The sequence below is a fragment of the Salvelinus fontinalis genome, chromosome 18 (assembly GCF_029448725.1).
Source record: "Salvelinus fontinalis isolate EN_2023a chromosome 18, ASM2944872v1, whole genome shotgun sequence".
Lineage (NCBI taxonomy): Eukaryota > Metazoa > Chordata > Actinopteri > Salmoniformes > Salmonidae > Salvelinus > Salvelinus fontinalis.
The window spans coordinates 50,582,094-50,653,366 of NC_074682.1; the positions used below are offsets into that span (position 1 = coordinate 50,582,094).

At 43.5% G+C, this 71,273-nt stretch overlaps 5 protein-coding genes across 7 annotated transcripts in view; 2 read left to right on the plus strand and 3 right to left on the minus strand.

The window, feature by feature from the left end:
• Nucleotides 1–1,986: 1,986 nt before the first annotated feature.
• Nucleotides 1,987–15,815, minus strand: znfx1 (zinc finger, NFX1-type containing 1). The gene is made up of 16 exons (XM_055869748.1): nt 15,421–15,815; nt 14,360–14,444; nt 13,996–14,268; nt 12,941–13,956; nt 12,539–12,825; nt 11,957–12,189; nt 10,844–10,975; nt 10,172–10,320; nt 9,645–9,788; nt 9,192–9,309; nt 7,578–7,804; nt 7,199–7,338; nt 6,325–6,625; nt 5,241–5,351; nt 5,039–5,134; nt 1,987–4,834 (listed from the first exon to the last, which is right to left on the minus strand). Exons 2-16 carry the CDS (start codon nt 14,418–14,420, stop codon nt 2,381–2,383), a joined length of 5,742 nt encoding a protein of 1,913 aa, XP_055725723.1. The 5' UTR covers nt 14,421–14,444; nt 15,421–15,815; the 3' UTR covers nt 1,987–2,380.
• Nucleotides 15,816–18,632: 2,817 nt separating this feature from the next.
• On the minus strand, nt 18,633–32,990 carry ddx27 (DEAD (Asp-Glu-Ala-Asp) box polypeptide 27). Its single transcript, XM_055869749.1, has 21 exons — nt 32,778–32,990; nt 32,355–32,504; nt 32,041–32,100; nt 31,682–31,895; nt 31,559–31,602; nt 31,323–31,409; nt 30,976–31,081; nt 30,469–30,642; nt 29,922–30,072; nt 28,855–28,954; nt 28,414–28,555; nt 26,556–26,709; nt 25,450–25,531; nt 24,717–24,894; nt 22,859–22,965; nt 22,644–22,740; nt 21,733–21,824; nt 20,881–21,001; nt 19,588–19,684; nt 19,395–19,472; nt 18,633–19,011 (listed from the first exon to the last, which is right to left on the minus strand). The coding sequence occupies exons 1-21, from the start codon at nt 32,862–32,864 to the stop codon at nt 18,996–18,998; spliced, it is 2,337 nt and encodes a 778-aa protein (XP_055725724.1). The 5' UTR covers nt 32,865–32,990; the 3' UTR covers nt 18,633–18,995.
• A 7,558-nt stretch (nt 32,991–40,548) lies between these two features.
• snrpb (small nuclear ribonucleoprotein polypeptides B and B1) lies at nt 40,549–44,468 on the minus strand. The gene is made up of 7 exons (XM_055869750.1): nt 44,328–44,468; nt 43,371–43,522; nt 42,718–42,829; nt 42,273–42,425; nt 41,572–41,701; nt 41,223–41,348; nt 40,549–40,850 (listed from the first exon to the last, which is right to left on the minus strand). The coding sequence occupies exons 1-7, from the start codon at nt 44,328–44,330 to the stop codon at nt 40,813–40,815; spliced, it is 714 nt and encodes a 237-aa protein (XP_055725725.1). The 5' UTR covers nt 44,331–44,468; the 3' UTR covers nt 40,549–40,812.
• An 11,024-nt stretch (nt 44,469–55,492) lies between these two features.
• Nucleotides 55,493–70,395, plus strand: LOC129815711 (E3 ubiquitin-protein ligase RNF182). Its single transcript, XM_055869763.1, has 2 exons — nt 55,493–55,958; nt 68,059–70,395. The coding sequence occupies exon 2, from the start codon at nt 68,934–68,936 to the stop codon at nt 69,741–69,743; it is 810 nt and encodes a 269-aa protein (XP_055725738.1). The 5' UTR covers nt 55,493–55,958; nt 68,059–68,933; the 3' UTR covers nt 69,744–70,395.
• Nucleotides 70,396–71,050: 655 nt separating this feature from the next.
• Nucleotides 71,051–71,273, plus strand: part of zgc:109913 (regulator of G-protein signaling 9-binding protein) — a 3,519-nt gene continuing 3,296 nt past the window's right edge. For all 3 annotated transcript variants that reach the window (XM_055869766.1, XM_055869764.1, XM_055869767.1), the window contains exon 1: nt 71,051–71,273. This exon is cut by the window's right edge and continues 411 nt beyond it. The gene's annotated coding sequence lies outside the window, so the exon portion shown is untranslated.

Sequence of the window (71,273 nt, forward strand, 5' to 3'; positions counted from 1 at the left end):
CAGTGATTTAGATCTGATCTTGTTAAGCTTCTTCATTAATCACACCTGGCCAGAACATGAGATGAGAATGCAACACAGCTAGCTACTGTCTGTTCCTCGCCTGCGGTGGATTCTCATTCTCAGTTCTGGTTTGATGCCTCAAACCAGTACTTGACTTGGACTGAAATAGGCTCGGGTACTCATTTTGGGTGCCGGTACTGTTTATATTTAGGTGCAGGAGCTTCACAATACTTTTGAGCTAATATTCTATAAGGGGAAGTCAAGCAGTAAAACATTTGAGGTGCCCGGTACTCAGCTCAGGTGAGCTCCTGTCCAAGTCAAGCACTGCCTCAAACTCTGTCTTCACTACACAATATTATACAGGATAGTAAGGTGTTGAACACGACATTCAAAGACAACAGATTAGGTCTATGGAAAAATCTATACAAAGTCACTTTCATATAATGGGTAGCCTAACCACTGAAATACATGTATAAGACTGAATGAATCCACCTCTCCTGCTGTCGCTGCATGATCAGTGTCTCCTCAACCCAACCGTAACCATGCCTTCATTTAGTTACCGCTTAAAGGCGCGCACTAGAATCCGTCTCTCACTGAAGTAACGGTTACATCTGTGCCACTTAAGTGGCTCTGTTCTCCCCATTAAGCACAATGACAGTGATTCATTGTCATGAAAAATACTGATTTTGGCCTCTCTAACTCATGCGCTTCAATTGAACCCTCCTCTAATCTCAATCGTCCTTGAAAGACAGTCCAATCAGCTAAGGAAGTCAGACAGATTTTTTTAAGGGAATTTGACGTGACAGATGAGCCTGCAGGCCCCTTAGGATGTTACCATTTTTCTGCAGTGCCTCCTTCAGTCCAAGTCTGTCTCTGAAACCGAAACACCATAAATACTGACAGCATGACATTCATGGTTTCAAATTTGCTCTTTTTTGTCCCCCTATCCTGACACTACAGTTTTCTTTTCTTACTGCAGAGAACACAGTTTGCATTAGAGCTGGGTTTGTGACAAGGCTACATTCATCATGTAATAAAGTGATGCAAACTGCTGCAAAACGTCCTAAATGGATGTCAGCCCCGAATTCCACGAATTTGAGGTTGTTTAGGGTCTTGCTGTTTCACGGCCAAGAATGTTATGTTTGAAATTCCAGTGATGTTTTATTATTGGCCAGCTAGCCGTGTGTCATGTTTTGACTAAGTGCAAGAAACTTGCTGATCCTGCCATGCAGTTTATAATTCTGCAAATCCATGCAGCTTATAATACTGCAAATCCATGCAGCCTTGGGATCCTATCTAGATGATGCATAAAGGGTGTTTGTCATCTTTATAACTTCAGATGTTTAGGTGTACGGTGTGTGTGTGTCTCTCACATCTATCCGACTCACGGTCCTGATGTTCCCTACACCTGCAGTTTGTGATAAGATGACAGAACCCTGTCCAGAAACAACCTTTAGTACCTAAACCAAGCACCTGTGTAGATCTGAGAGGATTAGATAAGTATAAGAAATGTGGGACAAAATCCTCCCAACCTATCTGAGGGCAAGGTAAAGCTACTACCATACTGCTTACACCTAGACTTTTTATTGATTTAGGGAGAAGGAACTAAGGGTTGTCTCTGGACAGGGCCATAGGACTAGCCACACCAAGTCAAACACCTCCACCCTGCCACCTGACAATCACTTACAGCTTAGGGCCAACTACACTATAGTTCACAAAATGCTCAGAAAATGTATTCAACTGATAAACAAAGTAGGCCTATACTAATTTAAATAATGGGCAATGTCAAAGACACAATGTGGAGTTTCAGTTTAATCCCCCCAATATATTTGTGTATATTAGTTACGTTTACAGTGTTTTCTTATCATACCAGAGTTAGTGTTGTGTTTCAGACCCTTTATCATATTCATTTATTTTGAGTTTCTCAGTTAGCTGAATCACAATTGTGTATGTATGTGTGCGTTAGAAAATCCATTTTCAAATATATGGGATCATCTCAGATTTGTTTATTAGAAAAAAACATATTGCACATCTCAAGCCAACTCTTTGTTAAATTAACAATACACTGCTGCCATCTATTGGTGGGACTGGAAAAATACACACAGGTGTCTAAATGTTGAGGCCCAACAATCCTGCCTAAACATTTGCATAATTCATAATTGTACATTGGAGTGATATCACTTTTTTTTTTAATTATAAGAAGAAGAAGAAATATTATATTCACAAAGCAGATTGATTTCATCACATTCAATGAATCATTTACAGTCATTTCAGCATTTAAGTAGATCAATTGATACAGCAACGCTTTCTGGAGTGCAAATTATGATAACTGTCACATCGGTCATGAAGTCACAAATTAAACAGAGAAAATAATCTGTTTTTAATCAGCAAGGTTCATCAGACCAAAGTTCAGCATGTTGTTACCTTCGGACCACGCAGCGTGTTGTGCCCCATCCATCTCTGATGCCACTCTGTTGCCACTTGCCAGAGCATGGTGTGCTCCACCAATCATAGCATTGCACTCTGGGCAGTTACGGCTCATCATGGCGCCTCCACAATCTCCGATGGCATAGACGTGACCATTGGGGCAGGAGTACCAGTGGCCTTTAGGCAAACTCATGGCTGAGAGTATCATCTTTCGTTCATCATCACTGATCCCCAGGCCAGAGCTTGGTAGCTTTTCAGCCAAGTCTTTCAGTGCCTGCTTTACCAAGTCCTCGTCTTGCAGAGTAAATGGCTGCATTCTTTCCAGAACTTCCCTTATGGCTGTGACCTCAGCCTGAACCTTGACCCCACGACCTGTGTCCTTACCCATCTTGCAGCGGGTGTTGAGCTCGGCCAAAAAGGACAGCCTCTGTAGCTCGCTCTGCAGATCAGAAGCCTGCTGCTCAGAGAACTTCTGGTTACAATCCATCAGCCACCTCAGGAACTCTTCGACTTTCTCATCAAAGTGGAAAGCTTCCCCACTTGACATGTGCTGGCTACTAATCTTCAGCAACTTGCCAACTCTCTCAAGGGAGGCCATCTTGTTTTCCGTGATCCACAGTTCCTTAGCTGTGAGGTGGGAGGCACTTAGTTTTTTCCTGATCTGTATGTACTCCGTCGGAAGATACACTTGCAAGTCCTCCTTGTCAATCCATTGCTGCTTAAGGACCGCCTTTTGCGCCTCAATATCTGACTGTGCTCCATTAATCTTCTCCTTCACTTTCTCAATTACCGCCAGACTCCGGTTGACGTAAGCCCCATACCTAAGATTCCTGCGGATGGGAGTGCGACACCTGGGGCACTCCTTTAACTTTACTGCAAGCTGCTCCTCGGTAGCCTGCTGATTGTCATCCATCCCCATGTATTTGTCCATGGACGTGGACTCAAAGATGTGTCGGCAGTCCTCCAGCTGAATAAAGCAGGCCTCAGCATCGTCCTCCGTACCAAAGAAGATCTCCATAACATCCTCGTGGTGGCAAACACGGCACTTGTTGGGGCAGGGGTCTCCACACAGGCCGATGCAGGGGTGTCCACACGGCAAGGTTTTGGTGCAGGGTTGGGTGCATGGTGGACGGTCACAAGGCTCATGGCAGAGCTTGCTGCAGCCCTGGTGAGGACACTGCCAGGCACAGGGCTCTATGCAGGGGGCACAGGGCTGGCCGCAGGGCTTCCTACAGGCACTGTGGATGCAGCGATTCTCACAGCGGTTTGGACAGGGAGGGCAGTCACGTGTACAGGGCTCCCGACACTTGTGGGAGCAGACTAGGAGCTTATCACATCGGTGGAAACAGCCCACGTGGAAGCGGCCCTGGTGGCACCTCTGGCAGGAACCAGGACAGGGGTGGCCACACTTCAAAATATGTTTGCAAGGTGCCCTGCAGTCCGGCTGTACTGTAGATCTCCTATAATGACAGGGACCTTCTTGCTTGTGTCCACACTTGAGCTCCAAGGTGACTGTTGCCATGCAGGTGGTGGTGCAGGACTCCCCACACACTGTGGCACATAGATGGCCACACACCAGCTTCTTCTGACAGGGCTCCTGGCACACAAATCGCTCTGGAGCCTGATGACAGGGCACCATCTGCTTGTGCTGGCACCGCGGTACGATTTTCTCTACCCGCGAAAGGCAGTCGGTAGGGCACTTCTGGTAGCACAGAAGTTGACATCGATGCCCCAGCTCACAGAGGACCTTCTGGCACTTCTTGTTACATGTGTACTTCTTGTGCTCTTGGTCGTACGGGTGGCAAGCACTGGAGCACACGTGACCACAATTCAAGCGGAACTCGCAGGGCAGGTTGCAGCCTCCCTCAGGAGCATGTTTGAAGTCGTCTCCGCAGAATGCTTTAATGTGTCGCTCAGGGTGGTTTTGGCAGCACAGTGTCAGGGCAGGGCCCACTTGGTCTTTCTCTCGCAGTGTGTGCAGGATGTTGCTCCAAAGCTTGACCTTTCCCAACATGGCCATGTTTCCAATGCAGTAGAGACCCTTCTTAGCCCGTGACAGGGCCACACAGACGCGGTTGGGGATGTTCAAGAAGCCCACCTTCCCCTCTTTGTTACTTCGAACCAGCGACAGCAGGACAATATCATTCTCCTCTCCTTGGTATTTGTCAACAACATGAACTTTGACCCCATTGAACTCTTTGGCTGGCATGAGTTTGCGCAGACAGTGGAGTTGGCCAGTGTAAGTGGTGAGGATGGTGATCTGGGACGGCTGGTATTCCTGTAATAGGAGGTAGCGACACAACGCTACCACGAAGAGGGCCTCGTGGAGGTTCTGGCGACTCTTTCCATCCCTGATCTCCTCCTCCGGGTAGGTATGCTCCACAAAGAACATGTTGGAGAGAAGACCCTACAAGAAAACAGGGAGGTGAATACAACGGTTATTGGACGACAACTCACTTCTAAAGCCTCCACATGTATTGTGCTTTATTAATGGTTCATTGAATTGACCACATGCTGAAATGGATTGATATTCAGTATACAGTACACTTTAAATGCACTCCTGCAAGGAGGGTAACTACCATGTAAAAAGTCTCTGAAAGCATTAACGAACCTTAACATTGTCATAGTTCATCACTGAGGGGTGGTTCTCTAGCTCAGAGTAGATGTGCGGGACCAGGAGACGGGCGATGTCTGGCCTCATGCGATGCTGTGCGGGGATAGACCCAGAGTTAGAGGATTGGTCAATGGACAATGAAGAACAAGGGTAATTGGTTTATCCATATACACTTTCCCTTTAGATTCCCCACACGTACCTGGTAGTTAAGTCTGACGTATGGAAAGTCCATCTTGATCAGCCTCTCAAACATGGACACTTCAAGATTGAAGTTCTTGGCCAGTTCGAACACTGTTGCACTGGGCCGGAGCTAGGGACACAATGAGCTACATAAGTACCCCTATAAGTACCGCTGAAGCCCAAGAGAGGATGGAATGGACCACCTCATTTTAACACTTTTAGACAACATCTCCTCAACTCTAGTATTTGTTGTTGAACACTGTTTTTCCAGAACCTGCCCACTAAAGATGAACATTTGCCGTTCGACTAAATCACATTTACAGAAATGCTGATTAATGTGCATTGGCCCTCTCAAATCAATGTAATAAAGTAAAATAAAGAGTACGAAGAGTATACAGTATTTGAAAATAAAAACTCACAGTTTTGCTATCCTATCTTGTTTTCCTGCTTCTTTTCAGTTGTTAATGTGTGTCTGCTTTATTTAGGGGACAGGGTAAGAATGTATGTGGGAAAGATACAAAACATTCTCAAATAATGTGAATTATTGTACTCAGTTTGTTTCTGCCTGACTGTGTTAGATTTCAACCACTAACTTTTGATTAATAGCACTTCAAAGCCAAAGCTTTTTTTTTCTCATAGAAAGTGTGATCCACCTACACAAAAGCAAAGTGCACATCTCAAGAATACCAGCTTTGAATAAAAGTGGATTATATTGAACTGAGTAAAATATGTGATATTCCCAGAGTGCCTTAGCTTTTTCACTCAGAGCTAAAAGGAACAAGTCAAGTTATGTAAGACCTTATAGCTGGGTGAACTCTCCGTTTAGCCCCAAGCAGAGTTGGAAGTTGATTGCAATTAAATAAGAAATTAAAATGACCATGGACTTTCAATCGACAAATGCCCAGTTACATTAGGACCAATTTTACATTAGGAGCAATGTTCAAGTCAATTTTACATTAGGAGCAATTTTAAGTCAATTGTACATTAGGAGCAATTTTAAGTCAATTGTACATGAGGAGAAATTTCCATGTCCAATTCAATCCCTGGATTTAGTGGCATAACAGTAGGGAGTTGACCATGCCTGACCAATGAGTGTCCAGTACCTGTTGGTGGTCTCCAATGAGAATGAGGTGCTGGCAGGCTTGGCTCAGAGTGGTGATGGTGTGGGCCTCCAGTACCTCTGCTGCCTCTTCCACGATCACTAGGCGGGGGCGCACTTCCTGCAAAGCTTTGCGCCATCTAGCAGCCCCCGTGGTCGTCATGCCGATGACCTTGGCGTCCTTCAGGACACATAAGTCCTCACGGAGACGAATCTCAGCCAGACGCTCGGCAGCGTCCTGATAGTCCTGCTCTGCCTGCTGGGCTCGCATACGCAGCTCCGTCCGATAACGCCCCACCCATAACCTGTGAACACAGAGCAGCATCAGATGAGGTCATTGGTAACATTTCACGGTAAGGCCACTAATAGTCTACATACGCAGGTCATAAAACTAACATACTTCCTATAGAAAAGTTGTGTTTACCTGACATAACCCTGTCACAATCAAATTCTGAATATCTGAGATTCGTAGATAATGCGTAGAGCAGAATCCTTTATACCTTGTTTGATTTACTGAGTCAATCTAACACACTGGAGATGTGACAATTTCTTTATTGCATAATCCCAAATTGCTTTTTGGCTGGCACACAACTGTACCTTGCACTGGTCTTTTCCCCAGTCAGATCAAAACATGCGTCACTTAAGGTGGCACAGTCAATCGCACACCTGTGTGGTTTGAGTGGTCATGACAACTGTGCACTTTGCACAAACTAAGCACAGTTACATTGCCAGGGTGACAGAAACTTGTAGAGGTGAGGGGTTCAGTGCATGCATCTATTGAGATACATTTTCTCAGTAATTAGTTGACATAATTATGCACAATGGGAATATACGCTCTCGCAGTCTGGCGTTGCCTAGGGGATGAGAGGGACTATTACCGGTACAGTCTCCATCTGTCTGGCAGACTAAGAGTCCACACATCCAGAATGGTGTCTACCTCATCTTCACTCATGGCTGAGCTGCTGCCCAGCTCTCTCCTAATACGATGTTTCATCTTCCTCTTCTGCACCCGCTGCATCTGCGCACACAGAGAGATACACCTCAGACTTTTCAAATAACATCAACTATACCTTTAACTCAGCACCTGTCTTTCTGCCATACTCCTGAGCTTAATACTGTGAATATGAAGCATGAGGTTGTCATTTTAAATCAATGAGCAGCTAAATTGGTTTGTGATTCACATATTGTATGATGCAATGTGTTTTGGCTATATTGCTATACAATTAGTTTGGATCAAAGCACATTGTAGGTTCTCACCTCCCAGCCTTCTTCACTCTGCTCTGCATGTATCTGAGTGTTCTCCAGGTTCATAGCCAGCATCATTTCCGCCATATCCCTGACTGTCTCCTCCATCTTTCTTCGATCATCATCGTGACTATGATGCATGTCTGAGACTTCTACAAAGCGTTCCGCCTGGATCAGGTCTGCCTCCTCCGCTATCTCGATCAGGTCCTCCTCCTCCTCATCTTCGTCCATTTCCCCATCTATCACCAAACAGAGAGGGTAAAATGGGTGAGAAGTGAGGAGTTTCTAACTTCTATTTCTAGTAGTTCTCTCAATAGTCACTTTAATAATGTTTACATATTTTGCATTACTCATCTCATATGTATATACTGTATTCTATCCTATTCTACTGTATCTTAGTCAATGCCGCTCTGACATTGCTCGCCCAAATATTTATATATTCTTAATTCTATTCCTTTACTTTATATTTGTGTGTATTGTTGTGAAATTGTTAGATATTACTTGTTAGATATTACTGCACTGTCGGAGCTAGAAACACAAGCATTTTGCTACACCCACAAAAACATCTGCTGAACACGTGTATGTGACAAATAACATTTGATTCGATGAACTCTGAACTCTGCTTCACCCAATATAGTTTCAGGATCAAAGGGAGTTTTAAAGAAAACATAAAGAGTTCAAAAGATACAGCAGACTACTAGCTAGCTATGTGAATTACAGCCATAATATATTCACAAGCAATGTTGACAAATACAAGCCCACAAGGAGAAGCACTTTTTTAACTCTGTGTAACGGATGTGAAATGGCTAGCTAGTTAGCGGGTACGCGCTAGTAGCGTTTCAATCAGTTACGTCACTTGCTCTGAAACCTATTAGTAGTGTTGCCCCTTGCTCTGCAAGGGCCGCGGCTTTTGCGGAGCGATGGGTAACGACGCTTCGTGGGTGTCAGTTGTTGATATGTGCAGAGGGTCCCTGGTTCGCGCCCGTGTCGGGGCGAGGGGACGGTCTAAAGTTATACTGTTGCATCTGCATTCTTGGGAAAGGGCTCGTAAATTAAACATTTTACGGTAAAGTCTACACCTGTTGTATTCAGAGCATGTGACAAATACTATTTGATTTTGCTCTGCATCTGTTCCAGTTATGTCTGTCTGATCATGTTGTGTCTCGTCTACTGTGAGGATTATGGAATTTTGAGTAACAATGAATTGTCATGCACGGTTATTATTACATTGTTTAAAAAAAACTACTTATAATGCATTATAACCCATCTTTGAAAACAAGTTACAACATACTGTACCTAATGAATACAACACAGCTTTGGGGACACCCCTGTTGCTTGGAACTTTTGGAAATTAAGTTTCTCCTCCCGACCGTGCCGTTCTGTTCATATAATGATTACCAACTTTACCCACTTCATGTAAAACAAAATGTAACTGCTATTGGGTAAACTATATCTACTTAAATATAAAGGTGAATCCCCCTTCTACTGAAAATAATGTAGTAAGAAGATTATGACAATAATTGTTTTATAGTTCAGGGTTATTGTCCATAATTGTCAGTTACTAGATTATACAATAACTGTTCCAGCCCTATGTCTTCGTTCGGTGGTACTGCAGTGGCTTCTCACCTGCATTGTCATTTTGAGGATGTGGTGTCCTCTGCTGGAAGGAAGTGGAACCTAACCCCAGCCACTCCATTATCATAGACGGCTTCTTCCCACCATAGCTCTCAAAACCATCCAGTGCCTGAGGAAAAGTACATATCAAGAGTAAGTACTGTCTCCACTCTGGCCAATAGCAGATTATCACAGTTCAAGATCGAATCATAAAGCTTTTCTGGGAATGTCTATTTTGTTTACATGAATCTTAAGCCTTGTATATAAGCAGTAGGGGTTATCGTCCTCATTGTAGTTATCCTATATGACATCAACATAGTTCTAGAAGTAGCAGAGGTGGTGGAACTATGAGTTATAGTCATAGCAGTAGTCACCAGTCTGATAGTGGTAACTGTAGCAGTTCGGACAGACGGCTAATAATCTACTAATTGATCTTTATATTTGACAGTGGTATCAACGACTCACAGGCTGGAGGGACAGGCTATCCCAGTGCTCCTCTGAGATGAACCTTTGAAGGAACTGTTCCCTTAGAATGCCTCGCAGACTGCACTCCAGCTGCACAGACTGAGTCTGGATCTTAGTCTCCTCGGTCCGCAGTGCATCATAGATCTGAGAGGAAACAATATTCTGAGCATCAGTATGTGGTATCGTTTCCCAAAATGACTAGCTGAAGGGCTCTCATCTGGGACTCGTCCAATCCCAGCTGCTCCATGGGGGGCCAGGCTTCAGGATCCAGGGTGTGGAAGCGGCTGCTCTTAAACTCAGGCACCGCAATAGCAGACAGGTCATACGTATCCCCCATTGGCAGGTAGGCAGGAGGGTGGACCTCTGAGCTACATTCCACTACCCCAAAAGATATCCAACCTGGTTGTTACATTCCTGACACATACGGAAGCTGAGCTACATTGACTTCAATAGGAGTGCTCATTTACATTTTAAGACTATTTCTCAAATTTTTGCGTAACTTTCAGGTTTCCCACACTAACTCTCACCTCACTGTTGGCACGGCGAAGATGTTGTGGTAGTCTGCGGCGGAAGTCATGGGACCTTTTCAGCTCCCCCAGAGTGAAACGCTTCAGGGCCTCACTGTTGCTTCGCCCACCCACTCTTACAATACCGTCTGGTAAAAACTTGTGGATGCCTTTGGTGCACAATATTAAACAAATTGACTTGGGAATGCCTATGGTGCATAATGTTAAACAAATTAACTTGGGAATGCCTATGGTGCATAATGTTAAACAAATTAACTTGGGGATGCCTATGGTGCATAATGTTAAACAAATTAACTTGGGGATGCCTATGGTGCATAATGTTAAACAAATTAACTTGGGGATGCCTATGGTGCATAATGTTAAACAAATTAACTTGGGGATGCCTATGGTGCATAATGTTAAACAAATTAACTTGGGGATGCCTATGGTTCATAATGTTAAACAAATTAACTTGGGGATGCCTATGGTTAAACAAATGAAAAAGCTGCTGATACATATGATGACTAAAGTGCCCTTCAGAATAATATCTGGTAAAACACAAATTATGACATTTTTCAAGAATGGCTTGAGGTGGAAAATAACTGAATTCAAGAAGCAAAAATAGTGTGGGACAATCATGCATTCATATACCATACATCCATAGTTCAGTATGTCGGGCAGCAGGAGCCCTACCTTCCAGGAACTGGTCTAGAGCGTGGTTGGTATAACAAACCACCAGCATTGGGGAGGTGTCAAAGACACCTTTCCACACCTCCTGATTGGTCAAAAGAGCTTGGGCGATCTTTAGTCCTGTGTAGGTCTTCCCTGAGATTATGAGTAAGGAGAGAAAACGAATGTCCAACAGTATTATACTCCTGCAAGTCCACCAACACATGAAGCAGCATGGCATACAAATGTCAAACTTTCAGCCTAGAAATTGTACATGTAGACTACCATTCAAAAGTTTGGGGTCACTTGGAAAAGTCCTTGATTTTCAAAGAAAAGCACATTTTTGTCCATTAAAATAACATAAAATTGACGCCTCACAAGTCCGCAACTGGCAGCTTCATTAAATAGTACCCGCAAAACACCAGTCTCAACGTCAACAGTGAAGAGGTGACTCCAGGATGCTGGCCTTCTAGGCAGAGTTTCTCCGTCCAGTGTCTGTGTTCTTTTGCCCATCTTAATCTTATATTACTATTAGCCAGTATGCGATATAATAGGCAAATACATTTCTTTGCAACTCTGCTTAGAAGGCCAGCATCCCAGAGTCACCTCTTCACTGTTGTTGTTGAGACTGGTGTTTTGCAGGTACTATTTAATGAAGCTGCCAGTTGAGGACTTGTGAGGCGTCTGTTTCTCAAACAAGACACTCTAATGTACTTGTCCTCTTGCTCAGTTGTGCACCGGGGTCTCCCACTCCTCTTTCTATTCTGGTTAGAGCCAGTTTTCGCTGTTCTGTGAAGGGAGTAGTACACAGCGTTGTACGAGATCTTCAGTTTGTTAACAAGAAATATGTGGAGTGGTTGAAAAACGAGTTTTAATGACTCCAACCTAAGTGTATGTAAACTTCCGACTTCAACTGTATTCCATAAAAAACCTGCCATTTCCAGCTACAATAGTCATTTACAACATTAACAATGTCTACACTGTATTTCTGATCAATTTGATGTTGTTTTAATGGACAAAAAATTTGCTTTTCTTTCAAAAACAAGGACATTTCTAAGTGACCCCAAACTTTTGAACGGTAGTGTACATAAACATGATCTAGTTCAATATGTATGATTTTTTCTATATGTATTCCACCTGTGCCTGGGGGTCCCTGGATGATTGCCAGCTCCTTGGTGAGGGCGAGCTGAAGGGCTCTCATCTGGGACTCGTCCAATCCCAGCTGCTCCATGGTGGGCCAGGCTTCAGGATCCAGGGTGTGGAAGCGGCTGCTCTTAAACTCAGGCACCGCAATAGCAGACAGGTCATACGTATCCCCCATTGGCAGGTAGGCAGGAGGGTGGACCTCTGAGCTACATTCCACTATATACCTGCAATTTACATGTTGTCATAAATCAAATAATTTTTGTTAGTCAGAAAGTTCTCATTCTTCATTACAATAATTGGTATGCGGTAAATGTTCTGTCACAAAATATCTGCTAAATATCATCTAGCAGCTGGTGGAAGAGGTAAGTTACCCACAAACCATGTTAAGCACTTTAAGATCAGAAGTATGGAACTGTATGAACGCAATCTGCGATTCTCAATATCAGAAAAATATGGTGGAAAAAAATATTTTGCTGACTCTCCCTCATAGCATCAACACCACCGGTGCGATAGCCAGTACATACGTAGGGCTGACTAATGACTGAATTCAACAACGACAGACAGTACACCGACCTCTGGAAGGGCAGATCCTCTACTTCCAGCTCCTGCAGCCCCTCGAGGACGTAGCGGTAGGCCTCAAAGTAGGCGGTTGTCTCCACCATGAGGAAGGACTGGTGGGCCTCCACTCCGGCTAGGGCTCGCCTGCTCTCCGTTGAGAAAATGATCTGGACAAAGCCCTTCTCTAGCTCCTTGGGGTCCCGGTCTGACACAGTGGCAAACAGGAAGGTCTCAAAGTTGTCACAGGACATGCAGACCAGGGACCCGTATATCAGCCGCTTGGAGTTCTGCCAGCGGACAAACTGTGTGGGACAGAGAATAACATGAACATATATTGAATGCACTCTATTACACAATGTTGGCAAGTCTTGGTAAGTTATATTTCTTCTGTTCAAATACTCAATAGAACTGACTGACCTTAAGAGGTTTGGAGTCAAACTGGACCTTATAGGCCAAACCAGACCGGGTGCACATTGGAACCACCAGTCGCGTGTCAAAGTACACTGTGATGTCATCGAAGCGCCTCTTCCTCAAAGGAGTGTCTTTATTGCCCAGGTCCTGCTGGATCTGAAGCAGGTTCTTGATGCCCTCTCGAAGAGGTCTCACAAAGTCCTCTCGCATGAGCCGGAAGTGCGTGTCCAGGTACAGCAGTCCGCTGTCATAGCGTTTGAAGATGAGGTTGGGCCTGAGGAAGGGCCTCTGTTCCTGGTGGAACTCCTCGGGGGTGGGGTAGATGGGCAGGGTCCGGAAGTCGGCCTCCCCAGGTGGGGCGTCCTCCTGGGGGGTGATGAAGGAGTAGTTGTCCGACTTCAGAGTGCCCTCCCTGGCTCTCTCCTGGAGGTGCTCCACCAGGACCTGGATCCTCTCCAGGCTCTCCTCCGTCTGCTCCAGGACATCCACCCCCACGGCTCGCAGGCTGTTGATGACTGGTCTGAAGAGGGCCACTATCATGGACACGGCCTGGATCGAGCTAGCCGGGAATATCCTGAGCACCTCAGCGAGAAGGGTCATGATGTTGTCCAAGTGCTGGGGGTACTGTTCCCGGCGAGTGAGGTCGAACTCTGACCCCATTCCCATCACATAATGGGGCAGGATGGTTCGGAGGAATCCAGAATGCTTGATTAAGCCAGCCAAGTGCTGTAAAGTTTGACGGTCAGTTTTGGACAAGAAGGCCTTGCAGAGGACTTGGCAGAGGAGCTGAACGAGGTCCTTTCGCATCTCTCCCTCTTCGAGTAGAGCTTGCAGTCCATAACTGGAGGCAAGAGTAATGGCTATTTCTGAAGGTTCTTTCCCTGAAAGCTCCTCCAACGTTTTGTACCCCATTGGACGAACATGAGGAGCGCCACCGTCTGCAGCTCTTCCTCTCCCTTCCCCTCTCTCTCCATCTCTTCCTCTCCCCCCTCCTCTCCCTCCTCCTCTGCCTCCTCCTCTGCCTCCCACTCTTTCTCCTCCTCCTCCCCAACCCCTCGCACCCTCCCCTCCTCCTCTGCCTTCCACTCTTTCTCTTCCTCTTCCTCCCCAACCCCTCGCACCCTCCCCTCCTCCTCTTTCTCCTCCTCCTCTTCCTCCCCAACCCCTCGCACCCTCCCCTCCTCTTCCTCCCCCTGCCCTGGCATCTCGCGCTCTCCTATCCTCCCTTGGGTTCCCCCCATTAACACCTCTCCTCTCTCCCCTGGCCCCCCTACCTCTTCCCCCTCTCCCTCGGTTGGCTATACCTTCCTCTTCTCTCTGACCAGCATCAGCACCTGAGAGGCAAACAGGGAAATCTATATCAATTTAATGGAGGAAATGCCAATCATGTCTTACTTATACAAAACTAAAAATGTATCTCCTTACCTATTCTGTGATCGACATGGTTGGCTCCTCTACCTCTCCTGCCCCTGTTTGGGTTTTCCATTCAGGCTGAATTTCTATTGGTCCACTAGGACAAGAAATGAAACACAGCAAAACACATATTGAATGTTTATAACAACGGCATTAATCAATTTGTTAAAAGTTATTCCAAAACAGAGGCAAACTTAATCTTGATGCATGACTATTGTACACTGTGGTGGATGCCGTGCGCCATCTATTGGACACAGACAATTATTACGTGGACTTTTTTTTTTATAAATGTTTTATGCGGAAATGGTGTAGGTTTCATTTCTACTGAAATTACGTCACTTGGATACAGTGAATAAATTATATATATATATGACTGTTACAATCAATGTATCGAAATCAATCTGGATCCCTCAAAACCAAGGGTGAATATTTCACCCCAAAATGTCAGTGTTTTAGGACTGTCATGGAATGATGTAAATGAATAGTAAATCATTTGTATTTTATTCCGGATGCAGCTACTCTTCCTAAGGGTCCAATCACAATTACATACAATAAAACTATAACATTTCTACAATACAAACTCAATAACACAGAAAAAATAACAATATTCAAATGTGTGGTGAGTGCGTGTGTTAGCGAATCCCCCGTGTGCCTGTGTTTGTCTCGTCACAATCCGCGCTGATCCATAAAGTATAGTTTTATCCGTTTATTAAAATCTGATTCTGCTTGACTGAGTTCCAAATAGCCATGGCGCTATGTTGTACTGTGCGTTTCCCGTTGTCTGTTCTGGATTTGGGGACTGTGAAGAGACATCTGGTGGCATGTATGGACGTCTGAGCTGTGCGCTAGTCGCTTAAAACAGATAGGTCAATGATTTAAACATGTCAGTACCTCTCACAAAGACAAGCAGTGCAAATTTCGAAACAAGGAAAACGATTTGAACTGTTCCCCAAGTGTATAAACCAAGCAGTGTGACTGACGTGACATCTTATCCAGTATTGTATTTACTTGTCGAAATAGGGTGTTCATATGTGATACATTTTTATTCTACATAGTAAAATAGAATTGCTTACCTTTGCTGAACGTGTGAATATTTTTGATGGGATTTAGGGTCCAATTGCAGATTACATAAAACTTTTAAATACGCGTATTTGTTGTCTGGTTGACAGTAATGATTCGTTCTGTTACAGTCCTCGTCTCTGCGGATCAGTGTTGGAGAATTCCGTGAGCTGCTCCTTAAAATGGGCCCAGGCCTGTTCGCTGTCAGTTTCGCTTTCCAAAATGTTACGAAGTGCAAGTGAGTTAGAAATGAAACTCCACGCCATATTGTTTATCAAATATTATGTTGACAATACTTTAGTGATCTGCTGCCAGTTACGCTTTCCAAAATGATATGAATTGCAGGTGAGCCAGAAATGAAACTACACGCCCTCCTTGTTGGTACAGTATTTTAGAGAGTGATCATTTTCATGTTTACGAAAATACATGTTGAGCAATAATAAGGGGCTCTTTGTCGTCAGTATGGCTAATCATAAACACTTCTGAAGTTAAAAGATATACATAACACTGCACTCGCTCTCTCTGCTGTAGCAATTGAGCAAAGTACTTAAGTACTTTCAAGTATTTTGACTTAAGTAGTTTGTGTATCTGTACAATTTATATTATTGCCAACTTTTACTTCACTACATTCCTAAAGAAAATAATGTACTTTTTACATGACACCCAAAAGTACTGAATGCTTAGCAGGACAGGAAAATTGCCAAATTCCCACACTTATCAAGAGAACCTCCCTGGTCATCCCTACTGCCTCTGATCTGGCAGACTTACTAAACACATACATTGTTTGTTAATTATGTCTAAGTGTCGGAGTGTGCCCCTGGCTTTCCGCACTAAAAAACTATTATCTGGTTTGCATTATAAAAGGATTAAAATTACTTAAGTATATTTTAGCAAATTACATTTACTTTTGATACTTAAGTATATTTAAAACCAAATACTTTTCCTCAAGTAGCATTTTACTGGGTGACTCAATTATACTTAAGTCATTTTCTATTAAGGTATCTTTACTTTTACTCCCAAGTACAACAATTGGGTACTTTTTCAAACCACTGCAATGGAGTAGGGGCTAGCGACTGAATGAGTAGGTGTTCTAAAACTTTTGACTGGTAGTGTGTAACGGATGTGAAATGGCTAGCTAGTTAGCGGGTGCGCGCTAGTAGCATTTCAATCAGTTACGTCACTTGCTCTGAGACTTAAGTAGTGTTGCCCCTTGCTCTGCAAGGGCCGCGGCCTTTGTGGAGCGATGGGTAACGATGCTTCGTGGGCAACCGTTGTTGATGTGTGCAGAGGGTCCCTGGTTCGCGCCCGGGGCGAGGGGACGACGTAAAGTTACAACTGTTACAAGTGTATATTGAGCAACACAAAGGTGCTCTTTTCTGTCAGTATGGCTAATCATAAACACTTTGGAACTTAAAAGATACCGCTGCACTGCCTATGTCCAGTTGAAGTCTGAAGTTTACATACACCTAGGTTGGAGTCATTAAAACTCGTTTTTCAACCACCCCACAAATTTCTTGTTAACAAACTATAGTTTTGGCAAGTCGGTTAGGACATCTACTTTGTGCATGACACAAGTAATTCTTCCAACAATTGTTTACAGACAGGTTATTTCACTTACAATTCACTGTATCACAATTCCAGTGGGTCAGAAGTGTCCATACACAAAGTTGACTGTGCCTTTAAACAGCTTGGAAAATTCCAGAAAATGTCATGGCTTAAGAAGATTCTGATAGGCTAATTGACATAATTTGAGTCAATTGGACGTGTACCTGTGGATGTATTTCAAGGCCTACCTTCAAACTCAGTACCTCTTTGCTTGACATGATGGGAAAAATCAAAGAAATCAGCCAAGACATCAGAAGAAAAAAAATTAGACGTACACAAGTCTGGTTCATCCTTGGGAGCAATTTCCAAACGCCTGAAGGTACCTCGTTCATCTGTACAAACAATAGTACGCAAGTATAAACACCATGGGACCACGCAGCTGTCATACCGCTCCGGAAGGAAACGCATTCTGTCTCCTAGAGATGAACGTACTTTGGTGCGTAAAGTGCAAATAAATCCCAGAACAGCAGCAAAGGACCTTGAAGATGCTGGAGGAAACCGGTACAAAAGTATCTATATCCACAGTAAAACGAGTCCTATATCGACATAACCTGAAAGGCCGCTCAGCAAAGAAGCCACTGCTCCAAAACCGCCATAAAAAGCCAGACTACGGTTTGCAACTGCACATGGGGACAAAGATCGTACTTTTGAGAAATGTCCTCTGGTCTGATGAAACAAAAATAGAACTGTTTGGCCATAATGACCATCGTTATGTTTGGAGAAAAAAGGTGGAGGCTTGCAAGCCGAAGCACACCATCCCAAACGTGAAGCACGGGGGTGGCAGCATCATGTTGTGGGGGTGCTTTGCTGCAGGAGGGACTGGTGCACTTCACAAAATAGATGGCATCATGAAGGACAATTATGCGGATATATTGAAGCAACATCTCAAGACATCAGTCAGGAAGTTAAAGCTTGGTCGCAAATGGGTCTTCCAAATGGACAATGACACAAAGTTGTGGCAAAATGGCTTAAGGACAACAAAGTCAAGGTATTGAGTGGTCATCACAAAGCCCTGATCTCATCCTATAGAAAATTTGTGGGCAGACCTGAAAAAGCATGTGTGAGCAAGGAGGCCTACAAACCTGACTCAGTTACAACAGCTGTCAGGAGGAATGTGGGAACTTATTGTAGGAAGCTTGTGGAAGGCTACCCAAAACATTTGACCCAAGTTAAACAATTTAAAGGCAATGCTGCCAAATACTAATTGAGTGTATGTAAACTTCTGACCCACTGGGAATATGATGAAAGAAATAAAGCCTGAAGTAAATCATTCTCTCTACTATTATTCTGACATTTCACATTCTTAAAATAAAGTGGTGATCCTAACTGACCCAAGACATGGAATTTTTACTAGGATTAAATGTCAGGAATTGTGAAGAACTGAGTTTAATTATATTTGGCTAAGGTGTATGTAAACTTCAGACTTCTCTGTTGTAGCAATTGAGCCTGGGGATGAGGACTTATAGTGGGCTAACTAGTGGTCTTATGAAAACAGGCCATGCATCACCATTTTGTAACTTTATTGACGCACTATTGCAACAAAAACCAACATAATCCCTACATGGATTTCCCTACTGCAAGGACGATGATGGCCATTCGAGACTCATGAAAAACCCATCGCTCAGAATAATACATATTGAACTTTTATTACCTTTAAAAGAACATATGTTTCTCAGCATTACATATTTTTAAGTGAAGCTACAACAGGTTACATAAAACCACGGTATGGTTACACACTGCAACCTGTATGTTTGTTTGCGTGTGTGTATGTCTGACATATAAAAACTAATAGAGAGCACACAGTGCAATCTGAGGCTAATGAAATGATTTCAGCCAAAACCTTTCCAGTCTATTTCCATTATGCCCCAACTGAAAAGTGGGAAAACACTGATTTAGGAAGACAGACATTTAAAACAAAGACACACTGGAGGTGAATCCATCCATCCAAATTGCATATCTTGTCATTTTCCCATCAAGGCAGCTCTTACTTTCTCCTAAACCTGAAACAGAACCAGCGTATCAACACATTAGTACAGTACACATGGAGTTAAACCTGAAACAGAACCAACGTATCAGATTACTACAGTGCATAGAAATATAATTAATGATTTACATTACTATGGCACAGTACACATGAAGATGGCATTGGAGCAGCTGTTATGGTAATTTGAACAGTGACTCAAACACCTGCCCCTCCCCAGAAACCTAAAAGCTGGTCATAATGACGGGTCACGGTTGTACTTATCATACCACTGGTAATATTTGAAAATGAAGTGCCACTGCAAAAAACGACAGAAAAGCATGGATAAACATGAGCCATGATAGTGCAATATCCACCAGACTACGTTGAAGAGGAATCCACTAAATATGACACATCACTTACTTGGCCTTGGACTTGAAGCTGCCGCCTCCTTTCTTGTTCGTTGGAATTCCAAGCCTCTTCTTATCCTCAAAGGAGGGTCTGAGGGTGAAATAAAAGACATTACACGTCACCTCTATACAGACAGATTTCATGTGTGGTTGTCAACGATTCAATGCAGTTACGGGTATTAACTACATTTAGGAAAGACACTTACCCAGCTCTGTACTGCTTGAGTGCTTTCTTACTGGTGTTTGTAAGTTCTTTGTCAAATACAGACTTCTTGGCTGGTTTGCCAGCTTTCTGTTTCGCACCTAAACGCAAAGAAATACAGACAATCCATGAGTTGTGTTGTAGGACCCTGCATTTAGTTATGTTGTAGGACCCCGCATATCTCTACACCCTCAATAACACCTGCTAAATATGTGTATGTGACCAATACAATTTGATTTATTTAGTTGTGGACCCAGTGTTTAGTAGGACCCAGTGTTCCGTTATGTATTTTTTACCCCAATTTTCCCCAATTTCATGGTATCCAATTGGTAGTTACAGTCTTGTCTCATCGCTGCAACTCCTGTACGGACTCGGGAGAGGCGAGGGTCGAGAACCATGCGTCCTCTGAAACATGACCCTGCCAAGCCGCACTGCTTCTTGACACACTGCTCGCTTAACCTGGAAGCCAGCCGCACCAATGTGACGGAGGAAACCCCGTACACCTGGTGACCGTGTCAGCGTGCACTGCACCCGGCCCGCCACAAGGAGTTGCTAGAGCTTGATGGGACAAGGACATCTCAGCCAGCCAAGCCCTCTCCTAACCCGGACGACGCTGGGCCAATTGTGCGGCGCCCCATGGGTCTCACGGTCGCGGCAGGCTGACACATCCTGGGATCGAACTAGGGTCTGTAGTGACGCCTCAAGCACTGCGATGCAGTGCCTAAGACTGCTGCGCCACTCAGGAGGCCCATATTTAGTTATGTTGTAGGATCCAGTATTTATGCAGCCAGCAGGGTAGTATGAGGCTGGAGAACAGAGGTGAATTGGCCTAACAGTTGTAAGGAGGGGCACCATGTAAACTGTTTTATACATCTTAAGAAAGCACACAGAGCCCGAAACAAGGGTTCCAACGCATGCAGCAAAAAAATAAAATACACTGCTTCACACACAAAAAATATGAACAATTGCATTTTGTTCGCTGCTGGTTAAAACAGGAAGAGGTGAGCCTGCACACTGCAATCAGATATGAAACACCAAAGTGCTTCCTCTGGTTCATGTCCACATCAGGATGATAGTGGTGGCTGTGGAAGTCTTACAAGCCACTTGGAAGCATAGAAAATTAAAGACCAGGGCCTGTATTCATAAATTGTCTCAGAGTCGGAGTGCTCATCTAAGATCAGGCCCCCCACCCCCTGTCCATGTAACATTCTTCATTATGATCCAATTCATTCTGATCTAAACTGATCAGCACTTTTCGTGAATATGTGCCCAGTTCTTTATAGAATAGGAGTCCCACCTTTCTGGACAGGCTCGTCCTCTGGCATGGCCCTGGCTCGTTTGGGTTTCCGGTCCCTCTTGGCTGCTCGCTCAGCGTACATCTGGGACTTGAGGATCTCAAACTCTGCTCTATCCTCAGACTGAGAACAACACAGAGAGAAAACAGTGACTGGAAAGATACATAGCTAACCGAAATAGCGCAAGACAAAAATATGATGAATAATGTGTGTACACATAACAGGGTTGGGGTCAAATCATATAAATTCAGGAAGTTAACTGAATTTCCTATTCCAAAAAAATTACCTCAACCTGATACATGATATCCTGTATATTTAACATGTATATGACCATGTATTATAAGTTACATAGACATGATAGGGATATGTGGTCATTCACAACACAATAAATGTCAACATAGCAAAATTAATTTCAGTGGTGAAAACTAGGGGAAGAAAAGAGCTCACTAGTTTTAAATGCATGTTCAAAGTAATAAAGCTCAGATTATATGGACAGATGTAGACCCGGAGAACAAAAAATTATTGCAGGAGATTGCAAAGTAAACATAAATGTCTATGACAGGACTGGCAGCTTGAAATTAGGAGACAGCTAGCCTGAGTAGGACTTACAGCATGCCTCATGGGTTTATAACTAGTTCAATATAATATTTAGCGAAAAGAGGTCATAAATGGCAGATTTGTCAAATGTAGTGGTTTTGATGCTATAAAATATGAAAATGATCAAATCAAGATTCCTGAGTGGAAACACCCTACATGGGGAATTGTGTTAACATTATTTTTCACTGCACAGAGAAAAGACAGAAGATCAAGGAAAACAAATCAGTCGTAGTCTACCAGAAAAGGAGCACACATACCGATAACTCTTTCTTTTTCCCCTCCTTGATGAACTTCTCTCTCTTCTTCTTTCCTCTCAGGGCCAAGTCAAAGTCAGCCAGCGCTTTGGACACTGGCAGAGACAAGGGTGGAAGGTTAAAGTGATGCTCCAGAGCTTTGGTCACTGGCAGAGACAAGGGTGAAAGGTTAAAGTGATGCTCCAGAGCTTTGGACACTGGCAGAGACAAGGGTGGAAGGTTAAAGTGATGCTCCAGAGCTTTGGTCACTGGCAGAGACATGGGTGAAAGGGTTAAATCATGAATGATGCAGATGGGGCTGAATTGTCCCTGTGCTTTTAGGGGTCATATGCCCAACCTTTACAATGTGCTCACAAGCAGATCAATGAAAACAATTACATCAACTAACAGACAGTCATTCTCATTTACATACAAAGTTCTGCCCCTAGCTGGGTCTTAGGCAAGGGCCTGTTTTAGTTGAGCTGTAGTCGAGCTCACATGCATTGGTTGCAGTGAGAAGATATTATGTCCATGGTAATGCACTTTATGTAGTTTCACATCTAAAGGCATGCTGGGATAGGAAGACGCCACCTAGCAGTAGTGAGGAAGACGCCACCTAGCAGTAGTGAGGAAGACGCCACCTAGCAGTAGTGAGGAAGACGCCACCTAGCAGTAGTGAGGAAGACGCCACCTAGCAGTAGTGAGGAAGACGCCACCTAGCAGTAGTGAGGAAGACGCCACCTAGCAGTAGTGAGGAAGACGCCACCTAGCAGTAGTGAGGAAGACGCCACCTAGCAGTAGTGAGGAAGACGCCACCTAGCAGTAGTGAGGAAGACGCCACCTAGCAGTAGTGAGGAAGACGCCACCTAGCAGTAGTGAGGAACGTAGTACGGGGGTTGGCAGGCCTATAATGCGTGTTTGTCTGTGGTACTCACTGCGGTCTTTTTTGCGCTCGTCGTGCGTTTGGAACCACGTCCTCTGGGGATCCGTCTCGTCTGCGTTCTGTGCCAGCCGCTTCTGTGCCACGCTGATCTGAATGACACGTGCACATGCGCACATGAGCATAGGAATACACTAGTACCCACACATACACACAAGCATAGGAATACACTAGTACCCACACATACACACACAATATGCAGCTTTTTACCTGAGCCTCTGAGTGAGACATGACCCTCTCCTCTCTCTCCAGACGCATCACGGCGTACACATCCTTCTCCAGCTTCTCAATCAGGTCTCTGAACTTCAGAATCACCTCTGGAGGAGAGAAAACATCAGAATCACCTCTGGAGGAGACAAAAGTTGTAGGCCTGATCACCGACAACAATGAGACAGCCTATAGGGAGGAGATCAGAGACCTGGCAGTGTGGTGCCAGGACAACAACCTCTCCCTCAATGTGCGCAAGACAAAATAGCTGATTGTGGACTACAGGAAAAGGAGGGCCATTAACATCAACGGGGCTGAAGTGGAGCAGGTCGAGAGTTAAGTTCCTTGACGTCCACATCAACAACAAACTATTATGGTCCAAACACACCAAGACAGTCGTGAAGAGGGCACGACAACACCTTTCCCCTTCGGGAGGCTGAAAAGATTTGGCATGGGTCCTCAGATCGTCAAAAGGTTCTACAGCTGCACCATCAAGAAGCATCCTGACTGGTATGTTAACTGCTCGGCATCTGACTGTAAGGCGCTACAGAGGGTAGTGCGTACAGCCCAGTACATTACTGGGGCCAAGCTTCCTGCCATCTAGGACCTATATACTAGGCGGTGTCAGAGGATGGCCCCAAAAAATTGTCAAAGACTCCAGTCACCCAAGTCATAGACTGTTCGCTCTGCTACTGCATGGCAAGCGGTACCAGAGCGCCAAGTCTAGGTCCAAAAGGCTCCTCAACAGCATCTACCCCCAGGCTTATGGCCTGCTGAACAATTCATCAAATGGCCACCCGGACTATTTACACTGACCCCCCCCCCCACTACACTACTGCTGCTACTTGCTGCTTATTATCTACGCAGTCACTTTACCCCTACCAACAAATCACCTTGACTAACCTGTACCCCAGCACATTGACTCGGTACCAGTAACCACTGTATATAGCCTCGTTATTGTTATTTAATTTTCTTGTGTTACATTTTTTTTATTTAGTAAATATTTTCTTAACCAACAATGCAGTTTAAGAAATAGAGTTAAGAGCTTTTCAGTAAGCATTTTACGGTAAGGTTTACACCTGTTGTATTCTGTGCGTGTGACAAACAACACCTCTGAAGGAGGACTGAGGAATGCGTCTCGAAGTCAAATCAATAGATGAAGTGAGAAGAAACCTTTTCGGAGAGGGGCCTGAGGCCCACCACAACGCCTCTCCTGCTGCAGTACTCTCTCATACATACTAAAACCTTCACGGGCGTGGAATGTAACAGGCAGGGCGTAGAGCACACCAGTGAGAGGAACCAATTAAATGAATGCCTAGAAACAGAGATATATTGGTTGTCAAGATGTGTAAGGAGTTGCCCATCAGGTTATAAATATATGTGCTTGTGTAATCATGCCTTGACGTTGCAGCTGTACGACCCAGTGGGTGAATAAACTTGGTTTGAGCTTTTTTCTAGTTGTCCGTTTGAGTTATTACTCAGTTTGTTCAGAACCTAACACCATTTACCTAGTGACCATGAAATGTAATAAAATAACTTAACATTCAAATGTATCATTTTGGTGGACTAGACTCTGCCTTGAAATGAACAACACACAGTATGTTGAATGAGCAGTAAGCACACCGAAGATCCTTATATGACCTTTTATTTCATCTTCATTTACCCAGGTGATACCAATTGAGATAGAAATCGACTTTTGAATATTTTAGAAATGAATCCTTCCTTGAAGTAATTGCCGATATGAATTGGTTGGATTGGTAAAAGTAACGGGGTGATATTCTTGCTAACACCGACCCAAACAGGAGGAAGAAAGGATGTATTTCTGCAGTATTTGAAAAAGGTCGTGGTATTGAGCTTTTACCTTGTGGCAGGACGCGGGCCTTCACGGGGGTCTTGGCCTTCCTGACGATGTCCTTTAGCATCTTCCTCTCAGTCTCGCCCACCAGGGACACAGAGCGACCGACCTTGCCGGCACGGGCCGTGCGGCCCACCCTGTGGACGTAGTGCTTCACTGTGTTGGGCATGGTGAAGTTAATCACCTGGGAAGAACAAGGACGTTAGCGGGTGCATCTCAATAATCAGAAAATGGCTTCTTGGGCATGGTGACCAGCTGAGGAGAATGGATTCATTTCTACAGTGAAGGACAGTTTTGATATAAACTCTAACTACTAGTCTTCTGCCGGCTACTTGATTGAGTTCAGGGAGGAGAAAAGAGTCTAGAAAAAAATGGTGGAAGCACGGCGGTAGCTCCATCCCCCCTCCTCCCGCAGGGCGGTAGCTACACCCCCCCCACCCCCCCTGCAGGGCGGTAGCTCCACCCCCCATCTGCAGGGCGGCATCTCCACCCCCCCCCTCTCTGCAGGGCGGTAGCTCCACCCTCCATTCTGCAAGTTTATGCAAGTCTTTGGGCTAAATGTTCCCTCCCTTTCTGAACTTCCTAACAAGTGCACACTTGCGAAATCGTGAAATTACCTACTAATCTGTGACAAAAACGAACTAATCAGTGCTGAAAGCAATAATGTCAAGTGTTCTTGTAAAGCATTATTCTTTGAAACATATTTTCCTAGCACAAACACTTTACAGAGAGCCCTTACCGTCTTGACTCCATCGATATCCAGACCTCTAGCCGCAACGTCTGTGGCCACAAGGATGTCAATCTGTTCATCTTTGAACCGCCTATTATGAGACACAAACTGTTTACTACGATGAAACACAAACTGTTTACTACGATGATACACAAACTGTTTACTACGATGATACACAAACTGTTTACTACGATGAAACACAAACTGTTTACTACGATGAAACACAAACTGTTTACTACGATGAAACACAAACTGTTTACTACGATGAAACACAAACTGTTTACTACGATGAAACACAAACTGTTTACTACGATGAAACACAGACTGTTTACTACGATGAAACACAGACTGTTTACTATGATGAAACACAGACTGTTTACTATGATGAAACACAGACTGTTTACTATGATGAAACACAGACTGCTTACTATGATGAAACACAGACTGTTTACTATGATGAAACACAAACTGTTTACTATGATGAAACACAGACTGTTTACTATGATGAAACACAGACTGTTTACTATGATGAAACACAGACTGTTTACTATGATGAAACACAGACTGTTTACTATGATGAAACACAGACTGTTTACTATGATGAAACACAGACTGTTTACTGATGAAACACAGACTGCTTACTATGATGAAACACAGACTGTTTACTATGATGAAACACAGACTGCTTACTATGATGAAACACAGACTGTTTACTATGATGAAACACAGACTGTTTACTATGATGGATACCCAATAGAATATTTACTCCATGTTACATAACCCTGGTTTGGGTTTTAATGCATCTTCATACTGCTCATCTCTGTTCTTATATACAGATCATAAGAGTCACAGGGTACCTGCATACTCAACATTGTCTGAAGACGTCTCAAGGCATGGTGATGGCTGGGTATGTATTATACTTGTTACTATTTTAAATAAGTCTGATTCACACTGTAGGGCCGACCCAAATCCTACTGTGCTGGCTCAGATAGTTCCCTTTCACATTGTCCTGTACAGCACCGTCCCAGCAACTATGGTGTGGAAGTGTAACCAGGTCAGTACCGTACCGCTGGGCTGTTAGACTACGGTTTGTTTGTTTTTAAGAGTCTAGGTACCTGAGGCTCTCCAGTCTCTGGGTCTGAGACAGGTTCCCGTGCAGCTCTCCCACCTTCAGCCCCATCAGGCCCAGGAGGATGTGCATCCGGTGGGCTTGCTTCTTGGTCTGGGTGAACAGCATCACGTGGTCCTGGAAGGTCCGTGTCAGCAGAGCTGAGACACACACACAGGAGACAACACACACACAGTTATTCACCAGATTGGAAGAGAAATGGAAAAGTACTATACTTCACAGTGAACCTTCTGCTACATGTCGTACCACAGTGAACCTTCTGCTACATGTCGTACTATACTTCACAGTGAACTCTCTGCTACATGTCGTACTATACTCCACAGTGAACCTTCTGCTACATGTCGTACCACAGTGAACCTTCTGCTACATGTCGTACCACAGTGAACCTTCTGCTACATGTCGTACTATACTTCACAGTGAACCTTCTGCTACATGTCGTACTATACTTCACAGTGAACCTTCTGCTACATGTCGTACTATACTTCACAGTGAACCTTCTGCTACATGTCGTACTATACTTCACAGTGAACCTTCTGCTACATGTCGTACTATACTTCACAGTGAACCTTCTGCTACATGTCGTACTATACTTCACAGTGAACCTTCTGCTACATGTCGTACTATACTTCACAGTGAACCTTCTGCTACATGTCGTACTATACTTCACAGTGAACCTTCTGCTACATGTCGTACTATACCTCACAGTGAACCTTCTGCTACATGTCGTACTATACTTCACAGTGAACCTTCTGCTACATGTCGTACTATACTTCACAGTGAACCTTCTGCTACATGTCGTACTATACTTCACAGTGAACCTTCTGCTACATGTCGTACTATACTTCACAGTGAACCTTCTGCTACATGTCGTACTATACTTCACAGTGAACCTTCTGCTACATGTCGTACTATACTTCACAGTGAACCTTCTGCTACCTGTCGTACTATACTTCACAGTGAACCTTCTGCTACCTGTCGTACTATACTTCACAGTGAACCTTCTGCTACCTGTCGTACTATACTTCACAGTGAACCTTCTGCTACATGTCGTACTATATTTCACAGTGAACCTTCTGCTACATGTCGTACTATACTCCACAGTGAACCTTCTGCTACATGTCGTACTATACTGCACAGTGAACTCTGCTACATGTCGTACTATACTTCACAGTGAACCTTCTGCTACATGTCGTACCACAGTGAACCTTCTGCTACATGTCGTACTATACTTCACAGTGAACCTTCTGCTACATGTCGTACTATATTTCACAGTGAACCTTCTGATACATGTCGTACTATACTCCACAGTGAACCTTCTGCTACATGTCGTACTATACTTCACAGTGAACTCTGCTACATGTCGTACTATACTTCACAGTGAACCTTCTGCTACATGTCGTACCACAGTGAACTCTGCTACATGTCGTACTATACTTCACAGTGAACCTTCTGCTACATGTCGTACTATACTTCACAGTGAACGTTCTGCTACATGTCGTACTATACTTCACAGTGAACGTTCTGCTACATGTCGTACTATACTTCACAGTGAACGTTCTGCTACATGTCGTACTATACTTTACAGTGAACTCTCTGCTACATGTCGTACTATACTTCACAGTGAACTCTCTGCTACATGTCGTACTATACTTCACAGTGAACGTTCTGCTACATGTCGTACTATACTTCACAGTGAACCTTCTGCTACATGTCGTACTATACTTTACAGTGAACTCTCTGCTACATGTCGTACTATACTTCACAGTGAACGTTCTGCTACATGTCGTACTATACATTACAATATACAGAACAAATGGACTGTGATAGTCATCCAGACCACTCACCGGCCACAATAGCCTCCCTGTCTCCTTCCCTGGCTGGTCGGACCCTGACAAACTCCTGTCTGAGGTAGGGCGCCACGTCTGTGTTACTGTTCACAAAGATACGAACCGGCTGCTTCAGAGAGACCGACGCCAAGTCTTTCACCTGGAGAGGAGAACGAGTGAGAGAAAGAGTGTGTGAGTGAGTGAACACTATTTCAATAAACGGCACAGAAAAGGAATGGAAAAGGAAGCCATAGTGATGAGAAAGGAATAATAAGCAGTATGTGTCAACACAAACCATGACCAGACATGAACACATGACTCAATTTATCAGCCAATCATCAAGATGATGACAAGTGGAATCAGGTGGGTAAGCGCGGACCTGGAACACAGCCTGTATCTATCCTAGACCTATGTTTGGTGACCAAGGGGATAATAAAGGAATGCAGGTTGTGTCCTCACCTCTTCGCTCATGGTGGCAGAGAAGAGCATGGTCTGTCTCTGGTAGGCACACATCCTGATGATCTCCTTCATCTGCTCCTCAAAGTACTCGTCCAGCATCCTGCAATTTAAGGAAACATTTATGATGCACGGAAATGACAATATACAAGGGAAAATCTGTGAAATCTGGGCCGTATTCATTAGGGCACACAACGGAAAACGTTTAAAAAAGCTTTGCAACAAAAAACGAAAATGACTGTCTGTCATACAAGTCCAGGTCACTCCCCGTTTTAGTTTGTTTTCCTCCATTTGGTGCCTACTGATGAACACGACCCTGAATTGCTGTGTAAAAAAATGATAACTATCCTATGTTGAAAATGTATATAGCCTGCAAATGATAGGCCTTCTCAATACTGTATCTGTTGGTGGGATGGTCCAGACGTATGGGGTTTGGCCGTAGACTTACAGTGCATTCGGAAAGTATTCAGACCCCTTCTTACACATTTTGTTATTCTAAAATTGATAAAATATTCGTTTCTTCTTAAATCTACACACAATACCCATAATGACAAGGTGAAAACAGATTAAGAAATGTTTTTAAATTTATATAAAAAAAATACATATTATTTACATAAATATTCAGACCCTTTGGTATGAGACACAAAATTGAGCTCCCCATCCAACCTGACAGAGCTGGAGAGGATCTGCAGAGAAGAATGGGAGAAACCCACCAAATAAAGGTGTGCCAAGCTTCTAGCGTCAACCCCAAGACTCAAGGCTGTAATCGCTGCCAAAGTTGCTGAGTTAAAGTACTGAGTCGTGAGTAAATAGGCAAAATACTAACGTAAATGTGATATTTCATTTTTTACTTCAAAAAAACTGTTTTTGCTTTGTCATTATGGGTATTGTGTGTAGATTGATGAGGGGAAAAATAATTTCATCCATTTTAGAATAAGGCAGTTAACGTAACAAAATATGGAAGAAGTCAAAGGGTTTGAATACTTTCCGAATTCATAAACAACTAGACCAACATATGAAAACTGCGTCTCATTCATTCCTCTGAATGGATCAGCCTATAACCGTCTTACCGGTCAGCCTCGTCCAGGATGAGGATCTCAATCTGGCTGAGCTCAAAAGAGGGCGTGTTGTGCAGGTGGTCAATCAGTCGTCCTGGCGTGGCGATCAGGATGTCAGGGCCCATCCGCAATGCCACCTCCTGGGATTTGATGTCCAGACCCCCTACAAGGCATCCACACACACAGAAAAAGATGCCATGATTCCTGACCCTTTGTCTTTACATCAACACATCACACATTCATTGGTTATATTCCATGCAACTAAATATTTGCATTCACAACCTATGTATGTATGTATGTATGTATGTATGTATGTATGTATGTATGTAAATCTCAAGTTGAATAACGCCATGGAGTAAACCGAAAAGTATATTAAACGAATCCACGATTAATTAGCAGCCAACAACCAACTACTATGGTCTGGGAGCAGAATAGGATGGCAGCTGCACAACTGTTGCCAACCAGCTTCATACTACCAGAGACGAGATCACAGACGTCGGCCATATGGCTCTAAAATCGTGGGCCATTTTGGATCAAGTGGTCCGGTTTTCTCACTCACCCACGGCCAGGCAGGTGGTGATGCTTGTGAACTGGGCCAGCTGGCGGGCCACGACGTGCACCTGGATGCCCAGCTCACGCGTGGGCACCAGGACTAGCACACGGGTCACGGCGGCCTGTTTGGGCTTGTAGATGAGACGCTCCAGCACAGGAAGCATGAACGCTGCCGTCTTACCTAGAAGAAGAAGAGGGAGGAAGAGGAGGAAGGAGAGGAGGGCCAAAGAAAGAGGAGGGAAAAAGCGAGAGGAATGGGAGGGGCAGGAGGGAGAGGAAGGTTTAACAGATGGACTTTTTCACAATACCATTGTAAATATGGTGTGAGCGTGTGCGCTTGCAGGGAGCAAACTTGAGTGCTGCAGCTCTGTGCCAAAACATGGCAATCTACTAACATAAAATAACACACACGTTGTAACTGCTGTCGTTAATGCAGTAAAGGTCTGACGATGTTATGGACACTTCTGGTGCGTGTGTGTGTGTGTGTGTGTGTGTCCTGTCACATCTCCTTTACCGGTGCCGGTAGCAGCGCAGGCACAGATGTCTTTGCCCAGAAGCCCCACAGGTACACAGGCCTTCTGGATGGGAGTGGGCTGCTTGAAGCCCATAGCAGTGATAGCCTGAGGACACACATTGTGAAATAACTTGTCTGACTTCTCAATTTCTGGCCAACACGGTCATAAATTACACATTCAACTGATATTTAGCTAAAATTTTCGTTACAGAGTGCTATATTTTGTTTTTTATTCAACTATAGTCTGAGTCAAATACATGCAGGACTACTGCTCAACGTTGGTGAACCCAAAGCAAACCTTGGTACAAATTCATTTTCTAACAGATTTCCAAGTGAACGTGACCCACCTTAAGAATAGGCCTGGAGAGGTTCATGTCGGGAAACATGAGTTTGTCGTCATAGTTTGAGGCGTCTTCAAAGAAAGCCTCTGGAGGCTGTAGGTAGAGAATGAGTAAAACATACTGCTATTATCGCAGCAATAGCAGGGTCCTAGCAATAGAAACAGTCCCACGGTAAATCCCTCTACAGCATAAAAGTGGGAAACTCAAAAGTATTTCTTACAAGCCATCTGTTCAACGCTCACCTCTTCTGCCTTTGTCTTCTTTCTGCCTTTGTCCCTCACCGTATCTGTGAGAGTAAAACCAAGTTTAACCAAGTTACTGAGTGTCAATACCGAAAGTAAAACAATGCGTCAAGCTCTACCCACCTGCTTTGGTGAGAACTTCTTCATCCCCTGATGTAAACTCCTCCCCATCATCATCACTATGGTCTTCGTCATTGGATACCTCAGCCCCATCTTCAGCGATATCAGGTTTCTCATCTTCCTCCTCCTCCTCATCATCATCATCATCATCATCGTCATCTTCCTCTTCAGCGTCCTCTGAGGGAATCTCTGGTTTTTCTGTCGTCTTTGCCTTCTCCTATATAGACATTGAAGGAAAGGGAACGTGCCCTTATTGACAAACACAGAAGCAGTCATCATAGGAAATGTCATGTGTCTTGTCTGCAGGTTCCATAATACAACAACTATGTTCATTTACCTTTTCAAACTACAGGACATCTTACCTCAGTTTTGCGCTTCTTGCGTACTTTCTCAATCTTTTCATCCAAGGTGGTGGGCGTTTTCTGCAGCACAAGAACAAATTTAGTTCAGTGTTGTATGATTTGGCGCAGACTCAGAGTAACAGTAGTTCAGTCTTTTTCAGAGTTGAATCAGCAAGTAGCTTGGATGTCAGCCTGTCTCCGCTTAGGCCAACTAATTTGACAGTTATGTTTGCTACAAAAATGACAAAGGAGCTGGCTGAAGCACAAGACTGGTAACCAGGCTTTGAGTCTTGACCTAGTTTTTGCCAAATTGCATACTCAGACTGGCAACCTACCCTCTTCTTCAGCTGTGCCATCACATCTGCCATAGCCCAGTCCTCGCTGTATAGTCCATCCCTCTCTCCAAACTCAAAGTCAGCGCTGAAGTCCCCAGCGCCACGGCCCTTCAACGCGTTCTTCTTCTTGTTGAGTACTATTGGCTGTTCCTGTTAGCATAGAGTGGAGGGATGAACCACAATGTCTGGTAATGTAACTTACACTAATTTTCAAGAGAAACACACCAGAAAGTTAATCAGGATCTAATTTATTTTTCTTATGCAGTGACACTTCTGTCCTGGAGGAAATTAACTAGCTAGTGAATGACTGCCTAAAAGCAATAGGGAAAAACTACCACTCAGGTTACTAATGTGAGATATCCAGCAAGCTATCCACTTTGATGAGTATAACTGACTGTCTGGCACGCTTGTTTCCAAACTTACATCTTCGTCGTCAGACTCTGAATCAGGCTCCTCGGGCACATCGTCATGGTCCTGAATTGTCCCGACCAGGTCCAAATCTGTCAGCATGGTTCCGTTCGTGTTAACTAGCTTAAGTTCCGAAGAAAACAGTGATTCGGCTACCCAATGCTAGCTAGCGGGTGTTAACCAGTTGAATCGATGCCTGTTCCAACACGTGTACGTACCAAAATAGGAAGTGTATTGTCATCTACATCCGGTTACCTTATCGGGCTTGACATGTTTAGCGCCCTCTACGGCATCGGGGCGAATACTACATCTGCGGTAATGATAGGTACGAGTGTTATGCAAAGATATACACTGCTCAAAAAAATAAAGGGAACACTAAAATAACACATCCTAGATCTGAATGAATGAAATATTCTTATTAAATACTTTTTTCTTTCCATAGTTGAATGTGCTGACAACAAAATCACACAAAAATTATCAATGGAAATCAAATTTATCAACCCATGGAGGTCTGGATTTGGAGTCACACTCAAAATTAAAGTGGAAAACCACACTACAGGCTGATCCAACTTTAAAGTAATGTCCTTAAAACAAGTAAAAATGAGGCTCAGTAGTGTGTGTGGCCTCCACGTGCCTGTATGACCTCCCTACAACGCCTGGGCATGCTCCTGATGAGGTGGCGGATGGTCTCCTGAGGGATCTCCTCCCAGACCTGGACTAAAACATCCGCCAACTCCTGGACAGTCTGTGGTGCACCGTGGCGTTGGTGGATGGAGCGAGACATGATGTCCCAGATGTGCTCAATTGGATTCAGGTCTGGGTAACGGGCGTGCCAGTCCATAGCATCAATGCCTCTTGCAGAAACTGCTGACACACTCCAGCCACATGAGGTCTAGCATTGTCTTGCATTAGGAGGAACCCAGGGCCAACCGCACCAGCATATGGTCTCACAAGGGGTCTGAGGATCTCATCTCGGTACCTAATGGCAGTCAGGCTACCTCTGGCGAGCATATGGAGGGCTGTGCGGCCCCCCAAAGAAATGCCACCCCACACCATGACTGACCCACCGCCAAATTGGTCATGCTGGAGGATGTTGCAGGCAGCAGAATGTTCTCCACGGCGTCTCCAGACTCTGTCACGTCTGTCACATGTGCTCAGTGTGAACCTGCTTTCATCTGTGAAGAGCACAGGGTGCCAGTGGCGAATTTGCCAATCTTGGTGTTCTCTGGCAAATACCAAACATCCTGCACGGTGTTGGGCTGTAAGCACAACCCCCACGTGTGGACGTCGGGCCCTCATACCACCCTCATGGAGTCTGTTTCTGACCGTTTGAGCAGACACATGCACATTTGTGGCCTGCTAGAGGTCATTTTGCAGGGCTCTGGCAGTGCTCCTCCTTGCACAAAGGCGGAGGTAGCGGTCCTGCTGCTGGGTTGTTGCCCTCCTACGGCCTCCTCCACGTCTCCTGATGTACTGGCCTGTCTCCTGGTAGCGCCTCCATGCTCTGGACACTACGCTGACAGACACAGCAAACCTTCTTGCCACAGCTCGCATTGATGTGCCATCCTGGATGAGCTGCACTACCTGAGCCACTTGTGTGGGTTGTAGACTCCGTCTCATGCTACCACTAGAGTGAAAGCACCGCCAGCATTCAAAAGTGACCAAAACATCAGCCAGGAAGCATAGGAACTGAGAAGTGGTCTGTGGTCACCACCTGCAGAACCACTCCTTTATTGGGGGTGTCTTGCTAATTGCCTATAATTTCCACCTGTTGTCTATTACATTTGCACAACATCCTGTGAAATTTATTGTCAATCAGTGTTGCTTCCTAAGTGGACAGTGATTTCACCGAAGTGTGATTGACTTGGAGTTACATTGTGTTGTTTAAGTGTTCCCTTTTTTTTTTGAGCAGTGTATATAAACCAATGATATTCAGTGCATTCGTAAAGTATTCAGACCCCGTTACTTTTTCCACATGTTGTTACGTTACAGCTTTATTCTAAACTGGATTAAATGAATTATTTTCCTAATAAATCTACACACAATACCCCATAATGACAAAGCAAAAACTGTTTTTTAGACATTTTTGCAAATGTATTAAAATAAAAAACGGAAATACCTTATTTACGTAAGTATTCAGACCCTTTGCTATGAAACTCGAAATTGAGCTCAAGTGCATCCTGTGTTTCCATTGATCATCCTTGAGATGTGACATGATTTGGAAAGGCACACACCTGTCTTTATAAGGTCCCACAGTTGACAGTGAATGTCAGAGCAAAAAAACAAGCAATGAGGTCGAAGGAATTGTCCGTAGAGCTCAGAGACAGGGTTGTGTCGAGGCACAGATCTGGGGAAGGGTAAAAAAAATGTCTGCAGCATTGAAGGTCCCCAACAACAACACAGTGGCCTCCATCATTCTAATTTGATCTCCATCAATGTAAGAAACTTGGAACCACCAAGACTCTTCCTAGAGCTGGCCGCCCGGCCAAACTGAGCAATTGGGGTACAAGGGCCTTGGCCAGGGTGGTGACCAAGAACCCGATGGTCACTCTGACAGAGCTCCAGAGTTCCTCTGTGGAGATGGGAAAACCTTCCAGAAAGACAACCATTTCTGCAGCACTCCGCCAATCAGGCCTTTATGGTAGAGTGACCAGACAGAAGCCACACCTCAGTAAAAGCCACAAAAGGTACTTAAAGAACTCTCAGACCATAAGAAACAAGATTCTCTGGTTTGATGAAACCAAGATTGAACTCTTTGGCTTGAAAGTCAATTGCCATGTCTGGAGCAAACCTGGCACCATCCTCACGGTGAAGCATAGTGGTGGGAGTAGCATGCTGTGGGGGTGTTTTTCAGCGGCAGGGACTGGGACTAGGGCAAAGGTTTACCTTCTAACAGGACAACGACCAAAAATACAGTCAAGACATCGCAGGAGTGGCTTCAGGACAAGTCTCAATGTCCTTGAGTGGCGCAGCCAGAGCCCGGACTTGAACCCGATCTAATATCTCTGGAGAGACCTGAAAATAGCTGTGCAGCAAAGCTCCCCATCCAACCTGACAGAGCTTGAGAGGATCTGGAGAGAAGAATGGGAGAAACTACCCAAAGACATGTGTGCCAAGCTTGTAGTGTCATACCCAAGAAGACTAAATGTTGTAATCGCTAACAAGTTGCTTCAACAAAGTACTGAGTAAAAGTTTGGACACCTACTCATTCCATGGTTTTTCTTAATTTTTTATATGTTCTACATTGTAGAATAATAGTGAAGACATCAAAACCATGAAATACCACATACCACATAAATACCACATATAGTAACCTGTAGTAACCAAAAAAGTGTTCAACAAATCAAAATATATTTTCTATTTGAGATTTTTCAAAGTAGCCACTCTTTATCTTGATGACAGCTTTGCATTTCAATTAACAGTTGTGCCTTGTTAAAAGTTAACTTTCTTTCCTTCTTAATGCGTTTGAGCCAATCAGTTGTGTTGTGTCGAGGTAGGGTTGGTATACAGAAGACCAAGTCCATATTATGGCAAGAACAGCTCAAATAAACAAAGAGAAATGACAGTCCATCATTACTTTAAGACAGAAAGGTCATTCAATCTGGAAAATGTCAAGAACTTTGAAACTTTCTTTAACTTCTTTGGGACAGGGGGGCAGTATTGAGTAGCTTGGATAAAAAGGTGCCCAGAGTAAACTGCCTGCTTCTCAGTCCTAAAAGCTAGAATATGCATATAATTGGTAGATTTGGATAGAAAACACTCTGAAGTTTCTAAAACTGTTTGAATAATGTCTGTGAGTATGACTGAACTCATATGGCAGGTAAAAACCTGAGAAAAAATCCAACCAGGAAGTAGGAAATCTGAGGTTTGTAGTTTTTCAACTCTTTGCCTATCGAATATACAGTGTCTATGGGGTCATATTGCACTTCCTAAGGCTTCCACTATATGCCAACAGTCTTCAGAACCTTATTTGATGCTTCTACTGTGAAGGAGGGGGGAATGGGAGCTGAATGAGTCAGAGGTCTGCCAGAGTGGCATGAGCTGGTCATGCACGTTCACATGAGAGTTAGCTTGCGTTCCATTGCAATTCTACAGACAAAGGAATTCTCCGGTTGGAACATTATTGAAGATTTATGATAAAAACATCCTAAAGATTGATTCTATACTTAGTTTGACATGTTTCTACGAACTGTAATATGACTTTTTGTCTGAACTTCCGCCTGGACCTGCCCGCGCGTCGTCAGTTTGGATTATGTACTAAACGCGCAAACAAAAAGATGGTATTTGGACATAAATGATGGACTTTATCGAACAAATCAAACATTTATTGTGGAACTGGGATTCCTGGGAGTGCATTCTGATGAAGAGCATCAAAGGTAAGTGAATATTTATAATGCTATTTCTGACTTTGTTGACTCCACAACATGGCGGATATCTGTATGGCTTGTTTAGGCTCTAAGCGCTGTACTCAGATTATTGCATGGTGTGCTTTTTCGGTAAAGCTTTTTTGAAATCTGACACAGCGGTTGCATTAAGGAGAAGTTTATCTAAAGTTCCATGCATAACACTTGTATTTTCATCAACATTTATGATGAGTATTTCTGTAAATTGATGTGGCTCTCTGCAAAATCACCGGATGTTTTAGAAGCAAAACATTACTGAACGTAACGTGCCAATGTAAACTGAAATTTTTGGATGTAAATATGAACTTTTTCGAACAAAACATACATGTATTGTGTAACACATCATCTGATGAAGATCATCAAAGGTTAGTGATTAATTTTATCTCTATTTCTGCTTTTTGTGACTCCTCTTTTGCTGTGAAAATGGCTGTGTTTTTCTGTGACTATGTACTGACCTAACATAATCGTTTGGTGTGCTTTCGTCGTAAAGCCTTTTTGAAATCTGACACATTGGCTGGATTCACAAGTGTAGCTTTAATTTGGTGTATTGCATGTGTGATTTCATGAAAGTTTAATTTTTATAGTCATTTATTTGAATTTGGCACTGCATTTTCACTGGATATCCCAGAGAGGTTAAGTGCAGTTGCAAAAACCATCAAGCGCCAATGATGAAACTGGCTCTCATGAGGACCACCACAAGAAAGGAAGACCCAGTTACCTCTGCTGCAGAGGATAAATTAATTAGACATACCAGCCTCAGAAATTTCTGCCCAAATAAATGCTTCACAGAGTTCAAGTAACAGAAACATCTCAACATCAACTGCTCAGAGGAGACTCTGTGAATCAGGATTTCATGGTTGAATTGCTGCACAGAAACCACTACTAAAGGACACCAATAATAAGAAGCGACTCGCTTGGGCAAAGAAACACGAGCAATAGACATTAGACCAGTGGAAATCTGTCCATTGGCCTGATGAGTCCAAATTTGAGATTTTTTGGTTCCAGCTGCCGTATCTTTGTGAGATGCACGGTAAGTGAACAGATTACCTCTACATGTGTTTCCCACCGTGAAGCTTTGCTGGTGTCTGACTTATTTAGAATATATGCTTTTCAACAGGACAATGACCCAACACACCACTAGGCTGAGTAAGGGCTATTTGACCAAGAAGGAGAGTGATTGAGTGCTGCATGAGATGACCTGGCCTCCACAATCCGCCGATCTCAACCCAATTGAGATGGTTTGAGATGAGTTTGACCATAGAGTGAAAAGCCGCTAACAAGAGCTCAGCATATGTGGGAACTCCTTCAAGACTGTTGGAAAAGCATTCCAGGTGAAGCTGGTTAAGAGAATGCCAAAGAATGTGTGAAGCAGTTAAGGCAGTGTCCTCATTGAATCTACAATATAAAATATATTTTGATTAATCACTTTTTTTGGTTACTACATGATTCCATAGTTTGTCTTCACTATTATAATGCAGAAAATAGTAAAAATATAGAAAAACCCTTGAATGAGTAGGTGACCAAACTTGACAGGCACTGTATGAAAATATAGTGCCATTTATTTTTAATATGTTTGCAGAAATGTCTAAACCAATTGTGTCATTATGGGGTATTGTGTAGAATGATACATTATATAAAGCAGTAATATCATGTGGATAAAGTCAAGGGGTCTGAATACCTGAGACCTTTTGAATGTTTATGCCATCTACTGGTCATTGAGGCTTTGAAGCCACTGGTCAGTCATATTGGCACACCCCAGTAGGACCAGTCCTCCATAAGAATTTTACAGTATTTCAAATGTTACGGATAAAATTACATGTATAAGCATTTTGTTGTAGTGGGGACATTAACATCAGCAATCTCGATAACTATATACTTTAAGGGCAGTTTAAAAGTATTTGTATGCTTATGTAACAGTATAACTTTAAACCGTCCCCTCGCCCCGACCCGGGCGCGAACCAGGGACCCTCTGCACACATCGACAACAGTCGCCCACGAAGCACGGTCGTTACCCATCGCTCCACAAAAGCCGCGGCCCTTGCAAAGCAAGGGGCAACACTACTTAAGTCTCAGAGCAAGTGACGTAACTGATTGAAATGCTACTAGCGCGTACCCGCTAACTAGCTAGCCATTTCACATCCGTTACACTCACCCCCCTTTCAACCTCCTTTTTCCGCAGCAACCAGTGATCCGGGTCAACAGCATCAATGTAACAGTATAACTTTAAACCGTCCCCTCGCCCCGACACGGGCGCGAACCAGGGACCCTCTGCACACATCGACAACAATCACCCACGAAGCAGCGTTACCCATCGCTCCACAAAAGCCACGGCCCTTGCAAAGCAAGGGGCAACACTAAAGTCTCAGAGCAAGTGACGTAACTGATTGAAATGCTACTAGCGCGCACCCGCTAACTAGCTAGCCATTTCACATCCGTCACACTCACCCCCCTTTCAACCTCCTCCTTTTTCCGCAGCAACCAGTGATCCGGGTCAACAGCATCAATGTAACAGTATAACTTTAAACCGTCCCCTCGCCCCGACACGGGCGCGAACCAGGGACCCTCTGCACACATCGACAACGGTCGCCCACGAAGCACGGTCGTTACCCATCGCTCCACAAAGGCCGAGGCCCTTGCAAAGCAAGGGGCAACACTACTTAAGTCTCAGAGCAAGTGACGTAACTGATTGAAATGCTACTAGCGCGTACCCGCTAACTAGCTAGCCATTTCACATCCGTTACACTTAGCTCAGAAGTATGCATCATGTCTAATAGAAGAAATGTGTCAAATACATTCCTCTAGGTTCCAAAATATTAAATGGTTAGTGTTACGATGGAGACATGGTGGCTTCAGTGCCCCCAATCTAAATGGTGTTTAGCATTACCAACTAGTCCATTTATTCCCAACCAGGGGTACTAGGCGCACCCACAGGAGGGTACTTGAGACCATAAACTTACTGGTAAAATGCAACCGGGCAGATGAACCTTCCACTTGGTGGTAGGGAACCACTGAATGTGATCATTAAAGTGCTCAGCCAATACATTTCCCAGGCAAAACTGGTTTTCCGCCACAGGTGGATGAATTCATGGCACCGTTTACAAAAACATGCTTTGACTTTAAGACCAAAAATCCACTCACTGCAATTTTCCATCCAAATAATTGAGACAAATCTTTCAGACAATAGCCATAGAAAATTACACAATACTGCCATTACCCCTCCCCAGCTGTGAAAAGCAGCCATCATGCCACTTGGTGGATCAGTCAGGAAACTAGCCCAAACACATTCTAATCCATCAACAAAAAAAACTGGAGACCTGGCCATCATAGCACCAGTGCCAACTTAATCATTGAGAGCATGGTGGATTGATAAATGCAAGGACAAGCTCTCTTAAGATAATTTATTAAGACCACCATATTGTCTGTTCAACAAATCACCCTCAACACATACTCGCTTCAGCCAAACACAGCATCAATATTTACTTTAATCTGCATAGCAAGTCAGAGGCCAACATTTTAAAACAAATCGTCCATGACACTTTATTAAAAAAAAAAGCAAAACAAAGTTACAAAATTCAAACTATACAGGAGCCGAAAGAGAAGGAATTTGTAGGGATTACAGTTAAAAGACAACAGTCCAGTGGGGAGACTCAAGGTCTGGAGGGACGCATTCCTGGGGGTAGTGGGCCTGTAAAGAGAATATTCAGGATTAATAGTAAAAGTGTCAGCTTGAATAATGAAGCATCAACTCATTTTAACATCAAGTCTCCAAAGAGAGAACTAAGTCTGAGTTCATGGTTCTGGGCTCAGAGTAATCCTGCTTCAATGAGCTTCATCAGCATCAGGTTCAGCTCAAATGAAAATCATCATCGCAACAGAACCAATGTCTCAAAAACTGCATTTACACAGACAGCCCAATACTGATCTTTCGCCACTAATTGTTCTTTTGACCAAACATACCTTTAGCCAATAACTAAGAAAAATATCTGAATTCAGCTGTCTGTGTAAACGCAGCCAAACATCAACTCTACTCAGAATCCTGAAAGAAAGTCCCCCTCACCTCTCATGCCTGGGTGTGGTGGCCTCATGCCGGGAGGGGGCATGCCCATTGGACCTCCACGTCCAGGGAGCATTCCCATTGGAGGACCCATGGGAGGCCTCATGCCTGGGGGAGGGCCCATCATACCTATAGTAAGCAAAGCATATATTAATCCTAGTCAGTAAATTAATGCAAGCATAAATACCCACTTCCTAAATACATGTGTAGTGAATGTTCTGGGCTCAGAGTAATCCTGCTGATGTAATGTTTCAGCATCAAGTTCAGCTCTAATGATCAATCATCACTGCAACAGAACAAAGTCTACTTTCCACTGAATGAAGCTAGGCAGCCATTGTGATTCAGTCCTTACCTGGAGGGGGTGCACCGCGACCCATGGGAGGGGGTCCTCCTCTGCCTGGTGGGTACTGTGTGGGGGCACCGGCGAGGGTGGCACCAGCTGCTGCTGCAGCGACCGTTCCCCTGCCCTGTGGGGTCATTACCTTGGGAGGGAGAGGTCAAGGCACTATTTAACACTGTGGTCAAACCAAATCGCGTAGTTCCAAAGCACCAACTCAGATATCAAACCCCGGAGACCGATTAATACTGAACTTGTGTAATCACTCTTGCAATAATACAAATCTCTACATTAAGATCTCAGCTCAGATGCAGCAGAGATGGTGCCGTTTTAAATCACATTATCAATTCTACGCACTTTACCATGACTTATCAAACAAAACCTATACTGCCAAATATATTATTTTAGGAATTTTCAATTTGCCAAGCATTGTTCCATCCCGAAAATATATAAAAATATTGTTTGGACTTAGGCAAAAAAAATTAGTACCCACCCAAAGATTTAAATTACAGAAAAATCTTTGGAAATTCTGCTTCAGTGAGCTTCAACTCAAATGAAATGCCTCCCCTGAAAAACAACTAGTCTCAACCTTTTAGAACTTGAAAAACTGAAACGCTGCAATCGAATCGTCCACCATATAGCCATTATCCATCTTTTTGTTCACTAAGATGCAGATGGGATAAGAGGAAACTTGTGACCCGAGACCTTGGACTTACCTGTTGCGAGGGGCCTCCCACTCCTCTGACCGGCCCAGCGAGGCCTGCGGGTGCCTGGGGCATGGGTGCTCCGGCAGGGACGCCTCTGCCAGCTGCCCTGCCAACTCCTGGGCCTCCTGCCACACCAGCCAGGGGCACACGGGCAATGCCAGTCTGAAAGGGGGGGCAACGCTAGGTCAGAACACACCTATGAATTTCTAAGTACAGTTAAATCTCAGATGATTAAACAGCTCTGGGCTCAGAGTAATCCTGCTTCACTTGGTTTCAGCATCAGGTTCAGCTAAAATGATCATCACTGCCACAGAACAAAGTAACTTGTAACATTCTCACATTGATCCAAGTAAGCCACTCATCAAGTAGGAAACACCTTCATTCATGCCTTCATTATGACATACACTGAGCATTTATACTACAGAAACCCTACAGGTGGTAAGGAATGGCTTACATCTTTGGGAGGGGGTCCTTCCACTGTCATGGAGACCAGATTCTCTCCTCTGAGCAGCACCAGGCCAAGTACCCTCTTCTCTTCACGCTCAGGCTGTTTGGAATTCTTGGGCCTATCAAGGTGAGAGTATGGGTTAAAGCAAAAATATATATTTACATTTTATTTCCTTATCTGAAAAGGAATACACAGATTTAACAAATTTCATTTTAAGTCACTATTCATCCAATTGTACAAACAAATGTGAACCCCCCAAAAGACTCACGTTACAAGTTGGAGAAGTTGTGGGGGTTTAAGTGCCTTGCTGAAGGGCACACGATAGCATGAAGGATCTGATATAAGCAACCGTCCAGTTGCCAGCTCACTTAAACGTTTTTACAGTCAGACCCAGGATTAGAACTGGCAACCATCTAGTTGATGGCTCACCTTTAACCATTAGGCTACACCCCCCCCCCCCACCGCCTTCAGTGAATGTTTCTGGGGTCAGAGTAATCCTGCTAAGGTAATTTGTTTCAACATCAGGTTCAGCTATAATGATCAATCACTGCAACAGAACCACGGTCAACCTTTCTAAACCTGCCCTGTTCGAAAGCTGCAAATGTAATGATAGAGATCCAAAAGCAATTACTGATTGATCTTAACAAAACATGACTTACTTGATCTTTCTGAACTCGTCGCAGTCACACAAGATGAGGTTCATGTGTTTATCAAAGGCTTTGAAAGTCCCGATGAAGATACGACCGTCCTGCAGGATGCATCGCATCCTGAAGTCGATGTGTTGCAGCATCTTACTACTCTTTCCAACAGTCTGTAAAATTAGGCATAAATCAATAGGTCAAAATTGGCAATACTATACTAATTGACAAACCACAAACTAAACCTAGTTAAATAGTTACAGCATAAGATTCAGCTCAAATGAGCATCACTGACAGAACCCAAATTGATCCAAGTTACCCACTGATTATTGGCAATCATTGCTGGCATGTAAATTTATAAATTCTTAACTCAGATCATGTTCAGACCTGAAGAACAAAAAGGAGCCTTGGTTGTAGCAACTAGAAAACTAGGTAGGTTCTAGATTGAATATATTAGCCAAGTACCGCTAGCTACCCCAACATTTATTTTGGACTAACAGACAGTCAAGCGGCACTTTCGCCACGACAAGAGGTAAATTGTCAGGTGGACATTTCGATGGAAACATACAATCATGATAACGTTGGCGGGCTTGGAACCTAACGTAAATGAATGAAGCCAGGCATGAGCATGCAGCCAACCAACTAGCGTTAGCTAGCTGTTACCTAAACAAGTTCTGGTCATGGTCAACTACGGCCAGGGTTTAGTTTTGCATGGACGTGATGGTCAAAACTGTACTGAATGCAAAAGCACATTACAACAGGAACATACCGTATGCCATTTATTTCAAATGGCGAAAGTAGCTAGCTAGCCAGTTTAGTCTTATAAGCTAAGAGTGAAACAAAGGCCTACACGCCTACGTTGCACTGACGTTCATCACCGGGACAGAGATACCAAAGTTTCCACCGAATAAAAAAAAACTAAAATATATCATAAAACACGTAGATCATACTTCAATTGAGTCAAGAATAAAGCCTTACCATGGTTGCAGTTCTGATGGCTCCGATGTAACTCGGATCACGCCAAACAAACTCAAAAAATTGACCCGCGAAGCTCCCAAACTAGGTGATGCCAGGTCCGTCTTTATCCGCGAGTTACAGGAAGTGACGATGCACTCGTGTGAACCCGTTAAAAGCGAGAAGCGCTCTTTACACGCCACTTCGATACAATCTATGACCGGAAGTAACTTCTTAGTAGCATGTTAGGAGAATTTACATAACAGGTTAGGAGAATTAAGTTAAATTCAGGAAAAGGTTTAGGGTTTGCGAAATGCTTTCCTAACCTGCTACGAAAATCACTTCCGTTCGTAGTTGCTATCGAAGTTACGTGAAAAGTGTGTCATTCTTTCAGTCACTAAAAATAACGGACCTTGCTATCGTGGATTTAAAATGGTCAAGGTAAGGGTGAAGGATAGGGTACAGGTTAGATACGGCTTAAAGTTAAGGTTAGGGGCTAGGGTAAGAGTAGGGACATCCCAAGGATCCCGGGTAGCACAAAACTCAAAATAACATCTAATTTATATTTTTGTTTCATAACTCAATTATACACATTTAAAACAGATAATGGTACACATGTATGATAATAATATAATGTACGCTCTGAATGGGTTCTTACGGGAACATAGAAAGTGAAACACACAAAAAAAATTGCGCAAGAGTAGTTTCCGTTGACTCCCTACATGCCACTTCGGTACAAGTGCATTTTCGCCAGTGTGGACTCGAGTCACATGACTGACACATTTTATGACTTGAGACTTCATTTGATAGAAAGTAAAATAACTTGACTTGACTTGGAGTCTCAACACTCAGGACTCGACTTTGATTTGAGACTGATTACTTGTAATTGTCTGGCCAGGTTTTGGCACTCATTTTGTGGCACATAGTCTCAGCGGATTACTTTCCACACAGCCAGGGACAGTAATGCCCTTGCGAAAAGGAAAATAAAAAACTGATTGGCAAGGGAGACGCACACTCAGCCCTCTGATTAGACCAGCAAACTGTCAATCTACACAGGCCGGGGTGATCTAGCTCAGTGAGAAAGGTTTGGTGTGTTAGTTGGGTCATGTGGAATCGGTGAGGGTAACTAGAAGTGGTCTAGTGATAATTGTTTGTGTTTCTGTTGTGCAGAGGAAGAATGCGCTCGAAGTAAAACGAAAGGGGCCAAGAAAAGTGAATTGTTTCGTTCTCAAGAAAAGGGAACCAATGAAAGGAGTGATAACTGGGGTAGTAGTAGATATAAATGTTGACCAGCTGACCGGTGTATGTGATGCTCGTCGTTTGATGCGACGCAGACAGAGTGGGGAAACAGAAGAGTCATTGTCTGTTCTAATGAGTTTTGAAGTTGAGTCTTTGCCTGACAAAGTGAAGTTAGTATATATAAGTTATCCTGTAGTAGCGTATGTGCCGAATACATTAAGATATTACAGGTGTCAAGCTTATGGGCATGTGACAGCAGTGTGTAGGGGGGAGGGTACAAGGTGTGAGAAATGCAGAAGGTCATGAGACAAAGGAATGTGTAGTATTGGGGAATGGAGTGGAATGTGTTAATTGTAGGGGTGCGGTTTCCAGGGTTAGAGCAGAAGTTGTCATATGCTGAGGCAGTGAAGAAAGTAGAGGAAGATGGGTTAAGGATGGGAAGTGATGAGAGTAGTAGAGATATACCAGTACAGAGGGATAGGCCAAAAAGTTAAATAAGTTAGAGTAAGATTGGATTTTTAGCATTTATAGCAATGGTTATCAATTGTACTGCAGGGATGGAACGGAAGTCGCAGAAATGTGAGGTTATGGCAGCTGCAGAGAGGTATTTGGGGGTGCGAGACTTGACATCAGAAGAGTTACAGGATGTGTTAAGTGGTGATGTCCCATCCTTTCAGGGTGATGGCATGATGTAGGTATACATACATTTAATTAGTGGAGTAGGGGGGATGTTCATTTTATTTTATATAATTTTGAAACGAGTGAGTATAGTGTTAGATGGTAGGGTATTTATTTAGTACATTTTTATTTTTCAAGCAAAGTATAAGGGAGTTGTACTCCAGTCTAGTAGGTGGCTGTAAGGCAACAAATTGAATGCCAACCGCTGTTAAACCTTATAGAAGAAGAAGGTTTGGTGGGTGGGTTCCCACTGAATGGGAAAAATATTTTTTTCATACATATTTTAATTTGCTACATTTAGCCTAACATTTGCATTTTATATTTATACCTTTGCTTATTTGATCTAGTCACTAACATAGGCCTGTGCCATTGCACCGAATTCTTGTTTCAAAAACATCTAAACTGTGCTTCAGAACCAACAAGTTGCGTGTCTTGAATGTTGATCAATGACCTGTTAACATCATTTGGCGCACAAAGGAAAGGCTGTCATACACTTCGATCCAGAGAATCCCAAACATGCTCAATGGGTGACATGTCTGGTGAGCAGGCCCGGTACCACGAGGGGGCAAAAGGGTGCAATGCCCCCTTAGTTGGAATATTGTGCCCCCTCAGTTTTGTATCCCTAGTCTGTACCACAATCTGCCCCCTCCGTCATGCCCAACCAATTTGTTGTGTATGCTTCATTCATGCAACTCCCTTGCAAACGTCATACACATTTTACCAGTTGATTGGCCTTCACAGTAGAAGGGTGGGGTAAATTTGACCGTTTAGGTTTACTTTCAGTTACATACTACGAAGAAAAAAAAGTTTCACAGCGTAGTTGGATGTAATTTAGCTAAGGTTAATAATTAGGTAGGTAGCTGATAGCATGATGGATATTAGAAAGTGGCTTCGCCAGGGCACAACTGCAGCATCGGATCAAAGTGGCGGGGAGGGGGAGAACCCCAAGGCCACTGACCCGATGCTAATCACTAAGGCGGCAGGGTAGTTAGAGTGTTGGGCTAGTAACTGAAAGGTTGCAAGTTCGAATCCCCGAGCTGACATGGTACCAATCTGTCATTCTGCCCCTGAACAAGACCCACTGTTCCTAGGCTGTCATTGAAGATAAGAATTTGTTCTTAACTGACTTGCCTAGTTAAATAAAGGTAAAATATTTTTTTAAAGGCCAAGGTCGTCGAGGCACGCATCAAGCAAATAACATTTGAAATGCATGGTACTTTGGACAGAAAAACAAGCAAGGAATGCACAGGGAGTGGAGATTTCAAAACTTGTGAATTCTGCACAGCTTGCAAGATATCTTTTGTATTTATCATCGATTGTGGAATTTCTTCCTGTCAACGAGCTTCCTCTCAAGGTAACTTTGGATGCGATGGACGCAAGAGGGGAAGGGGGCGGTGGACTATTCCTGGTGATGTTAGATTATACGCTCGGGAAAGACAAGGAACTTGCTAGTGCCTTAAGCACAATTCCCTGCAATGCAACATACACATCTCATGACATCCAGAACAAAATAATTGGGCTCATGTGTGAGGTAGTCACAGAGGAAATTGTGAAGGAAGTAGGTGATTCATGGTACACAGTTAAAGTGGATGGGACTGAAGACCCAACCGGGTGCGAGAACATTTCAATTGTACTCGTTATGTGGGCGAAAACAACCGTGTTTGTGAGCGGCTAGTGTCAATGGCAACGAGTAAAGAATTTGATGCTTTATTGCTGACTAACTTGGTCCTGTCAGAGCTAACAAATGTTGACCTTAGCACCTAGAAGATTTTTAGTCAATGTTATGAAAGGTGGTGCAGGACAAACTGAATCGGGAAGTGGCGTATGTGCATTGCTTTAATCACCAGCTGCATTTAGTCATAGTGCACGCTATGTCCTCTGAGGGTGCATTGGATTACTTTTTTAATGTGTTTATTTCCCTTTACAAGTTTCTCAGGAAACCAACTGTGTCTGCACAATATTCAGGAGAGAAACTGGCCACAGTGAGTGTCATTATAAAATCTCTGGACAGCATCATCCACCTGCTCAGAGAAATCGAGAGTACCCGCACCTACGGTACAGATGTGTGACTTGAGGCTGTGGGCCTATTGTGAACACTGTTTACGAACCGAGCTTCAGATTCATTGCCTTCATGGATCACAAAGTACTCAGCCCCCCCCCCCCCCCCAACAAGTTACTTCAGGCTGACTAACTGATCTGATCTGGCATCCGAGTCGTCCGCAGTGCCCACAATTGCGTGGAAAAACTACGACGTGACAGTGAGTTTGATGAGTTATGGGAGAAATACACGGACACCTCCACTCCAAGCAAACGGTAAAGAGTAGTGAGTAGTAATCTGAAAGAATATGTGGTCAAAACAACAATGGGCCAGCAAGAAGAAATAAATGAGAGGGAGTGTAAAAGACTGTTTTTTTAGCACTCTGGATGCTGTACCGGGAGAAATGTCAGCAAGATTTAACGAACAAACAGTCAACTTGTTGAGGCCCTATGTGCCTTGCACCTAGAAAATGTAACCTTTATGGATGTGGAACAGGTGAAACCACTGCTGGACTTAATCTCAGGAGACTTTGTGGAAACTGAGTTTACTGTCACACGCCAGTTTCTACAGACTGAAATCACCTGATCTGGAGAAGAAAAATGGACTACGCAGAGCATTTTGGATAGATACTCTAGGCCTCTAACAGCAATGCTTACTGTGATGACTGGCATTGAAACTGGGATTAACATTTGGAGCATCCATGGCAACTTGCGAGAACTCTTTCAACATTGAAAAACGTATTCAGTGAGCACAGACGGATCATGTTGCACAGGAGGAAAGCGCAACTGATTCAACTGGCATTTGAGAGGGATTTTAGAAGCAAATTCTGTGGGGAGTGGAACGAGAGACTGCTGAGGAGGTTCAACATAGCATGAAGGCGGCTGCAACTCTTTTGAATCTGGGTACGAACAGGCAGCCTGGCTGGGCTTGTATTATTTAGTTATTTGCTAGCTTTTGGAAATGCGTGGCAAATGTCAGAAATAGGCATAGAAATGATTTTCTTTATTGGAGTTGCTGCCAAGTTTTCTGCTTGATTTCTGTGATTGGATTGGAAATGTTTGGTTTATAATATAATCAGATTGTTTTTAATGTTGTTTTCTATGATAGAAGAGGTGCTTTGCATTACATTGATAAGGGTGGGCAGACCTTGGCCAATGGTTGAGTAACGATGGAGCTATAGTGTTGCCATAAACAACTAGTTGCCATGGAATACTAATGTCTCTGTTATCATATGCAGCGTAGTACGGCACTCTCGTGGGAAAACAGCTTGGTAGCTGCGTCCAAGCTGCATTGTACTGATAAATCCTGGTAGTGCATTGTACATTATTGTTTGCTTTCCGCTATTGGAAATGCATTGTATTGGCATGGGTTATTACGGTAATTAGCACTGTTTTGCACTGCATTGATGAGTATTGTGCATGCAGCGTTGTCATAACTTGCAATTGCTCGAGTTGGTTATGAATTGTCCATGTTTGTAAAGTGGTGAAGTAGCCTGTATTCTTGCGGCAAGACAGCCGTGTGTGGCTGCAAATACATTGTGTGTAATTGTACTATCGATTATTATCCATCCTGTGTTATCAGCAAGCGAAAATAGTTGTGCCCCCTTAGTCATTTCTAATGCCCCCTTCCAGGAATTGTGTACAGATAATTGCGACATGGGCCTTGCATTACCATGCTGAAACATGAGGTGATGGCGGTGGATAAATGACACGACAATGGGCCTCAGGATCTCGTCACGATATCTCTGTGCATTCAAATTGCTATATATAAAATGCAATTGTGTTCGCTGTCCGTAGCTTATGCTTACCCATACCATAACCCCACCGCCACCATGGGGCACTGTTCATAACTTTGACTTCAGCAAACCGCTCACCCACATGACACCATATGTCACACGACACCATATGCCATCTGCCCGGTACAGTTGAAACCGGGACTCATCCATGAAGAGCACACTTCCCTTCTTGATGTATTATCTTGGCAAAGGAGAAATGTTCACTAACAGGCATGTAAATAAATGTGTGGACATAATTGTAGAGAAATAAGCTTTTTGTGTGCATGGAACATTTCTAGGATCTTTTATTTCAGCTCATGAAACATAGGACCAACACTTTACATGCTGCATTTATATATTTTTTGTAATTACATACCTCAGTGGTGGTACTGGCTATATCTAAAGATAGCTGTGACATCGCACTACCTTCAATACTTATGGGATGAAGATGTAACATATTCTGGTGAATTAATTACAATATTTTTGAGGAAGAAAAAGGCTACAGACTGTAACAGACAGATCATGCTTTCCAGTGGTGACCTGTCATTCAGGGCAGGTTGGGCCAAATAATACAAAATATGTGTTGCCTGTTTTGCATGTTATTTTAGGATTAATATGTGTCACATATCACTTTGCAAACAATGTAAAAAAAAAAATATATATATAAGGTAATAAAGCCGCATACAAACATGGTCTCTTTTTTGCTTTCTTGAGTAAGGCAGCTCCAAAATACAGGTGTTTCAGCCTAGCTCAGTGCTTTCTGTGGTGGTGGGGCAGCCAGCGGAAAATACAGAATGTAGGGGTTGGTAATGTTCTCTAGTTACGCTGTGATTGGCTTAGTGTTCTGTCACTCGTGTGGACACTACGTCACAGCAAAATCTACGAGGAGAGCTTGAAAATTCAAGCCCCTTAGGTGCTGCCATAGATTTACATTAGAAGTGCCCATCCAAGAAGGCTAAGGGCATTGGCCACAGAATAAATTACGTCAAATCACGTTATATCTACTGTAGCTTTGATTGGACTGATCATGTCAATGTAACAGTTTAACTTTACGTCCGTCCCCTCGCCCATACCCGGGCGTGAACCAAGGACCCTCTGCACACATCAACAACAGTCACCCACGAAGCGTCGTTACCCATCACTCCACAAAAGCCGCGGCTCTTGCAGAGCAAGGGGAACCACTACTTTAAGGTCTCAAAGCGAGTGACGTAACCGATTGAAACGCTATCAGCAAGCACCACCGCTAACTAGCTAGCCATTTCACATCCGTTACTCTCACCCCCCTTTCGACCTCCTCCTTTTCCGCAGCAACCAGTGATCCGGGTCAACAGCATCAATGCTTCAAGGTCTTAAAGCGAGTGACGTAACCGATTGAAACGCTATCAGCGAGCACCACCGCTAACTAGCTAGCCATTTCACATCCGTTACATCAACATCATACTTTAAAAATCTTAGCAAGCTAGACATCATGAAGTCATCAAGTCGACAATCTACTGGCAAATCCTTTTCAATCCTTGTCATATGAAGATAAATTATAGATAAAACGTATCAGTGCTCATTGGACATAAACATTACGCAACAAATTGGAAATCGCAAATTCAACAATGAGTAGTTTGGAAGGAATCAGTGGCTAACTGAAAGCGTTGCAAAGCAATCACTAGCCTGCTATTCAGTGGCGAGGGTGTGTGGTCCAATTCTGGGGTTAAGGGTCTCTTTACTAAGCTTAAATGGATAAACATTCACATGCAACACCATGTGCCAGAAAAGGTTGAATACATAGGCCATGCTGTCAATCCAGCATAACTTCTGCCACGTACAAAACGACTGGAAACTCAGAACTGGGAATTCTCCAATTTCAGTGAGTTCAAGACAACTGGGAACTCTGAAAAAAAATTGCTCCAACTGGGAAAATACCTTTTGAACAGTCATCCAATTCAGAATTCCAAGTCGGGAACTCGGGCCTCTTTCTAGAGCTCCGACCTGAAGATCACTGACGTCATGATTCAACCTTGTTTCTTTCTGAGTTCCCAGTTGTCTTGAAAGCACCATCAATCTAGAGAATGCCACTTTGATGACAAAGTGCAAGGACCGCCGCGCCACCTTCCTGTTCAAGTGAGCACAGCACAACAAGGTGAGTCCTAAAATGTATTGTACGCTGCTGCATAAATGATGTAATATGCCAGGGAGATATGTATACTGTAGTTAAGAAAGTAATACTAAGTGTATGTAGTGTAGTAAGCTGTTAGTAGCCCATGTGCATCACCCTAATCATTTGGTCCCTTTCCCCCTCATAACTTAGCCTACTGTTCTGACTTGGTGGTGCACATGTAGCCTATAGCCTGTTTTAGAGAAATGTCATCATCGAATGTCGTAAGAGCTTTGTCTGCATAAATGCCCCCTTTATTTATCCTATGGTTCTGACTTGGTGTACAGGGAGAATACTGTAGGACTGGCCCATGTTCTGAATTCTGTGCTGTACATTTCAAAAGTGCTGAACAAATAGTTATATTGACTACATCAGTCTTAACTCGCTCATTGTCTTAATCGAAATTACGGAATGCCTCTTATCCGCTCATCGTTCCCTTATGCCATAGTTTGTATAGCTCAATTGTCAGTAGAAACCACAGTTGTTTAATAAGCAAGTCAGCCATATCAGCTGTTTTTTTAAGGCAGTAAATGAGGCTGAATGAACTGTTTCGCTGCCAGACTAGGCTCCACTGATAGCCAGGTGTAGCTGTGGTTAGGATTCACTCCATGGTGCTGAAAAGAAAGCTCTGCTGTTGGGACAGTTTTATGTAGGTGTAACAGTATAACTTTAGACCGTCCCCTCGCCCCGACACGGGCGCGAACCAGGGACTCTCTGCACACATCAACAATGGTCGCCCACGAAGCATCGTTACCCATCGCTCCACAAAGGCCACGGCCCTTGCAGAGCAAGGTGCAACACTACTTCTAGGTTTCAGAGCAAGTGACGGAACTGATTGAAACGCTAGTAGTGTTAGGGTTGCGAAAGTTCAACTGAGATAGGAACACCTGAACTTGGTTAAAATAATTGTTTAATTCAAAAGTTAATAAATGGCAAATACAATTTCCGTATATACGGGTTCAATGTTTCATCACGCAGGATAAGACAGAGAACTGATTTGTTTCTGACAAAGATAATATTTTATACTCGTGACAGAGATTGTTTCCCGCTTCCGAGCCGGCCTGTCAGAGTAGAGACTGGGCGTGGTTTAGACTCACCCAGCCTATCGTTGATGTTGGCACCTTAAGCCAGTCCTGGCCCCTTAGCGCATATGATGTCCCGATACTGTTGCTGTGTAGATTACGCTCCTTCACCCCAAAGACTGAGGTCAGACAGTTTTATAACATTGTCTGAGATATCTGCACCTGTATGCATTGTCCTCTGTTCTCGCTCAAGGCTAACTACAGCTTCCCAGCTTCTTATCTGAGCTAACTGTTACTTCCAGCACACACACACAGACATCCAGGCGCTCAAACAGTTTGTCAATATCAAATCACATTTGTTATAGTATTCAATCACATACAATACAATATTCAATCACATATGATATAGTTGCTAATCACGTTTGTTATAGTATTGGGTTATAGTGCATAACTCAGAACCTCACATATGTTTTTCGTGTGTATAGTTTATCTGTTATTGTCTATTCAGCAGTCTCCTGATTCGCCCCCCTCCTGTGTCTCTCTAAGATTAGCACAGTCTCGGTCACATAGTACAGCGCCCACACTACTGATACATTTGTTGCATACACACACATATTTCATACAGTACAGCGCTCTCTTTAACACACACACATTTCAGGCTGATATTCATGGTTAGGCCCTGAGCACTGGTAAGAGTAGCAAGAGTCAGCAATTCAAACTTTAATGCATAAGAATAGTTAGTTAAGCATGTCAAAAACCTTATAAAAACCCCACAGTAGCGCCTACCCGCTAACTAGCTAGCCATTTCACATCCATTACATAGGCCCTAACAGTTTGTTGGTGTAACAGTATAACTTTAAACCGTCCCCTCGCCCCGACACGGGCGCGAACCAGGGACCCTCTGCACACATCAACAACTGACACCCACGAAGCGTCGTTACCCATCGCTCCACAAAAGCCACGGCCCTTGCAAAGCAAGGGGCAACACTACTTAAGTCTCAGAGCAAGTGACGTAACTGATTGAAATGCTACTAGCGCGCACCCGCTAACTAGCTAGCCATTTCACATCCGTTACACTCACCCCCCTTTCAACCTCCTCCTTTTTCCGCAGCAACCAGTGATCCGGGTCAACAGCATCAATGTAACAGTATAACTTTAAACCGTCCCCTCGCCCCGACACGGGCGCGAACCAGGGACCCTTCTGCACACATCAACAACGGTCGCCCACGAAGCACAGTCGTTACCCATCGCTCCACAAAAGCCGCGGCCCTTGCAAAGCAAGGGGCAACACTACTTAAGTCTCAGAGCAAGTGACGTAACTGATTGAAATGCTACTAGCGCGCACCCGCTAACTAGCTAGCCATTTCACATCCGTTACACTGGCACCGTTTGTCACCATTATAGTGCAATTAATGTATTGTTTAGTGTTGTGTTGTGGCTTTGCTGGTATGCATCTAAAATAATTTGAGTTTGCCCCACCAAGATTTACATGCTAAAATCGCCACTGATGCTTTCCATCCGATTCTGCATCATCCACTGCAGACAGATAGCCCATATGATCCTGCTTGCTCTGGATTCCAGAAAAGTGGCAATGTGACATATCCCGAGACGATATTGACTGCTATCATGTATGACTTTCAGCTCAAAATGCAGGTGTAAAACGCCATTTATTTCTGTATCTTGCGTTTTGAAAATGCATCATCGTTTATGGCTGTAATTACAGGCTACATTTGCCCAGCCATTGTGCGCGAGTGCATGTGCGGCGGTTGCAAGCTTTGAACCACTCCTTTTTGGGGCTTGTGGGTCAAAAGGTTTGAAAACTACTGAGCTAGCGAACAGATTGGGGATTTGTTGTACAGCTAGAGGATCGGGTGCAGCCCAATCGGCAAATAAATTGTAGGGAGAGAGTATTGCTATAAATGAAAATGCAGCCCCAAAAATGGTTTGGTGATCATGATACTTATGACTGATTTCGAACTTGTGATTTGAGACTTGCTTGTGACTCGAATAATAGTGACGTGTCCCATCTCTGATTTTCGGTAACGCTTTTCCTAACCTTAACCTAATTATCCTAACATGCTACATTTATTCTCCTAACCGGCTGTGTAAATTCTAATTTGCCTTTCCATTGAGGGATAAAGTGGTAGTTTCCTTGGAAACGGCTCGAGCTGCAGCAAAGGTTTGCGACAAAGACACAATTTGTATTATTACTCCGGTCTGTAGGCTATTCTTTCAGTTTCTCTGCCCATGTCCCATGCGTTTGTTTGCTTTTGTCTGTGTGTGTGTGTTTACTTGTAATTTGTTTAACATGGAATGGTTATGTAGAATTTCTTGAAAATGAATAATTCCATTTACACAGCCTTCCAGTGATTGGCATTAAAATGAAATGGTTCCACACAGTTCTGCCACAGGTTCTGCTGTCTCCAGCCATCACAGGCCACAGCAAAGCTTGGCCGCCGAGGCTCGCGCAGCTCAGTCGCATGCAGCATGAGCTTGGTGTTGTTGCCACAGCAACCACCGAAGAGAAATCCGTGCAGGTCCTGATGCTACGGAGCTCGCGCTACCGCATTGAGGGGGATGTAGCAGTCGGACACGGGCAGATGGGACCTCAATATCGACAGTGACTCACCGACAACGCGCGACACTAGATAACAAGGGGGGGAGAAATGTGATGGCGATAAGCCTCGGGTACCTTGGACCTTGACGGGAAGACATTGTCACACGGTGTGCCAGGTTGTCCTACACTTGCGGATCAAGGGTGAGTGCACCTAACTGCGGCGAAATGTGATTGCTGGATTAGTCTGAATCTAAATTAGGCTTGTTGCGACTGGGCTATATTCAATCGCAATGAGGCTATGCATTACACAAATGTCACACGGCTCACACCTATATGGTTTTGGCAAATACATATAAAAAAATATATATATTCGTACAATATTATTAGTCTATAAGCTAGTATACAGGAGAATAGGTTACATAATGTATTACATCTTCGGGATGTTGAATTCTAATGAGTTGGTTCTAAATACTATTCCAAAGCAACAGGGCTGGCATTTGTTGTTCTTGTTGGGAATTATAATACATACATTAATGCAGCACAACAGGCTAATAGAAACAACAACTGCTGTAAACATGTTTTTGCTGAAATACATATCTAGCCTATCACAATAGGTTCTAGGCTAGAATAATATTGGTCAGTTTAATTGCCAAAACTAAATATGGAGTCCATTTTAAAAGGCGTTTTTGATATCGCCTGTAGTGATAAAAAAATTGCAACAAGAGTTCCAGAGGCTTGCTGCTGATCAAAACGGCATGGGTGTTTGACAGAGAGAAGCCCACTTTATTAGAATAAGCTATTGTTTTAAATCCTCATAAGCCTTCAATTGGACATATGTGTTTTCACTCACAAACTAGTCATTTCAGTAGTGCCAAAATAGTGTTAACATGGTAAATATAAACAGCTCAATGTCTTGACTTTGAGAAACGTCAACAGGTATTTATAATTCAAAAAATTACTTAAGACAGGGTTGAAAAATGAATCCCCAAGAACTAGTATAATCAAAAAAAAATTAAGTGTCATTATTTGACTTGGCCATTTTTACCCCAAAAATGAAAGGGAAAAAAATGAAATGAAAGTTGGAGAAGAAGAATTCACCGAATTATTGATGTTTTATTATATATACTCTTTTTATGCTATAACTATTTAAAAAGGGGATTTGATTAACGTTCCAAAATGTATACAGGTCAGTCAGTACAGGTCTCAAAATGCCTGGCAACAACATGCATCTAAAACAATGTTGTTTTACTGCATGTCTTATACTTTAAAGCAACCCAGCAACCGTGCATTTGCTGTAAGACAAGAAAAGAAACCTAATTGTACAGCTTTTAAAAATTATTGGTGACTTCAGTCAGTCAGACCGGGAGTGCAATGAATGGAAACGTGTGGTTGACCACCTCTATTCCCAGTTGCATTTCCTATCAACCTGGCTGTTCACATCAAATCAGAACAGAGTTGACTATTTGCTGTGTCTAAAACCAGAAAGAAGAAGACACAATAGTGTCTGTCTCATAAAGTATGGATTATTTTTCACTGTTCTCTGCCAAGTGTGCTTATATTTCAGTATAGTTTACAAAGTAGGAAGGAAGTAGTTGGGCTAAACTATATTTTTACATTCAAATTGAATTAGCTTCAACATATTATACAGTACCAAAATGCTACTATTTTGAATATATCTCAGGTTCAAAGTGAATTATTCAGTGTACAGCAGTTTCTTTTGGTTCTTCATATCATCTTGTCAGTTATGTGGATTGTTCCCTGCAGCAAATATAACGTGAAAACTGATTGTTTGTTTGTGTTTGTTTACACTATTCTGCTTTGTTTTATAGTTGATTTATGATTTAAGGCCTGTAATGCGATTGGTGCTTTCTTGTAATGGCGATAGCCCCAGTAATGGCTAAGTGCCTTGAGCAAGGCACTTAACCATAAAATTGCTCTCCATTCAGGGGCGCTGTACCGCAACTGACCCTGTGTGTTTGTCTGGAAGTGTTGGGAAATTTGCCTGACGACTCAAACTGAATTCTTCCGCTGCTCTATGTTCGCTACATACTTCAGTCTGAGACTGCCGTCGTTATAGGTGACGTCAAAATGAGAGGTGTTGTACAAAACAAAGTGATCAGCCATTTGATCGTCTCTAATCAATCAGAATGTCAAAGCCAATGACACATTTCTAAACACCGCTTTACCCACTTGTGTTCTGGCTCTGGCCCGACCCATTTGTTTCTGGGACCAATCAGAACAGTTAGAATGTGTTTGCGTTCTCGAAATTGTCGGAGAGGTACTCACGTCCAGACTCACTGCGGAGAAGAAACTAACGTCCGTGGGCGTGGTGTATCATTTGACCGGAGCAAGGAGTTTGGGTAGCCCGGCAATTGGGAAATCGGCAAAAGACGAATGGCCATTATAACCAAATGGACAATAACATTTCAATTCTATTCTATTCTATTCAGTTACGTTTCTACATTGTGAAACAGCCAGGCATAGCCTAGTGGGAAAATAGGGGATGTGTAAACATAAACAATATCTGAATGTTACCTGTTTCTGAATAAAAATATATTGTATAAAAAAGCAATAATTCACTATAGAAATGATAGCATTTGTTTGCGGATGTAGCGTGTAGGGAGCCTTGGTATTGGCACAATGATGTGTGTCAGTGTTTGTGCCTGCCATAGAAAAGGGGCCACAGATGTTTGCCTGTTGATCTGACATCATGCTGGCTTCTTAACGGGTATCTTACCTCCGACCCAGCAGGCCACACCAGCCGCCACAGGCAAGGCTTGATGGCATGTAGATTTCCTAGAAAACAATTCCCAAAGCTACATAATCCCTTTTGGAAATAAAATATATGGAATATATTTCTTTTTTTAAATTCAAAGCACTCGAAAATATACAGTGTAGTATATTGATAATATATTTGTGTGCAATATATCTCATGTCATAATATATTGGAAAAATATACAACTATTTGCCACATTCAGATATTGTAATATACAATACAATGATAACATATATATATATTTATTTATTTTTTACATTTATTTCACCATTATTTAACTAGGCAAGTCAGTTAAGAACAAATTCTTATTTACAATGACGGCCTAACCCGGATGACGCTAGGCCAATTGTGCTCTGCCCTATGGGGCTCCAAATCACCTCCGGTTGTGATACAGCCTGGAATCGAACCAGGTTGTCTGTAGTGGTGCCTCTAGCACTGAGATGCAGTGCCTTAGACCGCTGTGCCTCACGGGAGCTCATATGTAGGCATACAAGTGTGAAATGTTCTAGATAATTATTTGCAGTTTCTTTGTCCACTATAAAAGGCAAGAATAGACTAGCAATAAAAGCAATATTGCTTGCCAAGTTGACATTCAATTAAAGGGCCAGTCTGCAGTTGAAACAATAACAATCCATAATTTGAGGGATGGGCCTGGAGAATATGTAACCACTCTCAAATTAATAGACTGAGCTATGGATGGAAGGACTGACAATTCATGATATCACAATTATCTTTTTAACCATGTTATGAGGCTACAGTGTTTGTTTACATTTACAATGTTTACACACATTGGAGTAAAACAAGCTTATGTTTTGGGTTATGATGGGGTGTGCCAGTTGAACTAAGCTCATGAGGCATTTATAAGTTATATTCTTCAAGAATCAATGGGTATATATCTTTCATTTATTTAAGTCCAAACATTTATGTAGCAACTGCAGATGTCCCCTTTAAGGAAATGGTAGGCGATATATACTGAACCAAAATATAAACACAACAATTTCAAAGATTTTGCTGAGTTACAGTTTATATACGGAAATCAGTCAATTTATAAAAATAAATTAGGCCTTAATCTATGAAGCCGGTTGGACATACTGCCAAGTTCTCTAAAAGGATGTTAGAGGCAGCTAATGGTAGAGAAATTAACATTAAATTCTCTGGCAACAGCTCTGGTGGAAATTCCTGCAGTCAGCATGCCAATCACATGCTCCCTCAACATCTGTGGCATTGTGTTGTGTGACAAAACTGCACATTTTAGAGTGGCCTTTTATTGTCCCCAGCACAAGGTGCACCTGTGTAATGATCATGCTTCTTTATATGCCAAACCTGTCAGGTGGATGGATTATCTTGACAAAGGATAACATTTGAGAGAAATAAGATTTTTGTGCGTATGGAACATTTCTGGGATCTTTTATTTTAGCTCATAAAAAATGGGAGTAGAACATTTTATGTTTTGTTATTGAGAGCCATGAAATGACACAGTTGGCTATTGTCTTCCTCATAATTCTACCTCTGGTGAACAGTGATGCCTCCTCCACCTGTCTAGAACCCACCCTGGATGTATTGTCAGCTAATTAGACAAGGAAACACTATGTATTCCCACTGGGCACACACTGGTTGAATCAACGTTGTTCAGTGAAATGACGTGGAATAGACGTTGAGGTGACGTCTGTGGCCAGAGGTGTCTGCAAGCGTGTTAATGCCTTTGCAAATGATCAAACTGACACCAAATGGAAGTTGTTAAAAGCCACAAGAAGAGCTCTATTTTCTACTGGGCTCAGGTCAATGGGAATCCTGAGGATATGAATGCTCATGCATACAACCCCAGTAGTCTATTTTCTCTGTATTCCTCAAACAGCAGTATCAGTCTCTGTGTGGTAACATGAGAGTCACGGTTCCTACAGCGTTGCCGTTTGTCACTTAGTTTGCTCGGTTTCCCAAAGAGCTCTGGTAGGATACAATAGTAGCTTAGGGAGACTCAATTTCAGTGGCCTAGAGGATTTGTTTTGAGGTTTGTATTGTAAAAAAAAAAGAAATACATATAGCTTAGTCTTAGTGCATATACCTATAATCTTAGTCCTAAATGCATTTTTGTTACCCTAGTTCCCGCAAGTTATTTCCAAATATTAGCTTCATAGGGACCAAGCTATATTTAGCTCATGCACACAAGCTTTTTCAAAATGAGGGCAACTTTATTTTGTGCTCATTAACTAACCAAAGGCACACACTCGCTTCATCAGAGTGATAAAATACGGCTTCATCAAAGTGATAAAATACAGCTTCATCAGAGTGATAAAATACAGCTTCATCAAAGTGATAAAATACAGCTTCATCAGAGTGATAAAATACAGCTTCATCAAAGTGATAAAATACAGCTTCATCAGAGTGATAAAATACAGCTTCATCAAAGTGATAAAATACAGCTTCATCAGAGTGATAAAATAGAGCTTCATCAGAGTGATAAAATACAGCTTCATCAGAGTGATAAAATACAGCTTCATAAGAAGTGATAAAATACAGCTTCATCAAAGTGATAAAATACAGCTTCATCAGTGATAAAATACAGCTTCATCAGAGTGATAAAATACAGCTTCATCAGAGTGATAAAATACAGCTTCATCAGAGTGATAAAATACAGCTTCATCAGAGTGATAAAATACAGCTTCATCAGAGTGATAAAATACAGCTTCATTAGAGTGATAAAATAAATACAGCTTCATCAAAGTGATAAAATATGTCTGGCGTTTTACAGTGTCCCTTCAGGATGTGTAGCCGGTAATTGCATTTTTGTTTTAAATTGCAGACCAAGAGGACAACAGTGCTGCTTCTAGTGCCTCCTTGTCCCTAGCATAAACATCTTGTCCTTAGAATAAACATCTATTCAAATAAACATATATTCCTTGTCCCTAGCATAAACATCTATTCAAATAAACATATATTCCTTGTCCCTAGCATAAACATCTATTCAAATAAACATATATTCCTTGTCCCTAGCATAAACATCTATTCAAATAAACATATATTCCTTGGGCCATAAACATCTATTCAAATAAACATATATTCCTTGTCCCTAGCATAAACATCTATTCAAATAAACATATATTTCTTGGCCCATAAACATCTATTCCTTGGCCCATAAACATCTATTCAAATAAACATCTATTTTGGCCCTAGCATAAACATCTATTCAAATAAACATCTATTCCTTGTCCCTAGCATAAACATCTATTCAAAAAAACATTTCCTATTGTTTATGCAACCTAGTGTTCTTCTTCCCACCCCCAGATTCCTTAGAGACAACCTGCCACCCAATGTCATCGTCATTATCTGTAAGCTATATCTGTCTCTTCGCTCTCCTCTTTTTCAGTCTCTCAATTCCATCAGCATAAAGAGAGGGCTCCCCTCCAACCTCGCCATCGCCCCGCTGTCTTAGAAGCGAAAATAAGGAGGCATTATATAAAACACCTTGTGTATCCCCCCCCCAGCTCTACAGGTGGGATATTTATAGGCACAGTTCAGATTCTAACAACCTGTGCGCAGGAGAAAAAAGGGAGGAGGAAAGATGAAAGAATGAAGGAAGGAAAGAAAGAAAGAAAAGGAAGGAAGTGTTACATAATGACAGAACAAGCGGTGAGGGAAATCAGATCTGTGCACTTGTAGTGTGCTGTGCTGCTCCTTCACTCTCTACTATCTCCCACTGACATTCTGGTGTGTGACTCATCGTCTCAGTAAACACACACAGAGAGAGCGAGGGAGAGAGAGAGAGAGCGAGCGAGAGGAGAGAGAGCCCATACATATGTGCTACAACTTGTTGGTCGACTATTTCGATGGAAGGAAAATTGTTTCATGCATTTTAATGCCTGATAAAAAAATAAGCTACAGTTGAAGTCGGAAGGTTACATACACCTTAGCCAAATACATTTAAACTCAGTTTTTCACAATTCCTGACATTTAATCCTAGTAAAAATTCCCTGTCTTAGGTCAGTTAGGATCACCACCTTATTTTCAGAATGTGAAATATCAGAATAATAAGAGAGAATTATTTATTTCAGCTTTTATTTCTTTCATCACATTCCCAGTGGGTCAGAAGTTTACATACACTCAATTAGTATTCGGTAGCATTACCTTTAAATTGTTTAACTTGGGTCAAATGTTTCTGGTAGCCTTCCACAAGCTTCCAAGAATAAGTTGGGTGAATTTTGGCCCATTCCTCCTGACAGAGCTGGTGTAACCGAGTCAGGTTTTTAGCCCTCCTTAATCGCACATGCTTTTTCAGTTCTGCCCACAAATATTCTATAGGATTGAGGTCAGGGCTTTGTGATGGGCACTCCAATACCTTGACTTTGTTGTCCTTAAGCCATTTTGCCACAACTTTGGAAGTATGCTTGAGGTCATTGTCCATTTGGAAGACCCATTTGCGACCAAGCTTTAACTTCCTGACTGATGTCTTGAGATGTTGCTTCAATATATCCACATAATTGTCCTCCCTCATGATGCCATCTATTTTGTGAAGTGCACCAGTCCCTCCTGCAGCAAAGCACCCCCACAACATGATGCTGCCACTCCTGTGCCTCACGGTTGGGATGGTGTTCTTCTGCTTGCAAGCATCCCCCTTTTTACTCCAAACATAACAATGGTCATTATGGCCAAACAGTTGTATTTTTGTTTCATCAGACCAGAGAACATTTCTCCAAAAAGTACAATATTTGTCCCCATGTGCAGTTGCAAACCGTAGTCTGGCTTTTTTATGGCGGTTTTGGAGCAGTGGCTTCTTCCTTGTTGAGTGACCTTTCAGGTTATGTTGATATAGGACTCATTTTACTGTGGATATAGATACTTTTGTACCTGTTTCCTCCAGCCTCTTCACAAGGTCCTTTGCTGTTGTTCTGGGATTGATTTCTACTTTTCGCAACAAAGTACGTTCATCTCTAGGAGACAGAAAGCGTCTCCTTCCTGAGCGGTATGACGGCTGTGTGGTCCCATGGTGTTTATACTTGCGTACTATTGTTTGTACAGATGAACGTGGTACCTTCAGGCGTTTGGAAATTGCTCCCAAGGATGAACCAGACTTGTCGAGGTCTACAATTTTGATTTCTTTTGATTTTCCCATGATGTCAAGCAAAGAGGCACTAAGTTTGAAGGTAGGCTTTGAAATACATCCACAGGTAAACCTCCAATTGACTCAAACGGCGTCAATTAGCCTATCAGAAGCTTCTAAAGCCATGACATCATTTTCTGGAATTTTCCAAGCTGTTTAAAGGCACAGCCAACTTAGTGTATGTAAACTTCTGACCCCCTGGAATTGTAATACAGTGAATTATAAGTGAAATAATCTGTCTGTAAACATTTGTAGAAAAAATGACTTGTGTCATGCACAAAGTGGATGTCCTAACCGACTTGCCAAAACTATAGTTTGTTAACGAGAAATTTGTGGAGTGGTTGAAAAACGAGTTATAATGACTCCAACCTAAGTGTATGTAAACTTCCGACTTCAAGGGTCCCATAACATAATAGTGGTTTCCAGTGCCACATATCATAGGGCTTCCATCAATCCCTTTGCATACCCAACCCCCGTGATGCACAAATTCTCAGTACTGTGGGTTGTATTAAAGAGAGAGGTGTGTGTGTGGAGGGTGGATTGATGCCCGTGACAGAAAGGAGGTGATGAACGGTGACGAGGTAAATTAACAGAAGGGAGGGAGGAGAAAGGCAATTTAAAGGGGGCTATAGACCCCTTTCTGCGTTTACAAACATTGGCGCAAGAGGGCGATGCGTGCAAGTTGGTGACAGAACAAGGGGGAGTTATTATAGAACGCCAGCAAAAAAAGCCTCTATTTACATGTTGCTTATGAGTGCATTTCACACTACTTTTGGATTATAATTGGATTTTAAGTCTCGTATGAATGTCCTTGCTTAATATAATGTTTGTCATCATCGCAAATCAACTGCATAATACTTTAAAAACTTTTCAACCAGTAAAATGGCTCTTTGGTTATCAATGAGGATATCAATGAGTGTTAGCATTCTAGCTAACAACTGCTGCATCAAAAATAGTTATTTTGCAAAGATCACAACCAAATATAACCTTAACGACTGTTCAAGCAAGAATCAAAATATCATTGCAAGCGTATGAAAACCCCAAAATGTTGTTTTGTTGAGAAGTAATAAAAACTTGAATCTAGGCTGTGTTGAATGGGCACAGATGGAGATGGCTTTCTTACTACCGCCAAGAGTTGCGCGCATCTGAGCGTGATGTCAGTGTGTCGTGTACTGAAATAGGATCTATTACTGGGGACATTGAGGATCACCACAGTACCTATTATGGATGATGAATCATGATAAGCCCATTAAAGGTTGCAACTGGAATGACATTGGATGACCATAAAGCATGAGATGAACGCTCTCTTCCGATGAAGGATGTAGCTGTGGGATGTAGGCTATATGATAGTGATGAAGGAATATCTCTGGGATGTAGGCTATATGATAGTGATGAAGGATGTGCCTCTGCGGTGGAGGCTGTATGATAGTGATGAAGGATGTGCCTCTGCGGTGGAGGCTGTAGGATAGTGATGAAGGATGTGCCTCTGCGGTGGAGGCTGTATGATAGTGATGAAGGATGTATCTCTGGGATGTAGGCTATATGGTAGTGATGAAGGATGTATCTCTGGGATGTAGGCTATATGGTAGTGATGAAGGATGTAGCTCTGGGATGTAGGCTGTATGATAGTGATGAAGGATGTGCCTCTGCGGTGGAGGCTGTATGATAGTGATGAAGGATGTGCCTCTGCGGTGGAGGCTGTAGGATAGTGATGAAGGATGTGCCTCTGCGGTGGAGGCTGTAGGATAGTGATGAATGATGTGCCTCTGCGGTGGAGGCTGTATGATAGTGATGAAGGATGTGCCTCTGCGGTGGAGGCTGTAGGATAGTGATGAAGGATGTGCCTCTGCGGTGGAGGCTGTAGGATAGTGATGAAGGATGTGCCTCTGCGGTGGAGGCTGTAGGATAGTGATGAAGGATGTGCCTCTGCGGTGGAGGCTGTATGATAGTGATGAAGGATGTGCCTCTGCGGTGGAGGCTGTAGGATAGTGATGAAGGATGTGCCTCTGCGGTGGAGGCTGTAGGATAGTGATGAAGGATGTGCCTCTGCGGTGGAGGCTGTATGATAGTGATGAAGGATGTGCCTCTGCGGTGGAGGCTGTAGGATAGTGATGAATGATGTGCCTCTGCGGTGGAGGCTGTAGGATAGTGATGAAGGATGTGCCTCTGCGGTGGAGGCTGTAGGATAGTGATGAATGATGTGCCTCTGCGGTGGAGGCTGTATGATAGTGATGAAGGATGTGCCTCTGCGGTGGAGGCTGTAGGATAGTGATGAAGGATGTGCCTCTGCGGTGGAGGCTGTAGGATAGTGATGAAGGATGTGCCTCTGCGGTGGAGGCTGTAGGATAGTGATGAAGGATGTGCCTCTGCGGTGGAGGCTGTATGATAGTGATGAAGGATGTGCCTCTGCGGTGGAGGCTGTAGGATAGTGATGAAGGATGTGCCTCTGCGGTGGAGGCTGTAGGATAGTGATGAAGGATGTGCCTCTGCGGTGGAGGCTGTATGATAGTGATGAAGGATGTGCCTCTGCGGTGGAGGCTGTAGGATAGTGATGAAGGATGTGCCTCTGCGGTGGAGGCTGTATGATAGTGATGAAGGATGTGCCTCTGCGGTGGAGGCTGTAGGATAGTGATGAAGGATGTGCCTCTGCGGTGGAGGCTGTAGGATAGTGATGAAGGATGTGCCTCTGCGGTGGAGGCTGTAGGATAGTGATGAAGGATGTGCCTCTGCGGTGGAGGCTGTAGGATAGTGATGAAGGATGTGCCTCTGCGGTGGAGGCTGTAGGATAGTGATGAAGGATGTGCCTCTGCGGTGGAGGCTGTATGATAGTGATGAAGGATGTGCCTCTGCGGTGGAGGCTGTAGGATAGTGATGAAGGATGTGCCTCTGCGGTGGAGGCTGTAGGATAGTGATGAAGGATGTGCCTCTGCGGTGGAGGCTGTAGGATAGTGATGAAGGATGTGCCTCTGCGGTGGAGGCTGTATGATAGTGATGAAGGATGTGCCTCTGCGGTGGAGGCTGTAGGATAGTGATGAAGGATGTGCCTCTGCGGTGGAGGCTGTAGGATAGTGATGAAGGATGTGCCTCTGCGGTGGAGGCTGTATGATAGTGATGAAGGATGTGCCTCTGCGGTGGAGGCTGTATGATAGTGATGAAGGATGTGCCTCTGCGGTGGAGGCTGTATGATAGTGATGAAGGATGTGCCTCTGCGGTGGAGGCTGTAGGAGAGTGATGAAGGATGTGCCTCTGCGGTGGAGGCTGTATGATAGTGATGAAGGATGTATCTCTGGGATGTAGGCTATATGGTAGTGATGAAGGATGTATCTCTGGGATGTAGGCTATATGGTAGTGATGAAGGATGTAGCTCTGGGATGTAGGCTGTATGATAGTGATGAAGGATGTGCCTCTGCGGTGGAGGCTGTATGATAGTGATGAAGGATGTGCCTCTGCGGTGGAGGCTGTAGGATAGTGATGAAGGATGTGCCTCTGCGGTGGAGGCTGTAGGATAGTGATGAATGATGTGCCTCTGCGGTGGAGGCTGTATGATAGTGATGAAGGATGTGCCTCTGCGGTGGAGGCTGTAGGATAGTGATGAAGGATGTGCCTCTGCGGTGGAGGCTGTAGGATAGTGATGAAGGATGTGCCTCTGCGGTGGAGGCTGTAGGATGGTGATGAAGGATGTGCTTCTGCGGTGGAGGCTGTAGGATAGTGATGAAGGATGTGCCTCTGCGGTGGAGGCTGTATGATAGTGATGAAGGATGTGCCTCTGCGGTGGAGGCTGTAGGATAGTGATGAAGGATGTGCCTCTGCGGTGGAGGCTGTATGATAGTGATGAAGGATGTGCCTCTGCGGTGGAGGCTGTAGGATAGTGATGAAGGATGTGCCTCTGCGGTGGAGGCTGTAGGATAGTGATGAAGGATGTGCCTCTGCGGTGGAGGCTGTAGGATAGTGATGAAGGATGTGCCTCTGCGGTGGAGGCTGTAGGATAGTGATGAAGGATGTGCCTCTGCGGTGGAGGCTGTAGAATAGTGATGAAAGAGTGTGTGGATACAATTCTTGGATAAAGACAATAGGCTGATATTGAAGAAATGCTTAGACGCAAATTCATTGAATTAAGTAATGGTAAACTGGTGTTGACATTACCAACATTTTGACAACAACCTGACACCTTGTTTGTTCATTCACTCTGAAATGAAAAATAGAATTCTGTCAAGGTTGGTCATCTGTCGTAACTAGTGTGTATTTTTTTTAAGGAGTGGGTCAATCCCAAACTGAAATAGCAGTAGGCTGGAATCAAACCCATGCAGCAACGTTATACTGTATATGCAGCGGCTTAGCCTGCAAGACAATCAAAAGGCCACTACGGGTTTTACATATATTTTGGATTTCCAATGTTCCCTAACATATATTCCCTTGTCTTCTTTCCACAGAGAGACCATGTTGCTGTACCAAGGTTCTGGGAATACCTATACTGGGAATACCACTGCCCCTCTCTAGCTGGATCATCTGACACCAACTCCCCCAAGATTTCCTGACGGATATAATCCAATTCATCCCTCCATATTTTGGATATTCCGATCGAAGCAATAGTGGCATTGGCACATGTAAACATGGTTCCCGCCTTCTATACACTTGTGTATTTTTTCTGTTTGCGCATTTTACACATAACAGGGACTTTCAAAACCGGAATGTTCTCTCATTAAATTGTTCAAATGTTTTTGTCATTGGAAACTCATCTGGAGAGGAACATCTCTGATCAGAGGTGGGCATGCACTACGTTTGGGTAGCGACCAGTCATACAGCATTGTTGAAGATGTAAAGCTATCTAACCTCAGTCCTATGCCCTCAAATGCTAATTTAGCACCATACATTGTTGTGAAAGTAAAGCCATACTCAGCATGCATGCTCAACTGTGAATACGAACTCTATTATTCAGGGTGTTCAGGATCAACCATGAACATATATCGGAGCATGATTTTTACCTGTGCAACGTAGGTGTGAATATTTACAAAGTAATACCGTACGTGAATGTATTTTTACTGTGAAACGATGTACAAAAGTATGAGCCATCATATCAGGGTCTTAAATCATAATTTGGATTCCACTTCTTGTGAGCGTCAACGTGGACAATATTAATAACATTCACTGTATCTTCAAACAAATCTTTTACAAAAATTGTACAAATCTTGTGACAAAACCACAGCTGTTGTTGAAAGTGCAGGGTGTCTCTGGAACATAGCACTGCTGCATTAGTGCCTACATTTCTGGCTAGCTGGGCATCCCTCCCTCCCTTCTCTCTCTTACAATGAGCCAGAAGTTGGAGAAGTTGACCTTGGAGACGGACCAGAGCTGTCAGCCTCTGGTCTACACCGTGGAGGAGCTGGAGTGTAAGATTTGCTACAACCGTTATGACACGCGCACCCGCAAGCCCAAGGTGTTGGGCTGCCTCCACCGCGTCTGCGCCAAATGCCTGAAGAAGATCGTGGAGAACTCGTCCCCCAGCATTGTCAGCTGCCCCTTCTGCCGCCACGAGACGCACGTGTCCGACGATGACATCTGGCTGCTGCAGGACGACAGCAACATCCTGGCCATCCTCACCTACCAGGACCGCGCCAGGAAGAGTGGCGGTTCCATCACTCCGAGTGGGGAGGTGCTGCTCACTCCGGGCAGCCTGAGCGGGAGTGGCGGTGGAGAGGGTGGCTGTGGTGGTACTGGGGGCGGCTGCGTCACAACCAGTGAGCAGTCACACAGCTCCTCCGACTGCCTGGTCATCACCATCATGGAGGTGCCGGGCGAGTCGCAGTCATCAGACTCCATGAGCATGCTCAATATGGTGCGCCTGTACCGGCCCGCCAGCCTGGCCTCGCTGCCCTGCCACCTGCCCGCGCAGAAGTGCGGCGCATGGACCTCTCGCACCTTCCCCAGCTTCCTTATCGGCGTCCTGTGTCTAGTCTACTTCTCATCGCTGCCGCTGGGCATCTATCTTCTGATGATCCAGCAGCTCACCCTGGGAATCATCCTGGTCAGCCTGGTGCCCTCCACCCTGGTTCTGTGTGTCTTCTACGGCTTCTGTCAATGCCTGTGCCATGAGATCATGCAGTCCATAGCCACATAACCATGCCTCCGCTTTACTCCCCTTCTCCATCCTAATACCAATGTATTTCTATCAATGGATGTGACATAGCAAGACCTGTAAAAGACAAAGCCAAATCACCAATGCAAATCTATACCCCGTCCTTTTGTAAAATACACCCCCACCCCTTCCTTTTACCTTCTTCAGATAATACCAGCACTAAAACTTCTGAGTGACCACTTGGATTTGGATGTATGGCTTGACTATTCAAGACAACCTGTGAAAGGCCCACGGCCTGATGAATGGTTTTCTAATTACACAGCTCAACCTGCATCAGATTGCTGCCGTTTGTGTTCATGCAGCTCACCGGAATGGGCTTCAGTTATTACTGTGACGATCACCAAACTGTATTGTTCAAAAATAATATGATCCTCTCAGTGTTAACCGTACCGTGGTAGAATACCCATCTGCTCGACCAATGGGCAACGGACTATGAAAACCCATAGTTTTAAGGATGTATTCAGACAGTCAGCAGTCACCATGTATACGCCATGTTCCTAGTTGCCTTTTAAAGGCATGTCTGTTTGTGCCCCTGCAGTAACTTAACGTTGTAAAACCTGTCTGTGTCATTGCATTGGGAACGGACAAACCGCCTAAACTGTTACTAGATATTTCAATAAAAGACTCAAGACACTTTTGTGATCTTTGCCATTCTTTTTTTAATTTCCCCCATAACCCACATTTCCTGGGCAACTGATTCCAATTTGGACTTAATAGGATACAATCACATTGCTTATACTTAAAAATGAAGATGGAATAAGTTATGTAAAAATACAAAACATGCAAGTTATCATATAGGAACACGACACACAGCTACATAAGAAGGTTCATGAACACTATCCACAAGGGACTCGAGAAATCAATGTATTATCCACAGTCGTCGTTTATGCTGAAGAGTTACCCGCAGTGAAAAGTGTACCATTTTGTGATGTGTGAATCAGTCGGTTCCAGCCCCACAGACCTATTCTGCTAAAGTGCTGACGTTTTGCTAACTCAAGCTAATTTTAGTGTTGTTGCTCCGGAGACCTGGCACATGGGAGCACCCCCATGGCATCAAAGGACCTCAGCTCCTAAAAGCTTCTTGTTAGCTATTACAGGAGAGCAACTCAAAGGAATATGTGGCTGGCACAATCAAATGCTGCTAATTATAAGAAACCTTACCTAGCACTAGAACTTAGAAATAGCATTAATCAACCACTATATGAATATGTTAGAACCACACAATTTGTGCAGAACCTGTGTCTAATGGTAACACTCCCAGTCAATTAGATCATGTCCACCATTTTTTTTTTTTTTTTTTTACCTTTATTTAACTAGGCAAGTCAGTTAAGAACAAATTCTTATTTACACTGACAGCCTACACCTGCAAAACCCGGACGATGCTGGGCCAATTGTGCTCTGCCCTATGGGACTCCCAATCACGGCTGGTTGTGATACAGCCTGGATTTGATTTGTTGTCTGTAGTGACGCCTCAAGCACTGAGATGCAGTACCTTAGACCGCTGTGCCACTC

What these genes read in the sequence shown, in the direction of transcription:
- znfx1 (XM_055869748.1), bottom strand. Translation starts at nt 14,420, where the DNA reads ATGGAAAACCCAAACAGGGGCAGGAGAGGTAGAGGAGCCAACCATGTC. An exon ending in GAGGATCTGCCCTTCCAGAG is followed by an intron (nt 12,190 to 12,538) that starts GTCGGTGTACTG and finishes TGTAAATTGCAG; the next exon opens with GTATATAGTGGAATGTAGCT. An exon ending in TCTAGACCAGTTCCTGGAAG is followed by an intron (nt 10,321 to 10,843) that starts GTAGGGCTCCTG and finishes TGTGCACCAAAG; the next exon opens with GCATCCACAAGTTTTTACCA.
- ddx27 (XM_055869749.1), bottom strand. Translation starts at nt 32,864, where the DNA reads ATGCTGACAGATTTGGACCTGGTCGGGACAATTCAGGACCATGACGAT. An exon ending in AGAAGACAAAGGCAGAAGAG is followed by an intron (nt 31,410 to 31,558) that starts GTGAGCGTTGAA and finishes CTCTACCTACAG; the next exon opens with CCTCCAGAGGCTTTCTTTGA. An exon ending in CTGCGCTGCTACCGGCACCG is followed by an intron (nt 30,643 to 30,975) that starts GTAAAGGAGATG and finishes TTCTTCTTCTAG; the next exon opens with GTAAGACGGCAGCGTTCATG.
- snrpb (XM_055869750.1), bottom strand. An exon ending in GACGAGTTCAGAAAGATCAA is followed by an intron (nt 42,830 to 43,370) that starts GTAAGTCATGTT and finishes TCACCTTGATAG; the next exon opens with GCCCAAGAATTCCAAACAGC. An exon ending in TCGCGGTGCACCCCCTCCAG is followed by an intron (nt 41,349 to 41,571) that starts GTAAGGACTGAA and finishes TGCTTACTATAG; the next exon opens with GTATGATGGGCCCTCCCCCA.
- LOC129815711 (XM_055869763.1), top strand. Translation starts at nt 68,934, where the DNA reads ATGAGCCAGAAGTTGGAGAAGTTGACCTTGGAGACGGACCAGAGCTGT.